At 44.0% G+C, this 72,089-nt stretch overlaps 1 protein-coding gene across 1 annotated transcript; it reads right to left on the bottom strand.

The window, feature by feature from the left end:
• Positions 1-19,764: 19,764 nt before the first annotated feature.
• On the bottom strand, positions 19,765-46,044 carry LOC139376466 (zinc finger protein 281-like). The gene is made up of 7 exons (XM_071119088.1): positions 45,920-46,044; positions 32,144-32,616; positions 30,626-30,724; positions 30,324-30,441; positions 29,551-29,634; positions 24,707-24,825; positions 19,765-24,074 (listed from the first exon to the last, which is right to left on the bottom strand). The coding sequence occupies exons 2-7, from the start codon at positions 32,567-32,569 to the stop codon at positions 22,443-22,445; spliced, it is 2,478 nt and encodes an 825-aa protein (XP_070975189.1). The 5' UTR covers positions 32,570-32,616; positions 45,920-46,044; the 3' UTR covers positions 19,765-22,442.
• Between the last annotated feature and the right edge of the window lie 26,045 nt (positions 46,045-72,089).

The following is a 72,089-nucleotide window of genomic DNA, read 5'->3' as shown; positions in this document are numbered from 1 at the left end:
TCGGCCTTAGACCACTGCACCACTCGGCCTTAGACCACTGCACCACTCGGCCTTAGACCACTGCACCACTCGGCCTTAGACCACTGCAGCACAGTGCCTTAGACCACTGAACCACTCGGCCTTAGACCACTGCACCACTTGGCTTTAGACCACTGCACCACTCGGCCTTAGACCACTGCACCACTCGGCCTTAGACCACTGCACCACTTGGCTTTAGACCACTGCACCACTCGGCCTTAGACCACTGCACCACTCTGCCTTAGACCACTGCAGCACAGTGCCTTAGACCACTGCACCTCTTGGCCTTAGACCACTGCAGCACAGTGCCGTAGACCACTGAACCACTCGGCCTTAGACCACTGCACGACTCGGCCTTAGACCACTGCACCACTTGGCTTTAGACCACTACACCACTCGGCCTTAGACCACTGCACCACTCGGCCTTAGACCACTGCACCACTCGCTCGGCCTTAGACCACTGCAGCACAGTGCCTTAGACCACTGCACCACTCAGCCTTAGACCACTGCACCACTCTGCCTTAGACCACTGCAGCACAGTGCCTTAGACCACTGCACCTCTCGGCCTTAGACCACTGCACAACTCTGCCTTAGACCACTGCAGCACAGTGCCTTAGACCACTGAACCACTCGGCCTTAGACCACTGCACCACTTGGCTTTAGACCACTGCACCACTCGGCCTTAGACCACTGCACCACTCGGCCTTAGACCACTGCACCACTTGGCTTTAGACCACTGCACCACTCGGCCTTAGACCACTGCACCACTCTGCCTTAGACCACTGCAGCACAGTGCCTTAGACCACTGCACCACTCTGCCTTAGACCACTGCAGCACAGTGCCGTAGACCACTGAACCACTCGGCCTTAGACCACTGCACAACTCTGCCTTAGACCACTGCAGCACAGTGCCTTAGACCACTGAACCACTCGGCCTTAGACCACTGCACCACTTGGCTTTAGACCACTGCACCACTCGGCCTTAGACCACTGCACCACTCGGCCTTAGACCACTGCACCACTCGGCCTTAGACCACTGCACCACTCGGCCTTAGACCACTGCAGCACAGTGCCTTAGACCACTGAACCACTCGGCCTTAGACCACTGCACCACTTGGCTTTAGACCACTGCACCACTCGGCCTTAGACCACTGCACCACTCGGCCTTAGACCACTGCACCACTTGGCTTTAGACCACTGCACCACTCGGCCTTAGACCACTGCACCACTCTGCCTTAGACCACTGCAGCACAGTGCCTTAGACCACTGCACCTCTTGGCCTTAGACCACTGCACCACTCTGCCTTAGACCACTGCAGCACAGTGCCGTAGACCACTGAACCACTCGGCCTTAGACCACTGCACGACTCGGCCTTAGACCACTGCACCACTTGGCTTTAGACCACTACACCACTCGGCCTTAGACCACTGCACCACTCGGCCTTAGACCACTGCACCACTCGCTCGGCCTTAGACCACTGCAGCACAGTGCCTTAGACCACTGCACCACTCAGCCTTAGACCACTGCACCACTCGGCCTTAGACCACTGCACCACTCGGAAGGCGCAACAATGGGAAAGTTGATCAACTTGAAACCTCACTTTTGAGAAAATGGCCCTTGAATGTTTTGGTACCAACTGGAGAGCTTTTCTTTGTCTACACCCATTCAGCATCAATCACACCCTTTTAAGCTTTAGCCCCACCCATCTCTTTAAGGATTCACATGTGAGTGTCACACCCTGATCTTTTTCACCTGTCCTTGTGATTGTCGCTTATTTGTGCCAGTTCGTCTTGTATGTTTCCAAGTTTTTGCATTCTCCTTTTTCTAGTCCTCCCGGTTTTGACCTTTGCCTGTTTCTGGACTTTGTACCTGCCTGCTAAATTTAATCTGGTGTGCCAGTGTGCTCTGGGCGTTCGTAAACTCAAAGCGTTGTCAGATTGTCCGTTCTTAAATTCAGAGTGTTTTGCTCTCGGAACGTTCAGAGTGCACACTGGATGCTCTGGCCAAGGAGTAGGGTTGATGAGAGCTTTCTGACCTAACAACAGCAGTCAAGCACCCAAGCTAACTGGATAAAGTTGGCTAGTTTTTTAGCTACCTCCAGACACAAATGAGAGAACAGCTCACTGACCATTTTATTTGCCCTAGCAGAGCTGGTTAGGCTGTTTTTATGTTATGCAGAGAGTTTGTGACTGCAACTGTGCTGCTGGCAACAATTTAATTACGCTTTTTTTTTTTGCCAAAATTTACTGACGCCGGCCATATTCAAGGGGTTTTGAGCATTCGTAAATTCGGCAGTTATTCTGCACTCTGGCACACTCAGACGAGAGTGCTCTGAAATCAGAGTAGATACCCAGAGAGAATTTTACCACTTACGTCTATCGACAGTTGTCGCTGTGACATCATAAACATTCTATTAAAATAGTTACTTGCATTGTGGTCTTTTGTTTAGGCATGTTGCTAACTAGCTAGCGAAAAAATTAACCATAATCCCAACTCATAACGTTACTGCATGAATCTGCTTGTAGCTAACCAACCAGGTTCAATGTTAGCTAGCTAACATTAGGCTAAAACTAGCAATTCAAATCGCTCTGAGACACAAATAATAGTACTACACAGATCATACACGTAACGTTAGCTGGCTAGCCAGCCAGCTAATGTTAGCTAGCTAGCTAACAGTACACTTTAACTTGAAATGAAAATGACTTTCTGATAAAATTAGAAACGTGTAATATCTGAAAATGTAGCTAGCTAGACTCTCTTACCTGTATATATGGATGGACGCTTCTCTCGCTCCCTGTCACAGATGCCTTGGTTGCCCTTAGTTTGTGTTCTCTTTTTGACACCGTCTGCATTTTTTCAATCAAATGTCAGAATTTCAAAACTCGGTCCTCCAGAAAGTGGAGAGCAAACTTATGCAGTTCTGCTACGTGATGTCTTTCAAAAAATCTGCTTTAGAAAGGATTACCTACATCTATGACAAGAAGCCTCCAGTGATGATCCATGGCACAAAGCCTCCAATGATGATCCATGGCAAGAAGCCTCCAGTGATGATCCATGGCAAGAAGCCTCCAGTGATGATCCATGGCAAGAAGCCTCCAGTGATGATCCATGGCAAGAAGCCTCCAGTGATGATCCATGACACGAAGCCTCCAGTGATGATCCATGACACGAAGCCTCCAGTGATGATCCATGACATGAAGCCTCCAGTGATGATCCATGACACGAAGCCTCCAGTTATGATCCATGGCACGAAGCCTCCAGTGATGATCCATGGCACGAAGCCTCCAGTGATGATCCATGGCAAGAAGCCTCCAGTGATGATCCATGGCAAGAAGCCTCCAGTGATGATCCATGGCAAGAAGCCTCCAGTGATGATCCATGGCAAGAAGCCTCCGGTGATGATCCATGGCAAGAAGCATTCAGTGATGATCCATGGCAAGAAGCATCCAGTGATGATCCATGGAAAGAAGCCTCCAGTGATGATCCATGGCACGAAGCCTCCAGTGATGATCCATGACAAGAAGCCTCCAGTGATGATCCATGGCACAAAGCCTCCAATGATGATCCATGGCAAGAAGCCTCCAGTGATGATCCATGGCAAGAAGCCTCCAGTGATGATCCATGGCAAGAAGCCTCCAGTGATGATCCATGGCAAGAAGCCTCCAGTGATGATCCATGACACGAAGCCTCCAGTGATGATCCATGACACGAAGCCTCCAGTGATGATCCATGACATGAAGCCTCCAGTGATGATCCATGACACGAAGCCTCCAGTGATGATCCATGGCACGAAGCCTCCAGTGATGATCCATGGCACGAAGCCTCCAGTGATGATCCATGGCAAGAAGCCTCCAGTGATGATCCATGGCAAGAAGCCTCCAGTGATGATCCATGGCAAGAAGCCTCCAGTGATGATCCATGGCAAGAAGCCTCCAGTGATGATCCATGGCAAGAAGCCTCCGGTGATGATCCATGGCAAGAAGCATTCAGTGATGATCCATGGCAAGAAGCATCCAGTGATGATCCATGGAAAGAAGCCTCCAGTGATGATCCATGGCACGAAGCCTCCAGTGATGATCCATGACACGAAGCCTCCAGTGATGATCCATGGCACGAAGCCTCCAGTGATGATCCATGGCACGAAGCCTCCAGTGATGATCCATGGCAAGAAGCCTCCAGTGATGATCCATGGCACGAAGCCTCCAGTGATGATCCATGACACGAAGCCTCCAGTGATGATCCATGGCACGAAGCCTCCAGTGATGATCCATGGCACGAAGCCTCCAGTGATGATCCATGGCAAGAAGCCTCCAGTGATGATCCATGGCAAGAAGCCTCCAGTGATGATCCATGGCAAGAAGCCTCCAGTGATGATCCATGGCAAGAAGCCTCCAGTGATGATCCATGGCAAGAAGCCTCCAGTGATGATCCATGGCAAGAAGCATCCAGTGATGATCCATGGCAAGAAGCATCCAGTGATGATCCATGGAAAGAAGCCTCCAGTGATGATCCATGGCAAGAAGCCTCCAGTGATGATCCATGGCAAGAAGCCTCCAATGATGATCCATGGCAAGAAGCATCCAGTGATGATCCATGGCAAGAAGCATCCAGTGATGATCCATGGAAAGAAGCCTCCAGTGATGATCCATGGCACGAAGCCTCCAGCGACGGCCTCTAGTCCGGAGCCTCCAGCTACGGCCCCCAGTCCGGAGCCTCCAGCGACGGCCCCCAGTCCGGGGCCCACAGTGACGGTCCCCAGTCCGGGGCCGGCAGCGAGGGTCCTCAGTCCGGGGCCGGCAGCGAGGGTACCCAGTCCGGGGCCGGCAGCGAGGGTGCCCACACCAGAGGCGCCACCAAAGTGGGGTGAGCCAGAGGTGGAGCGGGGTCTAAGTCCCGCACCAGAACCGCCACGGCGGATAGATGCCCACCCGGACCCTCGCCTATAGGTTCAGGTTTTCACATCTGATTAATACACTGGCTTGTCTAGCTGGCATGTTTTCATTTTTTCAGACCTTCCCTTATTTACACTGAAATAATATTATTTCTGAAGTCTTCTATTATGATTTTAATAAAACCATAGCTCATTAGTACATCTTTGTGGTTGAATATATATCAATTGTATGTCCTATGATACAACAATAATTAATGTTGAACTAACAAATACCATCAAGGGATACGTTACAACTTACAATAATGAACACCTTATGAAACAGCTGTGAAAACCAATCTGGCAATATTTTAGATTTAAATATATAAACGTTGATATTTTTTGGTACATTTGTGTCAATTTACTTTCACAGATTTTTTGCATACTCACATGGCCATCAAAGACTGAAATATAATAACTAAAAACAACCCACGCTTCCTTTAACTCTGGATGCAACTGATTGGTGACTAGGTACCAGAGTTTTTGTCCAAAGGGGAACAGAGCAAGCAAGAAAGTGCTAGCTCCATCAAGACAGTCTCGCTGGAAAATGTCGTTCGGCAAGGCCGAGGATTTTAATTTCGAGGAAAGTTTTGAAGCCTATTTGAAAAGGCTAGAACAGTATTTTGAAGCTAATAATCTCAAGTATGAGGATGATAAGTCTAAAGCCATTTTTATGAGAATTGTTGGCAGAAAGACTCACAATTTGTTAATGGAATTATGTGCACCACAGAAACCAAGTGAAAAAACATTGACAGAGTTGGTCGCGCTGTTGAAAAATCCCTATATACGAGGACAAATGTTATTGCTGAAAGATGCAAGTTTCATGCAAGGAGTCAACTCGAAGGAGAGTTTAAGAAAACTATCAGCCGCATGTAAATTTGGTTTGTTTCTTGAAGAGTCTGACTGGATCAGTCAGTTGAAATGGTTCTGCCCTGCCTGGTAGAGACTGGATCAGTCAGTTGAAATAGTTCTGCCCTGCCTGGTAGAGACTGGATCAGTCAGTTGAAATAGTTCTGCCCTGCCTGGTAGAGACTGGATCAGTCAGTTGAAGCTAGACTGGTCACGTGTACACAGAGTAACAGCTGTAGAGAGAGTAGATGGTTTGTGTGAAACATATTTCTCTGTGTTTCAGCCAGAGCTAGGAATGATAAAAGGTATCACAGACAAGCTACATGTAACTAAGGGGGCTGCACCTAAGTTCTGCAAGCCTCGCCCAGTGCCGTATGTTTATATTGATGCTGTGTTTATAGTCGAGGTCGACCGATTAATCGGAATGGACGATTAATTAGGGCCGATTTCAAGTTTTCATAACAATCGGAAATCTGTATTTTTGGGCGCCGATTTTGCCGATTTAATTATTATTATTATTTTAAAAAATGTACACCTTTATTTAACTAGGCAGGTCAGTTAAGAACACATTCTTCTTTTCAATGACGGCCTAGGAACGGTGGATTAACTGCCTTGTTCAAGGGCAGAAGGACAGATTTTATCCTTGTCAGCTCGGGGGACCCAATCTTGCAAACTTAAAGTTAACTAGTCCAACGCTCTAACCACCTGCCTCTCATTGCACTCCACGAGGAGCCTGCCTGTTACGCGAATGCAGTAGAAGCCATGGTAAATTGCTAGCTAGCATTAAACTAGCATTAAACTTATCTTAAAACAATCAATCAATCATAATCACTAGTTATAACTACACATGGTTGATGATATTACTAGTTTATCTAGCTTGTCCTGCGTTGCATATAATCGATGCAACGCTGGGGGATGATTTAATAAAAGCACATTTGCGGGAAAAAAGCACAATTGTTGGTCGACTGTACCTAACCATAAACACCAATGCCTTTCTTAAAATCAATACACAGAAGTATATATTTTTAAACCTGCATATTTAGCTAAAATAAATCCAGGTTAGCAGGCAATATTAACCAGGTGAAATTGGGTCACTTTTCTTGCGTTCATTGCACGCAGAGTCAGGGTATATGCAACAGTTTGGGCAGCCTGGCTCATTGCGAACTAATTTGCCAGAATTTTACGTAATTGTGACATAACATTGAAGGTTGTGCAATGTAACAGGAATATTCAGACTTCGGGATGCCACCCGTTAGATAAAATACTGAACGGTTCCGTATTTCACTGAAAGAATAAACGTTTTGTTTTTGAAATGATAGTTTCCGGATTCGACCATATTAATGACCAAAGGCTCGTATTTCTGTGTGTTATGTTATAATTATGTCTATGATTTGATAGAGCAGTCTGACTGAGCGATGGTAGGCAGCAGCAGGTTCGTAAGCATTCATTCAAACAGCACTTCCGTGCTTTTTGCCAGCAGCTCTTTGCAAGCACAGCACTGTTTATGACTTCAAGCCTATCAGCCTAATGGCTGGTGTAACCAATGTGAAATGGCTAGCTAGTTAGCGGGGTGCGCGCCAAATATCGTTTCAAACGTCACTCGCTCTGAGACTTGGAGTAGTTATTCCCCTTGCTCTGCAAGGGCCTCGACCTTTGTGGAGTGATGGGTAACGCTGCTTCAAGTGTGGCTGTTGTCGATGTGTTCCTGGTTCGAGCCCAGGTAGGGGCGAGGAGAGGGACGGAAGCTATACTGTTACACTGGCAATACTATAGTGCCTATAAGAACATCCAATAGTCAAAGGTATATGAAATACACATGGTATAGAGAGAAATAGTCCTAAAAATACTATATTAACTACAACCTAAAACCTCTTACCTTGGAATATTGAAGTCTCATGTTAAAAGTATCCACCAACTTTCATATGTTCTCATGTTCTGAGCAAGGAACTGAAACGTTAGCTTTTTTACATGGCACATATTGCACTTTTACTTCTCTAAACCGAATTGAACATGTTTCATTATTTATTTGAGGCTAAATGGATTTTTATTGATGTATTATATTAAGTTCAAATAAGTGTTAATTTAGTAATTGTTGTAATTGTCATTATTACAAATAAATACTTTATATTTTTATTTTTAAATCGGCCGATTAATTGGTATCGGCTTTTATTGGTCCTCTAATAATCGGTATCGGTGTTGAAAAATCATAAATCGGTCGACCTCTAGTTTATAGCCCTTTATAAGTGTAATGCCATTTGCCATTTATTAATCTACATAAACTCAGCAAAAAAAGAAACGTCCTCTCACTGTCAACTGCGTTTATTTTCAGCAAACTTAACATGTGGAAATATTTTTATGAACATAACAAGATTCAATAACTGACACATAACTGAACAAGTTCCACATACAGTACATGTGACTAACAGAAATGGAATGATGTGTCCCTGAACAAAGGGGGGGGGGGTCAAAAGTAACAGTCAGTATCTGGTGTGGCCACCAGCTGCATTAAGTACTTCAGTGCATCTCCTCCTCATGGACTGCACCAGATTTGCCAGTTCTTGCTGTGAGATGTTACCTCACTCTTCCACCAAGGCACATGCAAGTTCCCAGACATTTCTGGGGGAATGGCCCTAGCCCTCACCCTCCGATCCCAGATGTGCTCAATGGGATTGAGATCCGGGCTCTTTGCTGGCCATGGCAGAACACTGACATTCCTGTCTTGCTGGAGATCACGCACAGAACAAGCAGTATGGCTGGTGGAATTGTCATGCTGGAGGGTCATGTCAGGATGAGCCTTCAGGAAGGGTACCACATGAGGGAAGAGGATGTCTTCCCTGTAAAGCACAGCATTGAAATTGCAATGACAACAAGCTCAGTTCGATGATGCTCTGACACACCGCCCCAGACCATGACTGACCATCTACCTCTAAATAGATCCCGCTCCAGAGTACAGGCCCCTGTGTAACGCTCAATCCTTCGATGATAAACGCGAATCCAACCATCACCCCTGGTGAGACAAAACCGCGACTCGTCAGTGAAGAGCACTTTTTGCCAGTCTTGTCTGGTCCAGCGACGGTGGGTTTGTGCCCATAGGCGACGATGTTGCCTGTGATGTCTGGTGAGGACCTGCCTTACAACAGGCCTACAAGCCTCTCTCAGCCTATTGCGGGCAGTCTGAGCACTGATGGAGGGATTGTGCGTTCCTGGTGTAACTCGGGTAGTTGTTGTTGCCATCCTGTACCTGTCCCGCAGGTGTGATGTCCAGATGTACGGCTCCTGTGCAGGTGTTGTTACACGTGGTCTGCCACTGTCTCCCTGTAGCACTGTCTTAGACGTCTCATAGTACAGACATTGCAATTTATTGCCCTGGCCACATCTGCAGTCCTCATGCCTCCTTGCAGCATTCCTAAGGCACGTTCACACAGATGAGCAGGGACCCTGGGCATCTTTCTTTCAGTGTTTTTCAGAGTCAGTAGAAAGGCCTCTTTAGTGTCCTAAGTCTTCATAACTTTGACCTTAATTGCCTATTGTCTGTAAGGCGCTTGTGTCTTAACGACCATTCCACAGGCGCATGTTCATTAATTGTTTTTGGTTCATTGAACAAGCATGGGAAACAGTGTTTAAACCCTTTACATGACCTGTGAAGTTATTTGGATTTTTACGAATTATCTTGGAAAGACAGGGTCCTGAAAAAGGGACATTCCTTTTTTTGCTGAGTTTCTAAGGCTCTCCTTATAGGCAAGACCTATAAGATTAGCACATTTTGCACCATCTTACTTTATATGGCCCTTACACTGCGTACACATAGCTTATACATATAGATTAACACCTGTGGAACCACATATTTTACCCACACACTATACACGTGCAAGGATTTCCTAAAATAGCATTATTCAGTTCATCTTTCTTCAGGTTTCATTTTCCAGTTTTGTAATACCACTAGAGTATCATACATATCAGAACCACCAATGTTTTACAAAATAAAAGGAAAAAAGGAAAAAGGGACGTTTCTTCTTTTGCTGAGTTTATGTATATCGCATAGTTATAAAACTCTTAACTAATACTGTTTAGTATGTGTTATATCTTTGTCTTATAGAACCACAAAAATAAGATTCCAAGTCATTTGGATGATCAAAATCATATATACGTCTTCAAATGGAAACAGCTGTGTCTGCGTGTGGTGGTGACTATCAAGAGTACAGTGATGGGCCTCAACATCATGTTCTAACCAAGCAACACTACAGAACCAAACCAATCAGTTAGAAGTATATAGCGGGTGAGGCTATTCACAGGATTTAGTGACCAACAGTTGTCATGACTCCCGCCGAAGTTGGCTCCCCCGCCTGTTCGGGTGGTGCTCGGCGGTCGTCATCACCGGCCTACTAGACGCCACCGATCCCTTTGTCTTTTCGGTTAGTTTTGTCTCATTTGTTACACCTGTTCCTATTTTGTGTGTGTTCTCCAAACAAGCCGTTTCCTTCTTGGGTTATCGCATTTCCACCTCCGGGGTGGTGATGGAGTGTGACCGCGTTACAGCCGTGGGTAATTGGCCGACTCCGACCACGGTAAAAGAGGTGCAGCGGTTTTTAGGGTTTGCCAATTACTACCGGAGGTTTATCTGGGCTTTTGGTCAGGTTGCTGCTCCCATTACCTCACTGCTGAAGGGAGGACCGGCGCGCTTGCGCTGGTCAGCAGAGGCGGGCAGAGCTTTCAGTCGTCTGAAGGAGCTGTTTCACCAATGCGCCAGTGTTGGCGCATCCGGACCCCTCTTTAGCGTTCATAGTGGAGGTGGACGCGTCCGAGGCTGGAGTCGGAGCCGTGCTGTCCCAGCGCTCGGGCGCGCCACCAAAGCTCCGCCCTTTCTTTCCCGAAAAAGCTCGATCCGGTGGAGCAAAACTATGACGTGGGGGACCGGGAATTGTTAGCTATAGTCAAGGCTCTGAAGGTGTGGAGACATTGGCTTGAGGGGGCTAAGCACCCTTTTCTCATCTGGACTGACCATCGTAATCTCGAGTATATCCGGGCAGTGAGGAGAATGAATCCACGTCAGGCTAGATGGGCCATGTACTTTGCCCGGTTCTGCTTCACCATCTCATACCGGCCAGGCTCCCAGAACACTAAAGCCGACGTGCTGTCCCGCCTATATGATACCGAGGAGCGGTCCATCGAGCCAACCCCATCATTCCACCTTCACGTCTCATGGCACCGGTGGTATGGGAGGTGGACACAGAGATAGAGAGGGCATTACGGCCGGAGCCTGCCCCACCTCAGTGTCCAGCGGGGGCTCAGTACGTGCCGCGGGGTGTCCGTGACAGGCTGATTCATTGGGCTCATACTCTACCCTCCTCGGGTCATCCTGGCATCGGGAGGACAGTGCGGAGTCTTTGGGGGAGATACTGGTGGCTCACATTGGCGAAGGATGTGAGGTTTTATGTCTCCTCCTGCTCGGTGTGCGCTCAGAGCAAGACTCCTCGACACCTGCCTAGAGGGAAGTTACAGCCCCTCCCCGTTCCACAACGGCCGTGGTCACACTTGTCGGTGGACTTCCTCACCGACCTTCCCCTGTCCCAGGGAAGTACCGCGATCCTGGTCGTTGTGGATCGGTTTTCTAAGTCCTGCCGTCTCATCCCGTTGCCCGGTCTCCCTACGACCCTGCAGACTGCGTAGGCTCTGTTTACCCATGTCTTCCGGCACTATGGGGTGCCTGAGGACATCGTCTCTGATCGGGGTCCCCAGTTCACATCCAGAATTTGGAGGGCATTTACGGAAAGGCTGGGGGTCTCGGTCAGCTTGATGGGCAGGTGGAGCGAGTAAACCAGGATGTGGGCAAGTTTCTGCAGTCAGCTACCAGCTGGTCCTGGCCCCATGGCATCAGAGCCAGACCGAAGCTCCTGCGGTGGAGGAATGGGTGCAGCGCTCAAAGGACACATGGAAAGCCGTCCAGGAATCGTTGAGACTGGCTGGGGAACGGCAGAAGAAGAACGCTGACCAGCACCGCAGTGAGGCCCCCGTGTTCGCACCGGGGGACCGGGTCTGGCTCTCGACCCGAAACCTGTCCCTCCGGATGCCCTGCCGGAAGCTGGGGCTGCAGTGTGTGGGGCCATTTAAAGTCCTGAGGAGGATAAACGAGGTGTGTTATAAGTTACAACTTCCTGCTTATTATCATATTAACCCCTCGTTTCATGTGTCTCTCCTCAGGCTGGTGGTGCTGGTCCCCTACAAGAAGGGGAGGTGCCTGAGGTCCCTCCGCCCCCTCTGGACATCGGGGGGTCCCCGGCGTAGACAGTACGTACCATTCTGGACTCGAGACGCCGGGTGAGGGGCCTACAGGGGTACGGTCCGGAGGAGAGGTGCTGGGTACCGGTGGGGGACATTTTGGACCCTTCACTCCTGAGAGACTTCCACTGCCTCCACCCGGATCGCCCGGCGCCTCGTCCTCCGGGCCGCCCTCGAGGCTGTCGGTGCCGCGCGTCCGGGGGGGGGGGGGGGTACTGTCAAGACTCCCGCCGAAGTTGGCTCCCCCGCCTGTTCGGGTGGTGCTCGGCGGTCGTCGTAAAAGGCCTACTAGCCGGCACCGATCCCTTTTTCTTTTCAATTAATTTTGTCTCATTTGTTACGCCTGTTCCTATTTTGTGTGCTTGATTTTCTTCCCAATTTTGCTTATGGAACCCATCCCTTTGTTGTGCGGGATTATTTTGATAATCACGTTGTATCGTTTGGTGTTGTTAGTGCTCTGTACCTTGGTACCCGTTGTTTTGGGTTTTCATTTTGGTGCCGTATTAAAGTGCACTTTTCCCCTGGACCTCTCTGCTCTCTGCGCCTAATTCCTCGCTACACACCTAGCCAGCCGTGACAACAGTTTTTACATGGTCCATAATTTATCTGGATTAAGCAACCAATAGTTTACACACACACACACACACACTTCTGCCGAAGTCGATGCCTCTCCTTGTTCGGGCGGTGTTTGGCGGTCGACGTCGCCGGTCTTCTAGCCATCGCTGATACATTTTTCATTTTCCATTTGTGTTGTCTTGTTTTCCCACACACCTGGTTTCATTTCCCTCATTATGTGTTGTGTATTTAGCCTCTGTTTCCCCCATGTCTTTGTGCATGATTGTTTATTGTTAGGTCGGTACGTTTCCGGCTGGTTTATTCCCAGGTGCTGTTTTACCCGTGTTTAGTGGCAACCGTTATTTTTGTTAGCACATTGGGTTTGTTACTTTGTGCATTTGCCTTTATTAAAGTGCTTTGTTCAATTATCTCTGCTCTCCTGGGCCTGACTTCATGCAACAGCTACACCCACCCACCGCCTGACAAATATGAACAGTTCTTATTTATTCTCGGTAATACAAATTACCCCTTATTTATTGTTGGTAATACCAATTACCCCACTGAAGACTTAAAAAAAAAGTATACTTGGTCATAACTCACATTATATGGGCAAATAAAACTCAAAGAATAAAAAGGTACCTTTTATGTCTTCCAAAACTTACAAATAACTGATATTGGCACAAGATGAAGGGTATGTTGGAACATCACTAACAAAATTACAGTTAACAAAAATGTACACTTAGTCCAGTATAAACTAATGTATAGAATGTTTTTCTTTTCTGTAATCCTCCATAGAAGCTAACCAGAAGCTAGCCAGAAGCTAATCAGAAGCTAATCAGAAGCTAGTTAGCTTCTTTACTGGCTAATCGTTAGTATTCAGCTAACCACGGTTTGTGGTCATCAGCTATCCTTTAGCTCGAAAATCTATCGCCAGTTTTGTACGGCGCTGCTCGGAACGGAACATACCGGACCTATTTTTCTCTCCATGTCCCTGGATTTCAACCGCTATCTCTGGACAATCATACCTGGATCTCGCAGCTAGCTAGCTGCTATCCGTGTGACTATCGGCTTTCGTCGATTCCGGAGCAAACATCAATTATTCGGGAGCTAGCCAGCTGAAGAGTTCCATCAATCACTCCTGGGCTACAATCACCTATCCGGACCCGTTTTACTGCCAACGCGGAGCCCCACTGGGCCTTCACAACTGGACTACCGACGTTATCTACCCGAAGAAGTTCTCGCGACGGAGGAGCCAGCCGGATGTTACCTGAACGCCCATCTGCGGTCCGCCAACCGTTAGGTCTATTCAGATAGCAGCCGATAAGACAACTATCGGACAATTTTTTATTTTTTTTCTTCTTTTTTCTTGGGCCTCTATAACTATATCTATTGTTTTTTTTTGTTGTGTGATTTGGATTCATCCCCTCTACCACACGGAACCCCACTAATCCTACCGACGGAAACGCACGAGGTGGCTAATAACAGACCTCCATCCTATGCTAGCTTGCTACCGATGGCCGGCTAGCTGTCTAAATCGTCGTGACCCCAACCAACAAAGCATTTTTCTACGGCTGACCATGCTTTCCACCTGGCTATTCCTACCCCGGTCAACAGCACTGCACCCCCCACAGCAACTCGGCCAAGCCTTCCCCATTTCTCCTTCTCCCAAATCCAGTCAGCTGATGTTCTGAAAGAGCTGCAAAATCTGGACCCCTACAAATCAGCCGGGCTAGACAATCTGGACCCTTTCTTTCTAAAATTATCTGCCGAAATTGTTGCCACCCCTATTACTAGCCTGTTCAACCTCTCTTTCGTGTCGTCTGAGATTCCCAAAGATTGGAAAGCAGCTGCGAAGAGGGGACACTCTTGACCCAAACTGCTACAGACCTATATCTATCCTACCATGCCTTTCTAAGGTCTTCGAAAGCCAAGTCAACAAACAGATTACCGACCATTTAGAATCTCACCATACCTTCTCTGCTATGCAATCTGGTTTCAGAGCTGGTCATGGGTGCACCTCAGCCACGCTCAAGGTCCTAAACGATATCTTAACCGCCATCGATAAGAAACATTACTGTGCAGCCGTATTCATTGATCTGGCCAAGGCTTTCGACTCAATCACCACATCCTCATCGGCAGACTCGACAGCCTTGGTTTCTCAAATGATTGCCTCGCCTGGTTCACCAACTACTTCTCTGATAGAGTTCAGTGTGTCAAATCGGAGGGTCTGCTGTCCAGACCTCTGGCAGTCTCTATGGGGGTGCCACAGGGTTCAATTCTTGGACAGACTCTCTTCTCTGTATACATCAATGATGTCGCTCTTGCTGCTGGTGAGTCTCTGATCCACCTCTACGCAGACGACACCATTCTGTATACTTCTGGCCCTTATTTAGACATTGTGTTAACAACCTTTCAGGCAAGCTTCGATGCCATACAACTCTCCTTCCGTGGCCTCCAATTGCTCTTAAATACAAGTAAAACTAAATGCATGCTCTTCAACCGATCGCTACCTGCACCTGCCCGCCTGTCCAACATCACTACTCTGGACGGCTCTGACTTAGAATACGTGGACAACTACAAATACTTAGGTGTCTGGTTAGACTGTAAACTCTCCTTCCAGACCCATATCAAACATCTCCAATCCAAAGTTAAATCTAGAATTGGCTTCCTATTTCGCAACAAAGCATCCTTCACTCATGCTGCCAAACATACCCTTGTAAAACTGACCATCCTACCAATCCTCGACTTCGGCGATGTCATTTACAAAATAGCCTCCAATACCCTACTCGACAAATTGGATGCAGTCTATCACAGTGCAATCCATTTTGTCACCAAAGCCCCATATACTACCCACCATTGCGACCTGTACGCTCTCGTTGGCTGGCCCTCGCTTCATACTCGTCGCCAAACCCACTGGCTCCATGTCATCTACAAGACCCTGCTAGGTAAAGTCCCCCCTTATCTCAGCTCGCTGGTCACCATAGCATCTCCCACCTGTAGCACACGCTCCAGCAGGTATATCTCTCTAGTCACCCCCAAAACCAATTATTTTCTTTGGCCGCCTCTCCTTCCAGTTCTCTGCTGCCAATGACTGGAACAAACTACAAAAATCTCTGAAACTGGGAACACTTATCTCCCTCACTAGCTTTAAGCACCAACTGTCAGAGCAGCTCACAGATTACTGCACCTGTACATAGCCCACCTATAATTTAGCCCAAACAACTACCTCTTTCCCTACTGTATTTATTTTATTTATTTATTTATTTAGCTCCTTTGCACCCCATTATTTTTATTTCTACTTCGCACATTCTTCCACTGCAAATCTACCATTCCAGTGTTTTACTTGCTATATTGTATTTACTTTGCCACCATGGCCTTTTTGCCTTTACCTCCCTTATCTCACCTCATTTGCTCACATCTTATATAGACTTGTTTCTACTGTATTATTGACTGTATGTTTGTTTTACTCCATGTGTAACTCTGTGTCGTTGTGTGTCGAACTGCTTTGCTTTATCTTGGCCAGGTCGCAATTGTAAATGAGAACTTGTTCTCAACTTGCCTACCTGGTTAAATAAAGGTAAAATAAAAAAATAAAAAATGAAAGTGGAGCGAGCTTCAGGTCACGCACCCCAAACAAAAAAAGAGTACACTTGGCTATACACCCAGAAAGGAAGGACTACTTCTTTACTACTCAAAGGAAAAATATCAACCAATTTCTAAAGACTGTTGACATTTGGTGGAAGCAATAGGAACTGCAAGCATATTTCTATTAAACCGGGATTGCCATAGAAAACCAATAGAAAACAGATTGACCTCGAAAAATGTTTTCCCTGGATGGATTGTGCTTGGGGTTTCGCCTGCCAAATCAGTTGTGTTATACTCAGAGATTATTCAAACGGTTTTAGAAACTTCAGAGTGTTTTCTATCCACATCTACTAATAATATGCATATCCTAGCTTCAGGGCCTGAGTAGCGGCACGCTTTTCATCCGGACGTGAAAATACCACCCCCTAGCCCAGAGAGGTTATTAAATTATACTTAATTGTCTTAACTAAGAACCCCTTTAAAAGGGTATCGTAATGTAAAGTGTTACCAAAACACAAGACATGGAACAACATTGGCAAACTTAAGGTTAGGTACCCAGCTGACTGTTGAGGAACTAAATGAATGACCTCGAGTGATGTTGAGCAGTGGTTCCCAACCTTTTTGGGGTACTGTACCCCTACAACGCTGACCTGCCTGAAAGGGAAATAGCTAGTCAGTTGTACAACTGAATTCCTTCAACTGAAATGTGTCTTCCGCATTTAACCCAACCCCTCTGAATCAGAGATTAATCGACATCCACGTCTTCTGCATCCAGGGACCAGCAACTGCCTTGCTCAGGAGGAGCAGAACAGATTTTTACCTTGTCAGCTCGGGGATTCGATCCAGCAACCTTTCGGTTACTGGACCAACGCTCTAACCACTAGAAACACCCCCTCATGCACATGCAACCGTCATGATTCATAGATTAGGTATACATTTGACAAAAATTAGGTTTCGTACCCAGTTAAGTTGGGCAGACTTGTTTTCAATGTCAGGGAAGTAGGAGTTGAACTCACTGTTGAGTTTGGATAAATGTGAACTTTCTATTTGCATCATAGGAGCTCTGTCAACATCACATATAGAAAGGCAGGTGTCAAGCTGCTGTAAACAACTGATATCTTCACAGTTCCTTTCCCAGAATTTGATATTCATGAATCCACACGCTTTGTCATACATGTTTAGAATGTGTGTCTTTACCTAGGAGAGTTAGATTTCCGCAAGATAGGCAAGGCGGGCTCCCCAGTCTGTGTCCTTGAACACAGCTAAAAGGGGGCGTGAGTGCTCATACAGAAAATCACTGGCGAGCAGCTCAAAAAAGCTTCTGTAGCGTTCTCCCTCTGGATAGCCAACGGACGTCAGTGTGAAGCAGTAGCTGCTGGTGCTCAGTCCCACTGTCATCAGAGCCTTTCATAGTCGGTAATTCAGAGGCCTAGACTGGATAAAGTTAATAATTTTCACTGAGTCACTCAAAATGTTATGTAACTCAGGACTCCTTTTGCTGGCCAATGCCTTCCTGTGAATGATAGTTTAATTTCACTCTCCCAGGCATTGATGCAAGAAAATCCATGCACACATGAAGACAGGATTTCCAATCCAGATTGTGCTTAGAAAATGCTGTCAACGTGAAACATATTCTCACCTGTAGTTCTCCCCGTTAGCTTCTTGGTGAATGTGCTCATTAAATTCCCCAAAATGTTCTGTATTGCACACACACAATCAACTGGGCTTCCCCACTGACATCAGTTGATTCGGTCCAACAGCAGAGAAAATAGACCGGAAGCATTTTTTCAATGTTACAGCCTTCACTGCATCAACAGCTATCTTATCAATCATAGTTTCTGCGAGAATAACAACAGCAGGAACTCTAGCGCACGGAGCAAAGGATCACGTGCACTTGGTGCAAGCAGATGATCAACCATTGATCCAACGGGCAGGCGGGTGGAGGCTAGGTATTCTCATCGACGGGGCTGTGATGGAGCAGGTTGAGAGCTTCAAGTTCCTTGGCGTCCACATCAACAACAACCTAGAATGGTCCAAACACACCAAGACAGTCGTGAAGAGGGCACGACAAAGCCTCTTCCCCCTCAGGAGACTAAAAAGATTTGGCATGGGTCCTGGGATCCTCAAAACGTTCTACAGCTGCACCATCGAGAGCATCCAGACCGGTTGCATCAATGCCTGATATGGCAATTGCTCGGCCTCCGACCTCAAAAGGAACTACAGAGGGTAGTGAGTACGGACCAGTACGTCACTGGGGATAAGCTGCCTGCCATCCAGGACGTCTACACCAGGCGGTGTCAGAGGAAGGCCCTAAAAATTGTCAAAGAACCCAGTCACAGACTGTTCTCTCGACTACCGCATGGCAAGCGATACCGGAGTGCCAAGTCAAGGACAAAGAGGCTTCTCAACAGTTTTTACCCCCAAGCCATAAGACTCCTGAACAGGTAATCAAATGGCTAACTGGACTATTTGCATTGTGTGCCCCCCCCCAACCCCTCTTTTACACTGCTGCTACTGTTTACCATATATGCCGTCACTAAGTATACAATCATGTACATACTACCTCAATTGGCCTGACCAACCAGTGCTCCCGGACATTGGCTAACCGGTCTATCTACATTGTGTCCCACCACCCGCCAACCCCTCTTTTACGTTACTGCTACTCTGTTCACCATATATGCATAGTCACTTTAACCGTATCTACATGTACATACTACCTCAATCAGCCTGACTAACCAGTGTCTGTATGTAACCTCGCTACTGTTATTTTGAACTTCTTTTTACTGCTTTATTTCTTTACTTACATATTGTTCACCGAATACCTTTCTTGCACTATTGGTTAGAGCCTGTAAGAATTTCACTCAGGTCTACCTACACCTGTTGTATTCAGCACACGTGACAAATAAACTTTGATTTGAAGACCAAAGCCAAAAACAAACAAAAAAAGGCCTATAAATATAAAACAAGAGATTTCACACCAGTGACCAATGTAAATATTTACTATTAATATTTAAATAACTTGAACATATATTTGTAATGTTCCCAGTAATATATTTTTTTCACATTTAATTTTCTTTTATTTCCACACACCCCCTGGGGAATGCCCACATACTCCTAGGGGTACACGTACCCTCAGTTGGGAAACACTGGTGTGCAGAATGATTATGCCAGGTCACTTACCAGTCACAGAACATGCCTGTTAGCATCTGCTTTGAATAGATAAGAGCATCTAAACATTTTATTAAAGAATATATTAGAAAGATTTGTAATACTACAATGCCATGCATCAGGGTTCAAATCACGCTAACGTTGATGTTCCTCTTCTTTGGAGAGTGCACTTCTCCCCGTAGACCCCCTGTAAATCACGCTAACGTTGATGTTCCTCTTCTTTGGAGAGTGCACTTCTCCCCGTAGACCCCCTGTAAATCAAATCTTGCAAAAGATAATTGTGAGTTAGTCCAATCACCAAAATTTGAGTTGCCAGGCTTGTGGTTCAAACCATTACAAAATGACAACTGTTGTCAAAGACTTCACTACACCAATGAAGGCTAGTCGTTTCTTTTTTGTAAAAAAATGTTTATTGGCTTCTCTAATCAGTTTCTAAATGCAGTAACATGTACAGCCCTGTAAATCAGATCACAATGGTCTGGAACTAAAAGGACAGGGATGGGGAAGCATCAGCTACAACATTAGGTGTTGTGGTCAGAAAAAAGGGCCATACAAAATCATCAGATCATGCATATGGGAAGAAACCAAATGAACAAACTTTTAGTGTTTTTGTACATTTTTGTAAACAATATCCTTCTAGAGATATGAAAACATTTAGGGCAAGTAACAAAAATAAAAGGATATAACATAAGAGAACGTTTCTACGAGGCACCTAGAATGCAACACTGCTTGGCGTGAATGCTTTACAGACAAAAAAAGATAATACATTTTGCATTTCAACGAGTCAATTGCTCTTCTATAATTGTAAACACAAGCAGTGTTACATGATTATACAATATGTTTAACCTATACTACAAGTATTTTCACTACATACATAAAACACGTGTTCCTGCTTTCTGAAGCTTCAGTGATGAGGTATATTTAGGTAAATCCTATCGTTTGTTTCTCTCAGCCTCTCGCTCTCTCTTTAAACGCATAGTGTGTGTTTTGGAGTGAAGTGGCCGGCCAGCCAGTCTTTCGTTTCCTGAGATCTGAGCAGATGTAGGAAAAGATCAACCCTGGCTGCCTGGATAGAAGTGGCTTGAGCCAAAGAAGACAAAGGCCATTGTTTATTCTCGCAATGTTTGAAGGACTGCATTTTGGGGGGGGGGATTTATAACGTGAAGTTGAGCTTCTATCACCAAGGTTATTTTTCAGTATCAGGCCTGATTTCGTAGGGTGAAGACAGATTGAGGTGCAGTGAATAATTGCACTTTCAAAACATGCTGTAAAAATGAACACTTGCTAGGTTAAAGACATGATCGGGCACTTTGGCGAGTAGCAAGTATTTTTTTTTACCTCCAGCTTTGAGCTGGATGTGTCATTGTGTAGTTCATACATGCATAATATATATGAGCAGAATTACTGTTTCCTCAATTGGCCATGAAATCCCAAGTTTGAGACTTTTCTGGAAGCCGTGAGCCGCCATTTTGCTTACATCTACCCCCACGTTGGACACCCCCCCCCCCCCCCCCCCTAGCAATTAGAGTTTTAGCAAATGAGCAACAGCCCTTCGCCATTTGAGTGACAGCTAGCAAGACGCACACACAATAGAGCAAGCAATGATGTGGTGCACATGTACGCTATTTTCATGGACCACCTTTGGCTTGTGGGCGTTACTTTGAGAAATCGTGGCTAAAAAGTATACTCAAGTACCGGAGAACATCTTTAAGAATAAATAAAGGAAAAATAGTTTGATTTTTGCATCCAGTAGTCTTATAGTACATCAGTGGGGGGAGTTTCAGCATAATGTCTGCATCTCTCATAATAATGGGTAACATACAATTCTAACAACCCCTCCACCTGACCAAACAGTCAAAAAACTAAAGCAACTATACATCTAAATGACCATGGTCATACCCGTTCAACCAGTCTAACTCTCCCTACAGAACACCCTCACGCTCTATTCCACCCACCCCTGTTCAATATTCTCCAATAAAAATCACTTGGTTTTGCACATCCTTAATTGAGTCGGGTTGTTTTTCATTTTCAATTACGATTTTGTTTTTCAGAAGTGCTCGTTTGATTTCCATTGCCAAAAAAAGGGTAACAGGAGTGGAGGACCAAGCGGTAAAAATGTGTGATAATATAATTGATGAAATGTCGCTAATGGGGCCAGGGTGTTTCCTTGTCATGGGCCACTGAAGGGGGCATTCCAAAGAGGTGCATGGCTAAACAGATATCACCACTTGACACATATACACACACATAAACAAACAAAACAAGGTCCTTGGGTTGAAACCGCTTTCTGTTGAGGCTGGGGTGTGTACACCATGAGTTCTTGAGTGTATAAATATCCATGTTTCCATGTCTTTTACATGTGGCCCTTTATGGAGGAAATGTGAGCGGTTGTTTTCACATTGACATAGAAGTACCATAACAAGTAGCGGAAAGGGTTGGATGAGGAAAACTCAACAGGAAGATCCAGTGAAGTTGTTGCAGTCTTTTTGTTCCGCCCTCCTCCTGGGATAAATAGTAACAAAGCTTTGTAGTCTCAAAGTACACCTGTGAAAAGTGTGCCAGTTGCATCTCATAATACAAAGTTATTCTTATTACACAATGTTGCCTTAATTCCTGAGTAACAATTCTTGTAACAGACAGTATAGAACTTTTTTTTGCCATTTGAATTCTGGGCTTTTCCCTGACACAAGCTTAATTATTATTATTGTAATTATCATCATTCATTAATACTTTACAACTGTATGATTGTTAAAACAAGGGGTTACAGGTGAAAGAAATAATTAAGTTCATAGCTACCCCCTATTCTTTTGTTTTAAAATTACATACAAATGTAGGTTTAGTTCATATCATAGCAACTACACTAACAAAATAAAGACTAAACACAGATACAAACAAATATCCCAAAATTGCATTTGAGGCCTTAAAGACCTTCCCTGGTAGAGTTCTGGTTATCAACATTTAATGGCAGTGTTTCATTTAAAAAATCTCGCTACAAGAAGAAAATGAAGGGTATAGGAACACAAAGAAAAACAAAACCCACAACTAGGTTCACCTATTTTTAACCCTTACCTGAAACTTTGGCTTGTTGCGGTTTTCGATCCTGTACTAACTGGCTCGCTGACATCAGCTAACAAACTGGTAAACCCTGAGAATTCTGACACAGTAGCCCGTATTCGGTGGTCGACCTCGGGCCGGAGGTCAATGCTGTAACCCAGCGGGGTATGGCGGCCCGACTTGAACTGGGAGCCGAAGGCCTGGGCAAAGTTCTCGATCTGGTAGGTAGCCCGCAGGTCCACTTCCTTGGGTGTATCCAGGTCGGCGTAGTTGCCGGAGCCGTTGCTCCTGTTTCCCTTGGCCCCCTGCTCCTTGGTGGCCCCGCCGGCGGCCGTCAGCTCCTGGGGTGTGAGCTGGAACCCATGGGAGTGGTGCTGCTTCTCCAGCTGCTCAGTAAGCTCCTGAGACGGGGTGAGCTGCTGGTGGCTAGCCGCCTGCAGGCCATTGAGGTGGAAGGCCGGCTGGGACGGGGAGCCTACCAGTATGCCGTAGTGGGACTTAGAGGATGACAACGAAGAAGAGGAGACTGTGGAGCTGGGCAACGGCAAGGAGATGGATGGTGGGTAGCCACATTCCAGCGGGGATGAAGTGTAGACATGCTTGTCAGGGAAGAAGGGCCCTGTGGGGCTGGAGCTGCTAGGGAGCAAAGGGAAGGGCCTGCTGGGACCCAGAGTGGGGAAGGGCCCACTGTGGCTGGTGCGCTCTAGGGCCTGCAGTAGGAATTTGGAGTACTCGCTCATTACCACCTGCTTGTCGCCGCCGTTGGGTGAGTCGTCATCCAACTCTGGGGTGACAGGTGCGGCCGGCTGCAGGTCCACGTGGTGCGAGCCACTGCTGTCGGTGAGGTCAAAGGTTACGTCACTATGGTGGTGGTGCGCGTTGTCTGACTTGTGGCTGTAGTGGTCCAGCAAGCTCTGGAGCACCTCGTCCGGGATGCATGACTTGTCATGGTGCTTGAGGTCCAGGGGCAAGGCGTCCAGCATGGGCATGGCGAGCTCATTTTGGTGGCCCAGCGAGCCCTGAATCACACTGCTGGACTGGGGCTGGCCCATGTGGAGGGAGGGTGCCCCATAGTCGTTGTTGGCCATATGTTGGAGGTAGCGGCGCTTCTTCACAAACTGCATGGCGCCGTCGTAGTTGTTGCTGGTGGCTGACTGGGCCTGCTTGGTGGCTGACTGGGCCTGCTTGGCGCCCCCACCGGAGGAGCCCTGGAGGAGGCCCAAGGCCTCGAGCCCTGAGCCCACCGCCAGCTCCATGGAGCCCTGCTTCTGAGACAGCAGCTTCTGCTCCCCGTCCTCCACGGAGTTGAGGGACTTATTGTTCTTCTTGAAGACCAGCTTTGGTGTGCGGCCCTGCATGATGGGCCCGAGGTCGGAGCACTCCATGCCGTAGTCCTGCAGGCTTCCTGACGACACGGTGGCGGCCACAGTCTTCTTTCGCTTGCGCTCGATGCCTTCGCCTGCGTTTTTGGACTTGCCCCTCCTGCGTCCAGAGGTGGCGGTAGCATTTCCCTGAGTGAGTGAGTAGCTGCCGTGGCCAATGTCTGCGTCGACCAGCTGCAGCATGCCGGGGTCTAGGCCCTTCTTTAAGGCTTCTCCACAGGTCCGCTTGTGCTTTAGTAACCGGTCTGTCCTCGAGAAAAACTACAGGGTGAACAGGGGGAGATGCACAGTATTTTAAAATATGTTCTAGTCACCCGATTGAGCAGATGGATCAACGACAACAAGATGTCTTTGTCCAGTGTTAGATGCACACAAAGTGCTCTGGAACCAGCGTTACTGTTCCAAACGGCTGTGATAACACGTTGCAAGCATCCAACACTGGATTATCCATTATATTTTGAGCAAACAAATAGGCTAGATTGAGACAAACATCAGTGTGACATCAAGAATTGGCATATTGTCAATCCAACCTGGTTTCAAATACATGGTTATTTTCGTATTTGTACTTTCAAATTCCTATAAATGGCTGAAACCATTTTCAAGTAGTAGTTATTAGTAGTAGTAATAGTTATTTCCAAAGACATTATCTGAAATAAGCTTAGGACAAAACAGACCTGGGTTTTAATGCATGGAGTATTGACATGGGTATTTTTAAATACATGCCAATATTCAACTACTTGAAATCTATGCCACTTTTCTAAATACTTTATTTTCAGAGACATTTTAAAAAGTATTGAAATACCCTAAATAGTATTTGAACACAGGTATTTTGTCAATCAAATATCTGTTTCTGATTTGAGGGGAAATCCTAGCTACCCGTGTGACTAACTGACCTGTTGGCAGGTGTCACACCTGTATGGCTTCTCTCCGCTGTGGGTCCTCTTGTGCCGCTCCATGTGGTACTTCTGGATGAAGCACATGTTACACTGGTCACAGCTGAAGGGCTTCTCTCCTGAGCAATGAATAGGACAACCGACACAGTTGGAACCAAATTTTCTCACTCAAAGCTAGTGCCGATCTAGATAAATGTTAATTTTTTAAAATTACTACTATTAATTACTACTACTATTACTACTACTAAAATGGATTATATAAAATTTTTAAAAAAAAACTCAGCAATCTACACACAATACCCATAATGACAAAGCATAATGACAAAGCAAAAACAATACATTTTTTGAAAATGTATTCAAAATAAAAAATGGAAATACCAGATTTAAGTAAGTATTCAGACCCTTTACTGAGTACTTTGTTGAATCACCTTTGGCTGAGATTACAGCCTCGAGGCTACTTGGGTATGACGCTACAAGCTTGGCACACCTGTATTTGGGGAGTTTATCCCATTCTTCTCTGCAGACCTTCTCAAGCTCTGTCATGATGGATGGGGAGCGTCGCTGCACAGCTACTTTCAGGTCTCTCCAGAGATGTTCGATCGGGGTTCAAGTCTGGGCTCTGGCTGTCACTCAAGGACATTCAGAGACTTGTCCTGAAGACACTCCTGCGTTGTCTTGGCTGTGTGCTAAGGGTTGTTGTCCTGTTGGAAGGTGAACCGTCGCCCAAGTCTGAGGTCCTGAGCAGGTTTACGTCAAGGATCTCTGTACTTTGCGCCGTTCATCTTTGCCTCAATCCTGACTTGTCTCCCAGTCCCTGTCACTGAAAAACATCCTCATAGTATGATGCTGCCACCACCATGCTTTACCGTAGGGATGGTGCCATGTTTCCTCCAGACGTGAAGCTTGGCATTGAGAACAGAGAGTTCAATCTTGGTTTATTCAGAACAGAAAATCTTGTTTCTCATGGTCTGTAAGTCTAAGTGCCTTTTGGCAAACTACAAGTGGGCTGTCATGTGCCTTTTACTAAAGAGTTACTGCCATCTGGCCACTCCACCATAAAGGCCTGACTAGTGGAGTGCTGCAGAGATGGGAGAAAATTCCAGAAGGACAACCATCTCCACAGGAACTCTGGAGAGTGGCTAGAGTTACCATCTATTTCAATTCTCGGGCCGACTCTTTTCTCTGTATATATCAATGACGTCGCTCTTGCTGCGGGAGATTCCCTGATCCACCTCTACGCAGACGACGCCATTCTGTATACGTCGGGCCCTTCCTTGGACACAAGCGAGCTTCAACGCCATACAACACTTCTTCCGTGGCCTCCAACTGCTCTTAAAGGCTAGTAAAACTAAAAATGCATGCTCTTCAACCGATTGCTGTCCGCACCCACCCGCCTAGCATCACTAATCTGGACGGTTCTGACTTAGAATATGTGGACAACTACAAATACCTAGCTGTCTGGTTAGACTGTAAACTCTCCTTCCAGACTCACATTAAGCATCTCCAATCCAAATTTAAGTCTAGAATCAGCTTCCTATTTCGCAACACAGCATCCTTCACTCATGCTGCCAAACATACCCTCGTAAAACTGACCATCCTACCGACCCTCGACTCCGGCGATGTCATTTACAAAATGGTCTCCAACACTCTACTCAACAAACTGGATGCAGTCTATCACAGAGCCATCCGTTTTATCACCAAAGCCCCATATGCTCCGGTTGGCTGGCCCTCGCTACATATTCGTCGCCAAACCCACTGGCTCCAGGTCATCTTTAAGTATTTTCTAGGTAAAGCCCAGCCTTCTCAGCTCACTGGTTACCATAGCAACCCCCTCCCGTAGCACACGCTCCAGCAGGTATATTTCACTGGTCATCCCCAAAGCCAACACCTCCTTTGCCCGCCTTTCCTTACAGTTCTCTGCTGCCAATGACTGGAACGAACTGCAAAAATCACTTCAGCTGGAGACCCATATCTTCCTCACTAACTTCAAGCATCAGCTGTCAGAGCAGCTTACTGATCACTGTACCTGTACACAGCCAATCTGTAAATAGCACACCCAACTACCTCTTCCCCATATTGTTATTTGTTATTACTTTGCACCCCAGTATCTACTTGCACATCATCATCATCTGCACATCTATCACTCGAGATAGTTAGGCTAAATTGTAATTGTGTAATTATTTCGCCACTATGGCCTATTTATTGCCTACCTCCCTACACACCAAATAGATTCTTCAATTTATTTTCTATTGTGTTGTTGACTGTACGTTTGTTTATGTGTAACTGTGTTGTCGTTTTGTTGCACTGCTTTGCTTTATCTTGGCCAGGTCAGTTGTAAATGAGAACTTGTTCTCAACTAGCCTACCTGGTTAAATAAAGGTGAAATAATAAATGTTAAATTAAAAAAGGCCCAGGCTGTATGGTACAAGGGTGAATGGTGGGACTTGGGGCAGACACTATGGAAACTCCCCTCTTGGGTGTGTTTTCTCGCTGATGCAGTTAATCTTGCACCTTGTTTCCAGTAGTCCAACTTTGTTGTCTTGTTCGTCCACACTCCTGCCCTGTATCTGACACAAAATACTCTACTTTCCTTTTTTAAACAAAATATTTTTTGGTAAGCATTGACAGCATTTTAGAGATGTTTTCTTGGATATCCTTCAGCTGTTCTGTTTCAGCTGTTTTTTTTATACCATTTCGTATTGTTTTCCCCCTGTAAGCTCAATAAGCACATTGCAGTTTCTCAAAAGATAAATCAGATCAAGCCCTATCTGTGCTATGTAGTAGAGAGCTGTAGTTTCAAACAGGCCAATCAATATTCTACATAGTTGAAGGAAATGTGGGAATTAACTACAATGACCATAATCCATTGCGATCATACTTGTCCGTCTTACGCTGGCTTCGTAAAAGAGAGAAGAATGCACGAGAGGGATACAGAGCAGTTGCTTCACGAGTTCTCTACATGAAAATACATTATCCAAGTCATGTCCTAGAGTGCCGCAGGCACTTCATGTATTTGATTTATCCGACCTGGAAAACCAAGTGTGTTGAATTAGGCAATCACTGAACTGCTCAATTAGCTCAGTGTGGTGTCTAGTTGGGACATAATACTGCAGTATCTGCGGCTCTCCAGTAACAGGGTCACCGATCCCTGATCTAAGATTGATAGTTTGTACTTGTATTCATCAGGCAAAAAAGTATGATTTACTTTCAAGAACTACTAAAATTGGGATTGTCAGACAGCAGCTCTATAGAGATGAGATGTTCTGGAATTAAATAAAGTCATCAACTAAAACAAAATGTAATATACACAACTGAAATATTTTGAAGTAAATTAATTAAATTAAATTACAGTTAATAGGTTACCAGTCTAAAGTTGACACCTACTCATTCAAGGGTGTCTATTTTTTACTATTTTCTACATTGTAGAATAATAGAAGACATCTTAACTATGAAATAACACATGAAATCATGTAGTAACCAAAGAAAATGTTAAATACATTTTATATATTTGAGAATCTTCAAAGTAGACACCCTTTGCACTCTGGCATTCTCTCAACCAGCTTCACCTGGAATGCTTTTCACTTTTGAAGGAGTTCCCACATATGCTGAGCACTTGTTGGTTGCTTTTCATTCACTCTGTGGTCCAACTCATCCTGAACCATCTCAATTGGGTTGAGGTCGGGTGATTGTGGAGGCCAGGTCATCTGTCGCAGCACTCCATCACTCTCCTTCTTGGTCAAATAGCCCTTACACAGCCTGGAGGTGTGTTGGGTCATTGTCATGTTAAAAAACAAATGCTAGTCCCACTAAGCCCAAATCAGATGGGATGGCGTATCGCTGCAGAATGCTGTGGTAACCATGCTGGTTAAGTGTGCCTCTAATTCTAATTAAATCACTGACCATGTCACCAGAAAATCACCCCCACACCATCACATCACCTCCCCCATGCTTCACGGAAGGAACCACATATGTGGAGACCATCCATTCACCTACTCTGCGTCTCATAAAGACAGGGTGAAGACAGGGTGGTTGGAACCAAAGATCTCACATTTGAAGTCATCAGATCAAAGGACAGATTTCCACCGGTCTAATATCCATTGCTCGTGTTTCTTGTCCAAAGCAAGTCTCTAATTATTGGTGTCCTTTAGTAGTGGTTTCTTTGCAGCAATTTGACCATAAAGGCCTGATTCACGCAGTCTCCTCTGAACAGTTGATGTTGAGATGTGTCTGTTACTTGAACTCTGAAGCATTTATTTGGGCTGCAATTTCTGAGGCTGGTAATTCTGATGAACTTATCCTCTGTAGCAGAGGTAACTCTGGGTCTTCCTTTCCTGTGGCGGTCCTCATGAGAGACAGTATCATCATAGCGCTTGATGTTTTCAATGCGTGTTATTTCATAGTTTTGATGTCCGCACTATTATTTTACAATGTAGAATATAGTAAAAATAAAGAACAACTCTTGAACGAGTAGGTGTCCAAACTTTTGACTGGCACTGTAAGTGATAAGCAACAATGGGGCAGTCACTACCATCATGGGACTTAGTACAGAATTAAGCAATTCATATGTTACAGCATTCAATCCACAATGCAAAGTGCATTTCATGTTTAAAAAAAAATCTAAACCAAAATAGAAAACCCATGATTATTTTTTAATTATCTAAACAACCTCAAAAAGCATGAAATGCTCAGCTGAAACGTTTTAAAATTGCACACTGGGTTCAATTTCATTTCAATTTGGGAAGTAAACTGAAATTCCAATTTTGCCTCTGAATTTGAGATGAGTTCTTGAATTTAAATGGAATTGACCACAGCTTTGACTATCATAGGTTAAGGGAAAAACTCACCGCTGTGGATCTTCTCATGCCGCTGCAGCAGATACTTCTGTATAAAGCTCATGTTACACTGACTGCACCGGAAAGGCCTCTCACCTGTGCGATCAGAAATACAATCACCCACTCTCCACATTAATTGACTATCAGTGGGGGAAAGCAGAGGTTGGCTTTACTCAAGAAGGGTGGGCAGTGTCAGTTGATTACATTGGATCATTTGGAGTAACACCGCAGAAGAAGACAATGTTAAGTTAAAGAGTGAAATCCTAAAGGGATGGTTCCCCCAAATTACACATTTAGATTTGTTTCCTTACCTTGAAAGCAATCATAGGACAAAAACAGCAATCCACGCATTGGTGTCCTGTTTACTAAAACTACAGTGTGAATTGCAGTCTCTCCTTGTCCATAGATCACTTTCAAGGTAAGGACATTTCTATATAAATTTGTAATTTGGCTGAACATTCACTTTAAAAGACAAAAAATAACAGGATTTCCCTTTGCGTCAATGGGTCCGACCTCCTGCAAGAAATGTCATTTACATTACCTCAGCATTTAGAGAATATTCATTGCATCACACAAATTATCACATCCATGCTACTCAAATCAGTGATATTGGGTGCATTCATTTTAGTTCACCTGGTGCCTTGGGTGGGTGAGGATTTCAGTTTAGGACCAATAGATTGATCTACAAAGTACACACTTCACCCACCAGGTGCCACAGTCAAGCAAAAACAAATGCACCAAATGAACAAAAAATTCTCATGCAAAAATCAATGAAAGCCTCTCACCTGTGTGAATGAGTACGTGTCTGCGGAGGTGGTAGGAGCTGCGAAAGGCAGCGTTGCAGTGCTCGCAGATGTGTGGTTTGGAGTTGGGAGACAGGCCGCCCCCTTCGCCGTCCAACATCTGTGCGGGTGAGCGACACAATGAAAGGTCAGAATAACGCAATTGTGCTGCTACGTCAAAGTATAAAAAACGTGTTGTGTGAGGGGGTTGACATGACTACCGCAAAAGTGAACTGTTGTGCGACATTCTGGTAGCTTTGACTCAAATTAAAATGAATGAACGTTAGAGATGTGTTGGGTTCTACCTTGTGTTCTCCACGTTTTCTTCTGGCTTTACCTTCCACGTCGCTCTTCCGTCTTCTTCCCAACGACTCTTTTGTCCCTTTCACTGGTCTTCCAGACACCTGAGGACAAGGTGGCCATGTAGACAGATAACATACACAGTGTGAATATTCTCAAAGGGAGCTATCGGTCCTAAACTGATAACCGATTTCTATCTTTAGAAGGAATCAGGGATTTTTCTGACATGGGTGGGCTGTAAAAAAAATCTAAATAAATGTTTTTGCCAAGAAAAGCGCTTTATTATAGACAGAAATACTCCCCTTTTCATCAGCTGTCTGGGTGGCTGGTCTCAAACGATCCAATAAGCGAAGCAGCCCGGAAGTAGAGGTCCTGAGCTAGTGTGGTTACACATGGTCAGCGGATGTGAGGCCGATTGGACATACTGCCAAATTCTCAAAAACGACATTTGAGGCGACTTATGGCTGAGAAATGAACATTCAATTCTCTGGCAACACCTCCGTACATTGCTCTGTTCATCTTTCCCTTAATCCTGACTAGTCTCCCAGTCCCTGCCGCTGAAAAACACCACCAAAGTATGATGCTGGCACCACCATTGCTTCACAATAGGGATGATGGCGATGGTGCAAGGTTTCCTCCAGACGTGAGGCTGCAGAGATGGTTGTCCTTCTGGAAGGTTCTCCCATCTCCACAGAGGAACTCTGGAGCTCTGTCAGTTTCTTGGTCACCTCCCTGACCAAGGCCCTTCTCCCCCGATTGCTCAGTTTGGCCAGGGTTCCAGCTCTAGGAGGAGTCTTGGTGGTTCCCAACTTTTTCCATTTAAGAATGGAAGCTGTGTTCGAGGACCTTCAATACTGCAGAAATGTTTTGGTACTCTTCCCCAGATCTGTGCCTCGACACAATCCTGTCTTGGAGCTCTACGGACAATACCTTCGAAATCATGGCTTGGTTTTTGCTCTGATATGCACTGTCAACTGTGGGACCTTATGTAGACAGTTGTGTGCCTTTCCAAATCATGTCCAATCAACTGAATTTACCACAGGTGGACTCCAATAAAGTTGTAGAAACATCTCAAGGATGATAATTGGAAACAGGAAGTACCTGAGCTCAATTTCGAGTCACATACCAAAGGGTCTGAATACTAGTGGAAATGTAACATGGCAGTTTATTCTTTAAATGTGCTAACATTTCTAAAAACCCGTTTTTGCTTTGTCATGATGGGGTATTGTGTGTAGAATGAGGTGGAAAAAGGCTGTAATGTAACAAACATACATAAATAAAATAGAGCACCAAGATAGAGCCTCTAAAATGTTGTTAGAAATTCAGCCGCGCTGACCGTGCCCATTGCCACACCCACCACCTCAACTCCTTTTTGATACATAAAAAACCCTCGGAGTACCAAAGTACCAAAGTGGAAAATACTAAAAAGCATACGTAACCAATCAACAAACTATATTTATTGACTGGCATTGTAGTTTTTCAGTCAAAAACTACAACGCCCACAACAAACTTGGCTTTCTCACCAGCTCTCCAATTCGGCCGTTGCTGAGGTCATGCAGGAGCATGTTCTGATGGTTGTGGTGGTGGCCTCCACCAAACTGCATCTCCAGCATCTCATTGCCCTTCCGCATGCCCCCTCCTCCGCCACAGCTGCCACCCAGTCCTCCTCCACCATAGAGGGGCACACGGTAGTCCAGCTCGCTCATCCGCTCCTGCTTGATGCCCATGCCATGGAGGAAGCTGCCGGCGTGGGGAGGAGAGTCACGTTCCTTTTTTAGGATAATCTCCTGGGGTTGGTTGCCCACCATGACTGACTGCGAAGCCAGGCGAGTGAAGCTGGTGACAGGCGGCAGGTGGCTAAACATGAGCATACCCGGGGTGAAGTTGGGGTCCATACCCCCGTTGCTTTGCAGAAACTCGTTGCCTAGCTTGTCTTGGATAATACTCATGGCAAGTGCAGGAGGGGAAGCACTAGATGGGGCCAGGTAGGGGTGTCCTTCAAGAGAAGGGAAGAAAGGATACAGATGAAGTCAGAAGTTTACATACACTTAGGTTGGAGTCATTAAAACTTGTTTTTCAACCACTCCACAAATTACTTGTTAACAAACTATAGGTGTTGGCAAGTCGGTAAGGACATCTACTTTGTGCATGACACAAGTCATTTTCCAACAATTGTTTACAGACAGATTATTTCACTTGTAATTCACTGCATCACAATTCCAGTGGGTCAGAAGTTTGCATACACCAAGTTGACTGTGCCTTTAAACAGCTTGGGAAGTTCCAGAAAATGATCATGGCCACGTTCATCTGTACAAACAATAGTACGTAAGAATAAACACCATGGGACCACGCAGCCGTCATACCGTTCAGGAAGGAGACGCGTCTCCTAGAGATGAACGTACATTGGTGGGAAAGTGCAAATCCATCCAAGAATAGCAGCAAAGGACCTTGTGAAGATGCTGGAGGAAACAGGTACAAATATATCTAAGTTCACAACAAAACAAGTCAAATATCGACATAACCTGAAAGGCCGCTCAGCAAGGAAGAAGCCACTGCTCCAAAACCGCCATAAAAAAAGCCAGAATACAGTTTGCAACTGCACATGGGGACAAATGATTGGAGTAAAAAGGGAGATGCTTGCAAGCCGAAGAACACCATCCCAACCGTGAAGCACAGGGGTGGCAGCATCATGTTGTGGGGGTGATTTGCTGCATGAGGGACTGGTGCACTTCACAAAATAGATGGCATCAAGAGGAAAGGAAAATGATGTGGATATATTGAAGCAACATCTCAAGACATCAGTCAGGAAGTTAAAGCTTGGTCGCAAATGGGTCTTCCAAATGGACAATGACCCCAAGCATACTTCCAAAGTTGTGGCAAAATGGCTTAAGGACGACAAAGCCATTGTATTGGAGTGGCCATCACAAAGCCCTGACTTCAATCGTATAGCACATTTGTGGGCAGAACTGAAAAAGCTTGTGTGAGCAAGGAGGCCTACAAACCTGACTCAGTTACACCAGCTCTGTCAGGAGGAATGGCCCAAAATTCACCCAACTTATAGCTTGTGGAAGGCTACCTGAAACATTTGACCCAAGTTAAACAATTTAAGGCAATGCTACCAAATACCAATTGAGTGTATGTACACTTCTGACCCACTGGGAATGTGATGAAAGATATAAAAGCTGAAATAAATCACTCTACTATTATTCTGACATTTCACATTCTTAAAACAAAGTGGTGATCCTAACTGACCTAAGACAGGGAATTGTTACTCAGATTAAATGTCAGGAATTGTGAAAATCTTAGTTTAAATGTATTTGGCTAAGGTGTATGTAAACTTCCAACGTCAACTGTACCAGGCTATGTATAGATCCACGTTATGGAAACATCTTGAGTGAGATAATACAGTACCGGTCAAGTTTGGACACATCTACTCATTCAAGGGTTGTTCTTTATTTTACTATTTTCTACATTGCAGAATAATAGTGAAGATATCAAAACTATGAAATAACACGGACTCTTGTAGTAACCAAAAAAAAAGTGTTGAATCAATATATTTTATATTTGAAATTCTTCAAGTAACCACCCTTTGCCTTGTTGACAGCTGTGCACACTCTTGGCATCATTTGTTTAACATTTCTTTGGTTAGTACATGTTCCACTACGTGTTACTTCACAGTTCTGATGTCTTCACTATTATTCTACTAAAATGTACATGTTAAATTTGCTGAAAATAAACGCAGTTGACAGTGAGAGGACGTTTCTTTTTTTGCTACGTTTATTAGATGAGTTGTTTTCTCCTGCGGCTATTTGCAGGAGAGAAAGACTAACAAAACAGGGCAGTTATACTGAGGAGGATATCGGCTGCAAGCTTGCAATCTTGTTGTAAGGTATTGGTTTAACCCTGACCATAGGGCTAGACTGGCCCCAGGGGAATGTGGTCAGTGTGCTTACAGTCATCCATTAATTACTTGATTGAATTCATTGGGCTTCGCCTATCATCTGGAACACAATGCTTGAGTAATTCTTATTTCTATGGAGTGAGGCTATGAAATAGTGTCTGGGTTAAGGTTATCAAGCAAAACCTGTGTGTTGTGGTTCCTTTTAAGACCTTTTAACACCCTGCTTCTCAAATCAAATTGTATTTGTCACAAGGGCCGAATACAACGTGTGTAGACTTTACTGTGAAATGCTTGATTCTTGTTTTAGCAATTTGAAGCAAATATAATTGGCTAATGTTCCATGTAGCATAGCCCACATTTCCAAATGCCTGGCAGCTATGGCTAAATAATGATTAGGTTATTAACCACTGACTAAATGCCCACTGCTATCGTGCAAAGTGCAAGGGGAGTGACCTACGTTAATCATGTCACATGAGGTTATCACAGCAGCGGCGTGAAATCCATTACTAGCCGTGCTACATATCGCATCGGGTCAACAAAGATTGAAGAAACTACTTTATTTTTTAACTAGGCACGTCTGTTAAGAACACATACTTATTTACAATGACAGCCAGTGGGTTAACTGCCTTGTTCAGAGGCAGAACAACACATTTTTACATTGTCAGCTCGAGGATTCAATCTAACAACCTTTCAGCTACTGGCCCAATGCTCTAACCACTAGGCTACCTGCCGCCCTACTTCAGTAAGCTACGGCAATGCTTAACTTATTGACTCCACCAATAATGGAACAAGCAGCTGTGGCCAATAACCGATCCTCCTACTAGGCCCATCATAAACACTTTAAGACAAATTAAAGTTTTGAACAGTAGCCCATTTCCCAAATGTTCTAATAGCCTACGAAGGTACGGTTGTCCTAAAGCTGCTGTTTTGTAAAAGAACAAGAATGAAAGCCGGAGTCTATAGGCTACTCTCAATAACAGCTTTATGCGAGATGTAACAAACAAAAGCCTATTAAGAGAGAGGATGATTACCACCCAGTTCTGAAGACTGTAGACTTTGCTTCTATCCAGCCCATGATTTATAACCTAACTCACTACGGTAAGCCTGCCCGTTCCTCATCAGTTGAGTGTCACTTTGTGCCATCATGTGCGCGAGACACAGACACACCTGTTCCATCATGAATCTCCACCAGAAAATAATATAAGAAAAGACCTGCACTTTGGCTTTCAACAACCTTGTTTCATGTTCGGTCCAGTTGTAGCATGCGATTTCACGCTTTAGCCCAAATGGTGATTTGTGTGGAGTTTTGTACAACAATTGGGGGACTTGGCCAATACCATTGTATATCACAGTTTAGAGTACATAAGCATGATAGGCGATGTCAACCGTTGTCCTAACCCTGTACTGTACTGTCCAAACTTGTGAACTCAACAGTGGACTGTGACTAGGATTTCCCCATTGCAGCCAATTCTATTGCAGATTGTTTTTAGAGAATTTCCAGCTTTAAATCACTAAATAATTAATCAACTAAACTGATATCAGTAAAAACACAATCTAATGGATAGGTCTACTTGTTACTTCTGAACTTTCATTATCCTCCTTTGCAGTGCTTAATTTGTAAATTGGGAGGTGCTGGAACAAAAAGTGAGCCCAAGAGGGGATGACCTGGGGGGCTCTGAGGTAGTGGAATGTGTTACTTTAAAAAAAAATAAACACATAAAATAAATCTTGCATGAATTATCGTCACTTTTGAATAGAGCGGTAGAGGAGCTTGTAGAAGTTGCGCGCATGGGGGAGCAGAATTTATTTTGCCTTTAATAAATGGATTGCATGCAATTCTACATAGTTTTAGATGACTGGAGACTGTCAGAAACCTAACAATAACTCACAAATGATCAAAATGACAGGCTACTTTGACAAACTGAAAATCTGAGATCAATAAAAATGACCTTGTCTTGAATCCATCAATAGCCTAGGCCTAAGTGTGAGGAAACACACATTGTACAATATGAGGAGGAAATTATAGTCCTAAAAAAAGCTTTCCAGCTTCACTGACTGATGAGCAGACCGGTGATGGGCGATGCGCTCGTGCCAAAAACAATTTTAAAGTAAAACAATGCTGTTCGCTCAATAGACTTGTTTATTTTTTTACCCTTATTTGACCAGGTAAGCTGACAGAAATGACCTGGGGAATAAGCTACAGGGGAGAGGGGGATGAATGAGCCAAATTGGAAGCTGGGGATGATTAGGTGGCCATGATGGTATGATGGCAACATCTGGAATTTAGCCAGGACACCGGGGTTAATACCCCAACTCTTACAATAAGAACAATGGGATCTTTAGTGACCAGGACAGCCATTTAACGTCCCATCCAAAAGACGACACCTTACACAGGGCAATGTCCCCAAACTCTGCCCTGGGGCATTAGGATACATGTTTTTTTTACCAGAAGAAAGAGTGCCTCCTACTGGCCCTCCAACACCACTTCCAGCAGCATCTGGTCTCCCATCCAGGATCAACACGGCTTAGCTTCAGAGGCAAACCAGCAGTGGAATGCAGGGTGGTATGCTGTTGGCCACTGACAGATTAGTCCTCTTTTCAACAGGATCCATCTGCTGTCCATTCAGGTTATCCCGCAATTGCATGTTAAATATTGCGAAAGGACCCTTTTGGATGCATGCTGTTCTCTGACAGATTTGCCTCGTGTTCCCGACTGTACGCATGCCTTGTGATTTGGCGACACACAATCCACAGGTAGGCTATTTAAAATAAAAAAGCTATTGATCCTCTTTTGCTGAATTCTAGGCCTACATCTGGTGTAGTATTCAGATTTCTTTCTGAACAGACAGCAGTAATTCTATAACAATTGATCAGGGGTGCTGCAGCACCCTTCCATGGATTTGATCCTATATGGAAATAAATGATGAAGTGTAACAGTGGAGATGAGTTGGAGGTCCACGTCTATCAGAGCAGAAAGAGAACATAGAAAGTTCATCTCATTCTAGTTCTGTGAGAGATACAGGCGTGCTTCTCTCTCACCAAAGCAATGGCCACGCGTTGGTCTATTAAAGCAGTGTGAAGTACTTAAGTAAAAAAATACTTGAAAGTACTACTTAAGTAGTTTGTGTATCTGTACTTACTATTTATATTTGACCATTTTTAATTCACTATATTACGAAAAAAATATGATACATTTTCCCTTACACCCAAAAGTACCCGTTACATTTTGAAAGCTTAGCAGAACAGGAAAATTGTCTAATTTACACACTTAACATCCCTTGTCATCCCCACTGCCTCTGATCTGGCAGACTCACTAACACAAATGCTTAGTTTGTGAATTACCCCTGGCTAACAGTAAATAAAAAGCTGTCTGGTTTACTTAATATAAAGGAATTTGAAATGCATTTCTACTTTTATTTTGACTAGGGTTGCAAAGGGTAGGAAACTTCTGCAAATTTTCTATGGGAAGTTAAGCCCGGGAATTTAGCTTAAATTCATCAAAACAAAGTTAGCTTCTAACAGTTAACCTTTGTGTGATACACAAGGCAATTCTAGAGCTTATGGCATATTTTGGTTAAACTATCCCCAATTCAATGGAATTGCAACCCTCTGCATGCACAGTGCATTCTTCCATCACATGTACAGCTGATTCTCAAGATCTTGCACACAAATGAGATGCTATTGAGCCCACACTACTACACTGTCTGAGCCAAGGACTACATGCTTTCTGGTAAGTTTTGATTACAATACTGGGTGGGGTGAATATATTTTATGACATACATGATTTGTTGTCAACTAGTAAATAGTAGCCTACAGCAGTGTTTAAGTCATTCTAACTTAACAATTTCTGCTACTTAGTTTTTGCTACCATGTGGGTTTTTAGCTTGCTTGAGCCTGTTAACTGAGGAGTGTTAATTCACCTGTTTCCATACATGTTTCATTTTAAAACATGTATCTTACAAATAAGTTGTTTAATCTAACTCCGTAACTATTTATCTGTACATGGAATTTTATTCGTTTTTTTAACTCATTTCTTTATCTTTACAGGAAAATGCCACGTGCACACTTGTGTGGAGACATGTTATTGCAGCTAATGTAGAAGGAAGAGCTGTGTACATATGCAAATACTGTGCCAAGTCATATGTGAAGAATGCAACAAAGATGCAGAATCACCTGGCCAAGTACATAAAGTTCCCTCAGCTCTCATAACAAGCAACCTCTGACAAAAGTCCCTCTACTCCTACTCAAGGTGAAAATGTGGAATCAGATAGCAACAGCTCATGGACCTCCTCGAATCAGAAGTTTTTTTGACTCAATGGAGGAACGTTGTCAGAGAAACTACATCAGCGCCAACCCTCAGTATTCTACAAGAGCACAGACAAGGGACAACAGACAAACCGGTCTACATTGCAGATGATTTGAAGGCAGTCAATGCCTTCAAGACTGCTTGGTCTAAAGTGGAGGAGTCCTACCCTCACATCACACCCATTGGCTGTGCTTCTCATGCATTGAATCTGCTTCTTGAGGAAATCATGGCACTGGAAACAATGCATACACTCTACAAGAGAGCCAAGGAAATGGTTAGGTATGTGAAGGGTCTTGTTATAGCAGCAAGCTACCACACCAAGCAAAGTGAGAAGAATAAGAGCACCACATTGAAGCTTCCCAGCAACACCCCCTGGAGTGGTGTTGTCATGTTTGACAGTCTCCTGGAGGTGCAGGAGTCTCTCCAAGAAATGGCCACATCACAGTCTGCTTACATGGACAGCCCCATCAAGAGGATCCTCCTGGATGATGTATTTTGGGAGCGAAGGGTATGCAGCCTGAAACCTATAGCAGTAGCCATAGCACAGATTGAGGGAGACAATGCCATCCTTTCTGATGTTCAGACTGCTTGCAGACGTAAGAGAAGATACCCGTACTGCCCTGCCCACTTCACTGTTTCTCCCAGCAGAGGAAACTGCTGTTCTGAAATACATCAAAAAGCGTGAAGACTTCTGCCTGAAGCTCATACATGCCGCAGCGTACATGTTGGACCCCAAGTACGCTGGCAAGAGCATCCTGTCTGGTGCAGAGATCAACCAGGCCTGTGGTGTCATCACAACCGTGTCTCACCACCTTGGCCTGGATGAGGGCAAGGTTCTTGGCAGTCTGGCGAAGTACACTTCCAAGCAAGGGCTTTGGGATGGAGATGCAATTTGGCAGTCGTGCCAACATCTCATCAGCCACCTAGTGGAAGGGACTTTGTGGATCTAAGGCTCTTTCCCGTTGCCCCTATCATCCTCCAAATCCCACCAACATCAGCCGCCTCAGAGCGCAACTGGTCCTTGTTTGGGAACACACACACAAGACCAACACAAGGGTTGAAAAATTGGTGGCCATCCGGGCGAATTTGAGCCTGACAACGAGCCATCCTCAACAAGGTCGGCAAGTGACTGAAGATGAGGCCTCAGAGTCCGATGTTCAAGAGGTGGACATTGAGGAGGTCCAGGGAGAATACATGGAAGCCCGAGAGGAAGACACCCAAAGCTTTAGTTTCTAGACCATCATTTAACAGACACATGTTGAAAACATTTTAGGGAGATGCGATGGATCATTGGGGATCATTCAATAAACCCTTTCTTTTGTTGTTCAGTGAAATCATCCCATGTTTAGAGTCAACTCGTTTAATTAAAGTTTAATCCACTGTTGTTTTCACTATATATTTTACCTCTTGGGGATGTTATTCGAAAACATAATGTTAACTTTCACTGCTATGCGGATGACACACAGCTGTACATTTCAATGAAACATGATGAAGCCCCAAAATTGCCCTTGCTAGAAGCATGTGTTTCAGACATAAGGAAGTGGATGGCTGCAAACTTTCTACTTTTAAACTCGGACAAAACAGAGATGCTTGTTCTAGGTCCCAAGAAACAAAGAGATCTTCTGTTGAATCTGACAATTAATCTTAATGGTTGTACAGTCGTCTCAAATAAAACTGTGAAAGACCTCGGCATACTCTGGACCCTGATCTCTCTTTTGAAGAACATATCAAGACCATTTCAAGGACAGCTTTTTTCCATCTACGTAACATTGCAAAAATCCGAAACTTTGTCCAAAAATGATGCAGAAAAATTAATCCATGCTTTTGTCACTTCTAGGTTAGACTACTGCAATGCTCTACTTTCCGGCTACCCGGATAAAGCACTAAATAAACTTCAGTTAGTGCTAAATACGGCTGCTAGAAACCTGACTAGAACCAAAAAAATGGATCATATTACTCCAGTGCTAGCCTCTCTACACTGGCTTCCTGTCAAAGCAAGGGCTGATTTCAAGGTTTTACTGCTAACCTACAAAGCATTACATGGGCTTGCTCCTACCTCTCTCTCTGATTTGGTCCTGCCGTACATACCTACACGTACGCTACGGTCACAAGACGCAGGCCTCCTAATTGTCCCTAGAATTTCTAAGCAAACAGCTGGAGGCAGGGCTTTCTCCTAAAGAGCTCCATTTTTATGGAACGGTCTGCCTACCCATGTCAGAGACGCAAACTCGGTCTCAACCTTTAAATCTTCACTGAAGACTCATCTCTTCAGTGGGTCATATGATTGAGTGTAGTCTGGCCCAGGAGTGGGAAGGTGAACGGAAAGGCTCTGGAGCAACGAACCGCCCTTGCTGTCTCTGCCTGGCCGGTTCCCCTCTTTCCACTGGGATTCTCTGCCTCTAACCCTATTACAGGGGCTGAGTCACTGGCTTACTGGGGCTCTCTCATGCCGTCCCTGGAAGGGGTGCGTCACCTGAGTGGGTTGATTCACTGATGTGGTCATCCTGTCTGGGTTGGCGCCCCCCCTTGGGTTGTGCCATGGCGGAGATCTTTGTGGGCTATACTCAGCCTTGTCTCAGGATGGTAAGTTGGTGGTTGAAAATATCCCTCTAGTGGTGTGGGGGCTGTGCTTTGGCAAAGTGGGTGGGGTTATATCCTTCCTGTTTGGCCCTGTCCGGGGGTGTCCTTGAGTGGGGCCACAGTGTCTCCTGACCCCTCCTATCTCAGCCTCCAGTATTTATGCTGCAGTATTTTGTGTCGGGGGGCTGGGGACAGTTTGTTATATCTGGAGTACTTCTCCTGTCCTATTCGGTGTCCTGTGTGAATCTAAGTGTGCGTTCTCTAATTCTCTCCTTCTCTCTTTCTTTCTCTCACTCGGAGGACCTACAACATCTACATTTAAATGCTAATATTATTAGTTTGCATATATTCCTGTTAATTCCCATGGAAAGAGTCCACCTCTAAATATTCCCCAAAATGTGCAACCCTAATTTTGACACTTATTTATTTTAACAATGACATTTACTTTTAGTACTTAAGTATGAACCAAATACTTTTAGACTTTTGCTGAAGTTACATTTTACTGGGTGACCTTCACTTCAGTTATTTTCTATTAAGGCATCTTTACGTTTACTCAAGTATGAAAATTGGGTACTTTTTCCACCACTGCTTTTAAGCTACACCCAAGCCATGGGCTAAACCCAGGCAAGCCCAACACAAATTAATGGCCATCACTAGCTGGCTACCACCCGGTTACTCAACCCTGCACATTTGAGGCTGCTGCCCTATAATATACATAGACATGGAATCACAGGTCACTTAAATAATGTTTGCATACTGCTTTACTCATCTCATATGTATATCCTGTATTCTATTCTACTGTATTTTAGTCAATGACACGCACATTGCTCGTCCTAATATTTATATGTTTCTTTATTCCATACTTTTACTTTCAGATGTGTGTGCATTGTTAGATACCTCCAACAGTGCAGTGGTAGGAACAAAAGCACTTTGCTACACCAGCAATAACATCCGCTAAATATGTGTATGTGACAAAACATGTTATTTGATAATATCAGGCACATTTTTTTAGGGGGCAGGATAATTACATAAGAGCCTACTTGAATTAACACAAGCAAGCCTTCATGACCTGGCCTCTTTACATTTGTATAGAATCAGCTTGATTTTATTTAACCAGGCAAATCAGTTAAAAACAAATTCTTAATTACAATGACGGCCTACTCCGGCCAAACATGGACGACACTGGGCCAATTGTGCGCCGCCCTATGGGATTCCCAATCATGTTGTGTTGCTGACGTGCTGTTGTTGGTAGGTCTCTCTTGTCATGATGTGTGTTTGTCATGAGTGTTTGGTCCGATATATTTTTTTTTAAATCCCAGCCCCCATCCCTGCAGGAGGCCTTTTGGTAGGCCATCTTTGTAAATAAGAATTTGTTCAAACTGACTTGCCTAGTTAAATAAAGTTTAAATCAAAATAAAAAAGATTGCAATTTAAAAATGATAATAAAAGCAAACAGTGAAATAGATTTGTCACAAGCAGTAGGCCTACCGAATCCTGGCAATTGAGTTTCGGAACGAAACAGTCCGAAACTGAAAGGTGTCGGATCCTGTTCCTGCTCAAATTAAGCACTACTCCCTCACGAGGGAGAGAAATTAGAAAACATCTTCAAGGTGTGTTTTTTTGCAATGGAATTTCAAGGCAATGTTTCTTAAACTTACAGAGAGAGGGCAGGACAATTTCTCCAAAACTAAATCTGTGTTGATATTAGTTGGCAGCGGTCTTAAATTCCACATTATTATGGCTTGATGTATTTTTAATACCTTAAAGACTTTTTCTGCTAAATGTTTTTCTAAAACTCCTTTTCCATCTCTTTGACCCAAAATGAAACCCTTTGCTTAGTCCTAATTTTTTAGGATGGAAATGTGCCTTAACTTCTCAAAAACGGACTCCTAAGTTCATAGGAGCGTGTCAAATGAAAGCTCACGTTGGTGCTCATCGGTCCTTTTACATGGAAATGCCCAACTGCTTATTATGATTGCTAAAAACAGCACAATCTAAACAAAGCCAAAACACATGTAAATATTGGACTTTAAATTGAGCCTTCCTATATTATACTTATGCTAAAAGGTTTATATTGTACTGAGCCATTTACTTTGTTCGTATTCCTATATTTTGTTATTGTTGCAGGGTTGAGAATTAACCTGCAAATAAGCATTTCGTTGGACGTGCATACAAAATAACGTTACATCTGTCTCAAACCACCTTGTGCTCGCCTATTACCAATTAGACATCACCATAGCATTAGGCCCATGTGGAATAGTGTGTGCCATTTCACCAGCGTAAGACAAAGTTGCAATTTGTATCATATACAGCTTGGATTGTAGCCAAACAAAAAAACTGTGCTGCAATGTAAAATTTGCAATGGTATATTCTCATTCAAATGACACTAAGTGACAATTACTTCAACTTTATTACAGGGGATGTGAACACCATGAATTTGCTGCCCTTGGAAAAGTGAGTATACAAATAAAGAACCTTTGGAAGGCTGGACACATTGCATTTTTAACAATGCTTTTTTTCTGATTAAAAAAAAGTATTGTATTTGCCGTGGAGCCCAGTTTCATAATATTACCATATGTCCCAGCTGGTTGCCGTAGTTTTGAAGTAATCACGAAAAAAACAGACCTTGTTTTAGGGCATTTTTCACACTGCCAGCTCATATTAGTTCTATTGAGCAGCGTGGCACCAACTCTCCTTCCAAACGTTCTATTCCCAGCCCATTGTTCCACGTCACAATGCCTGCTATTGTTGGCAATGAGACCTGCTTGTTTGTAGGTAAAATGTAAACAAATTTACTTATGGAACTCTGAGGTCGTCCCATTGTTTCCTATAGGGAAATATAGGTATGCCTGTCTACTTCGCCAAATATCTCACAATGTGTGCATTTAGAGTTTTAAAATTGACACCATTTTAATGAGAATCTCCCCTGTCTAATTATGTAAGGCTGGGCAGTGTATTCCATTGTCATCAAACGCTAGCCATGAAATGTATTTTGCCCTCGGAACGCTGAACTCCCCCCATTGTCTACCTATAGAGAGGCATGCTGTTATATTTCACCAAATATCTCGCAATGTGCAAATGTATATTTTTTGAAGTTGGACACCAGTTTAATCATGAGAATCTCCTCTTTCTAATTATGTAAGGCTGGGCAGTGTATTCCGTTGTCATCAAACGCTAGACCAGAAAGTCAGAAGTTGCCATTTGTTTCCTGCTTCCTCTTTATGCAGACATAAGCACACTTGGCACCATTGAGGTGGGGATGTTAACTTTTTTTACACGAGTTGTTATTTTCCCGTTTCCTCCTAAGAACAGATTGTAGTGGTAAAAGAAAGGGATACATCTTTGGGTGCCATTAAGGCTCAATTGAACTGTAAGCATCACCTCAGTTAACATGCTCTGCGGAGGTAATTTGCTATGGGATTGGGCTAGTGTTCCAGCTCAGACAACCTTCTGACATTTCCAGCCTTGGGTGAATTTAGACTCCTATTGTCCAGCCTACCATCGGCTGAAATCGCTACCTGCTAAATTGTACTAAATTGTACCACAAATTACACGGGTCCACTAGACTAAAAGCACACCATATTTTACCACGGATTTAGCCAGAATTTTGTCTAACGTCGTTGGGGTAAAACTGCAGGCCGGCTGACAATTCCAGATGGCTCAGGCACAATATTTTGTTTAGTCTAGCCGACCATAATTTGACGGTGAGCGGATGGGCTTTTGTGATGCATAGCCAGCAGCTAGCTAGCACGCTACAAATAGCGTTAGCTGTCCTGGTCAACTGTTGATACAAAGCACGCTTCTGTCACAAATACAATACTATCGAAACACATCATGACAACAAACCGGCTCACATCATGACAATAGATGCCAAAAGGCGACGGCTCAATCAATAATGGGTTATCCTGATTCGCCATATCAAACCATTGTATACAACTCAGGGAGCTAGTAGCTTGCTAGTCTCATGCTGGCAAAACATTAGCCAGGGATTCAACGTTAGAGCTCGCACGACCTAATTTGTCTGAAGGAAATGTTTGTGTTATTAAAACCTTAACGCCAGCTAGTTACCGGTATAATAGCAGCACGTTTTATTTGCCCGTCTATGAAGGAAGCTTGGCTGTCCTTGGCTGGGACGACGTTGGTGAAATAAAGTCGGACTAACAAACGCTTCATAGTGGTCTTTGGCGCTCGACCCTATTTATCGAGATAGTGTTAACACTAACTCAGTACACCCAGCTCTAATTATAGCCTTCTTCAAGGCTTGCGGTGCACGTTAACTTTAGATCACATACTGTAAATAGTACGGGTGAGCCAAGTTTCTGCTTACCAGCTAGCTAACGAGCTACCCGACTAAAGCCCACATTCTGGCCCATGCAACAGAGAAACAATGATGCTCCACCGAGAGTATCTCTCGCATGCTGAAGCGATTTGCCTCTGACATTTCCACCGCGTATAAGTTCACACATTTAAACAAATACTCAGAAATAAAGGTACATTTCAGTAAATATTTACCTACACATGACCGCGACTGGCTAGAAATGTTGGTATTTTCTTCTCTTGTTTGTTCCTTTGAGGTGTTATAGACAAAACATTGTCGTCTTGCGGCCGATGCTTTCTTCCATCTTGTCCAGGCGCGGGGAATTGTGGGTCTAGCGGACGGGTCGTGAGAGGAGAGAGCTGCTGCAGTATGACTAGATATGGCTAGTGTCACCAAAGGTCGCCTGACAAACTTTTCCATTGTCAGGGCAATATTGTTGACTGGAATATTGTCCACTATATTCCGTTTTATTGTGTTTCACTTTTAATTCTCTCAGGGCAATCATCATTGCACATGCAGTTCGGCTTCTGGTGATAGAAGTCACAAAATGGTTACATTTAGTGAATTAATTAGTTGATTTATGAATTCAAATCAAATCAAATGTATTTATATAGCCCTTCGTACATCAGCTGATATCTCAAAGTGCTGTACAGAAACCCAGCCTAAAACCCCAAACAGCAAGCAATGCAGGTGTAGAAGCATGGTGGCTAGGAAAAACTCCCTAGAAAGGCCAAAACCTAGGAAGAAACCTAGAGAGGAACCAGGCTATGTGGGGTGGCCAGTCCTCTTCTGGCTGTGCCAGGTGGAGATTATAACAGAACATGGCCAAGATGTTCAAATGTTCATAAATGACCAGCATGGTCGAATAATAATAAGGCAGAACAGTTGAAACTGGAGCAGCAGCACTGTCAGGTGGACTGGGGACAGCAAGGAGTCATCATGTCAGGTATTCGTGGGGCATGGTCCTAGGGCTCAGGTCCTCCAAGAGAGAGAAAGAAAGAGAGAATTAGAGAGAGCATATGTGGGGTGGCCAGTCCTCTTCTGGCTGTGCCGGGTGGAGATTATAACAGAACATGGCCAAGATGTTCAAATGTTCATAAATGACCAGCATGGTCGAATAATAATAAGGCACAAGCATGTCTGTTTTTTAAAAGTAGAAAGTTTGCAGCCATCCACTTCCTTATGTCTGAAACACAGGCTTCTAGCGAGGGCAATTTTGGGGCTTCACCATGTTTCATTGAAATGTTCAGCTGTGTGTTATCCGCATAGCAGTGAAAGTTAACCTTATGTTTTTGAATGACATACCCAAGAGGTAAAATATATAGTGAAAACAATAGTGGTCCTAAAACGGAACCTTGAGGAACACCGAAATTTACAGTTGATTTGTCAGAGGACAAACCATTCACAGAGACAAACTGATATCTTTCCGACAGATAAGATCTAAACCAGGCCAGAACTTGTCCGTGTAGACCAATTTGGGTGTCCAATCTCTCCAAAAGAATGTGGTGATCGATGGTATCAAAGCAGCACTAAGGTCTAGGAGCACGAGGACAGATGCAGAGCCTCGGTCCGATGCCATTAAAATGTAATTTACCACCTTCACAAGTGCCGTCTCAGTGCTATGATGGGGTCTAAAACCAGACTGAAGCATTTCGTATACATTGTTTGTCTTCAGGAAGGCAGTGAGTTGCTGCGCAACAGCCTTTTCTAAAATGTTTGAGAGGAATGGAAGATTCGATATAGGCCGAGAGTTTTTTATATTTTCTGGGTCAAGGTTTGGCTTTTTCAAGAGAGGCTTTATTACTGCCACTTTTAGTGAGTTTGGTACACATCCTGTGGATAGAGAGTAGTTTATTATGTTCAACATAGGAGGGCCAAGCACATGAAGCAGCTCTTTCAGTAGTTTAGTTGGAATAGGGTCCAGTATGCAGCTTGAAGGTTTAGAGGCCATGATTATTTTCATCATTGTGTCAAGAGATATAGTACTAAAACACTTGAGCGTCTCTCTTGATCCTAGGTCCTGGCAGAGTTGCGCAGACTCAGGACAACTGAGCTTTGAAGGAATACGCAGATTTAAAGAAGAGTCCGTAATTTGCTTTCTAATAATCATAATCTTTTCCTCAAAGAAGTTTATGAATTTATCACTGCTAAAGTGAAAGTCATCCTCTCTTGGGGAATGCTGCTTTTTAGTTAGCTTTGCGACAGTATCAAAAAGGAATTTCGGATTGTTCTTATTTTCCTCAATTAAGTTAGAAAAATAGGATGATCGAGCAGCAGTAAGGGCTCTTCGGTACTGCACAGTACGGTCTTTCCAAGCTAGTCGGAAGACTTCCAGTTTGGTGTGGCGCCATTTCCGTTCCAATTTTCTGGAAGCTTGCTTCAGAGCTCGGGTATTTTCTGTGTACCAGGGAGCTAGTTTCTTATGAGAAATGTTTTTAGTTTTTAGGGGTGCAACTGCATCTAGGGTATTGCGCAAGGTTAAATTGAGTTCCTCAGTTAGGTGGTTAACTGATTTTTGTCCTCTGGCGTCCTTGGGTAGACAGAGGGAATCTGGAAGGACATCAAGGAATCTTTGTGTTGTCTGTGAATTTATAGCACGACTTTTGATGTTCCTTGGTTGGGGTCTGAGCAGATTATTTGTTGCAATTGCAAACGTAATAAAATGGTGGTCCGATAGTCCAGGATTATGAGGAAAACATTAAGATCCACAACATTTATTCCATGGGACAAAACTAGGTCCAGCGTATGACTGTGACAGTGAGTGGGTCCAGAGACATGTTGGACAAAACCCACTGAGTCGATGATGGCTCCAAAAGCCTTTTGGAGTGGGTCTGTGGACTTTTCCATGTGAATATTAAAGTCACCAAAGATTAGAATATTATCTGCTATGACTACAAGGTCCGATAGGAATTCAGGGAACTCAGTGAGGAACGCTGAATATAGCCCAGGAGGCCTGTAAACAGTAGCTATAAAAAGTGATTGAGTAGGCTGCATAGACTTCATGGCTAGAAGCTCAAAAGACGAAAACGTCATTTTTATTTTTGTAAATTGAAATTTGCTATCGTAAATGTTAGCAACACCTCCGCCTTTGCGGGATGCACGGGGGATATGGTCACTAGTGTAGCCAGGAGGTGAGGCCTCATTTAACACAGTAAATTCATCAGGCTTAAGCCATGTTTCAGTCAGGCCAATCACATCAAGATTATGATCAGTGATTAGTTAATTGACTATAATTGCCTTTGAAGTAAGGGATCTAACATTAAGTAGCCCTATTTTGAGATGTGAGGTCTCATGATCTCTTTCAATAATGACAGGAATGGAGGTGGTCTTTATCCTAGTGAGATTGGTAAGGCGAACACCGCCATGTTTAGTTTTGCCCAACCTAGGTCGAGGCACAGACACGGTCTCAATGGTGATAGCTGAGCTGACTACACTGACTGTGCTAGTGGCAGACTCCACTATGCTGGCAGGCTGGCTAACAGCCTGCTGCCTGGCCTGCACCCTATTTCATTGTGGAGCTAGAGGAGTTAGAGCCCTGTCTATGTTGGTAGATAAGATGAGAGCACCCCTCCAGCTAGGATGGAGTCCGTCACTCCTCAGCAGGTCAGGCTTGGTCCTGTTTGTGGGTGAGTCCCAGAAAGAGGGCCAATTATCTACAAATTCTATCTTTTGGGAGGGGCAGAAAACAATTTTCAACCAGCGATTGAGTTGTGAGACTCTGCTGTAGAGCTCATCACTCCCCCTAACTGGGAGGGGGCCAGAGACAATTACTCGATGCCGACACATCTCTAGCTGATTTACACGCAGAAGCTATGTTGCGCTTGGTGATCTCTGACTGTTTCATCCTAACATCGTTGGTGCCGACGTGGATAACAATATCTCTATACTCTCTACACTCGCCAGTTTTAGCTTTAGCCAGCACCATCTTCAGATTAGCCTTAACGTCGGTAGCCCTGCCCCCTGGTAAACAGTGTATGATCGCTGGATGATTCGTTTTAAGTCTAATACTGCGGGTAATGGAGTCGCCAATGACTAGAGTTTTCAATTTGTCAGAGCTAATGGTGGGAAGCTTCGGCGTCTCAGACCCCGTAACGGGAGGAGTAGAGACCAGAGAAGACTCAGCCTCTGACTCCGACCCGCTGCTTAATGGGGAAAACCGGTTGAAAGTTTGTCGGCTGAATGAGCGACACCGGTTGAGCGTTCCTACAGCATTTCCTTCCAGAAACCGTGAGAAAGTTGTCCGGCTGCGGGGACTGTGCCAGGGGATTTATACTACTATCTGTAATTACTGGTGGCACAGACGCTGTTTCATCCTTTCCTACACTGAAATTACCCTTGCCTAACGATTGCGTCTGAAGCTGGGCTTGTAGCACAGCTATCCTCGCCGTAAGGCGAGTACAGCGACTGCAATTAGAAGGCATCATGTTAATGTTACTACTTAGCTTCGGCTGTTGGAGGTCCTGACGAATCGTGTCCAGATAAAGCGTCCGGAGTGAAAAAGTTGAGGAAAAAAAGACAAAAATATAAACGTAATTAAAAAGTAAAAACCGTAAAGTTGTCAGGTAGCAAAACAGGTTCACAGATGAAAGCAGGTTCACACTGAGCACATGTGACAGACGTGACAGTCTGGAGATGCCGTGGAGAACGTTCTGCTGCCTGCAACATCCTCCAGCATGACCGGTTTGGCGGTGGGTCAGTCATGGTGTGGGGTGGCATTTCTTTGGGGGGCTGCACAGCCCTCCATGTGCTCGCCAGAGGTAGCCTGACTGCCATTAGGTTCCGAGATGAGATCCTCAGACCCCTTGTGAGACCATATGCTGGTGTGGTTGGCCCTGGGTTCCTCCTAATGCAAGACAATGCTAGACCTCATGTGGCTGGAGTGTGTCAGCAGTTCCTGCAAGAGAAAGGCATTGATGCTATGGACTGGCCCGCCCGTTCCCCAGACCTGAATCCAATTGAGCACATCTGGGACATCATGTCGTCTCGCTCCATCCACCAACGCCACGTTGCACCACAGACTGTCCAGGAGTTGGCTTTAGTGGGGTTTTTTTCATGTATTATTTCTTACATTGTTAGCCCAGGAAACCTTAAGTGTTATTACATACAACTGAGAAGAACTATTGTATATCAAAGAGATGTCAACTTACCAGCACAACCAGCACTACAACCAGGAATACGACTTTCCCAAAGGGGATCCTTTGTCTGCACCTCCCAGGGCCTTTGAACTGATTCCAGAGGCCGACCCAAAACAACACCGCCGGAGGAGAGGGTGCCAGAGCGGTCTTCTAGTTAGGCTTCGGATGCGTGCATACCACCCACCGCTTACGAGTATATTACTCGCTAATGTCCAGTCCCTAGTTAACAAAGTTGACAAAATCAGGGCAAGAGTTGCTTTCCAAAGATATATCCGGGATTGTAACATACTCTGTTTCACGGAAAAATGACTAGTTGGGGACATGCTGTCGGAGTCCATACAGCCAATGGGATTTTCATGGCATCACACCGACAGGAATAAACGTCTCTCCAGTAAGAGGAAGGGCGGGGTGTATGTATGTATGTTTATTTTATATTTCACCTTTATTTAACCAGGTAGGCTAGTTGAGAACAAGTTCTCATTTGCAACTTCGACCTGGCCAAGATAAAGCATAGCAGTGTGAACAGACAACAGAGTTACACATGGAGTAAACAATTAACAAGTCAATAACACAGTAGAAAAAAAAGAGTCTATATACATTGTGTGCAAAAGGCATGAGGAGGTAGGCGAATAATTACAATTTTGCAGATTAACACTGGAGTGATAAATTATCAGATGGTCATGTGCAGGTGGAGATATTGGTGTGCAAAAGAGCAGAAAAGTAAATAAATATAAACAGTATGGGGATGAGGTAGGTAAAATTGGGTGGGCTATTTACCAATAGACTATGTACAGCTGCAGCGATCGGTTAGCTGCTCAGATAGCAGATGTTTGAAGTTGGTGAGGAAGATAAGTCTCCAACTTCAGCGATTTTTGCAATTCGTTCCAGTCACAGGCAGCAGAGAACTGGAACGAAAGGCGGCCAAATGAGGTGTTGGCTTTAGGGATGATCAGTGAGATACACCTGCTGGAGCGCGTGCTACGGGTGGGTGTTGCCATCGTGACCAGTGAACTGAGATAAGGCGGAGCTTTACCTAGCATGGACTTGTAGATGACCTGGAGCCAGTGGGTCTGGCGACGAATATGTAACGAGGGCCAGCCGACTAGAGCGTACAGGTCGCAGTGGTGGGTGGTATAAGGTGCTTTAGTAACAAAACGGATGGCACTGTGATAAACTGCATCCAGTTTGCTGAGTAGAGTGTTGGAAGCTATTTTGTAGATGACATGGTCGAAGTCGAGGATCGGTAGGATAGTCAGTTTTACTAGGGTAAGTTTGGCGGCGTGAGTGAAGGAGGCTTTGTTGCGGAATAGAAAGCCGACTCTAGATTTGATTTTCGATTGGAGATGTTTGATATGAGTCTGGAAGGAGAGTTTACAGTCTAGCCAGACACCTAGGCACTTATAGATGTCCACATATTCTAGTTCGGATCCATCCAGGGTGGTGATGCTTGTCGGGCGTGCGGGTGCAGGCAACGAACGGTTGAAAAGCATGCATTTGGTTTTACTAGCGTTTAAGAGCAGTTGGAGGCCACGGAAGGAGTGTTGTATGGCATTGAAGCTCGTTTGGAGGTTAAATAGCACAGTGTCCAAGGACGGGCCGGAAGTATACAGAATGGTGTCGTCTGCGTAGAGGTGGATCAGGGAATCGCCCGCAGCAAGAGCAACATCATTGATATATACAGAGAAAAGAGTCGGCCCGAGAATTTAACCCTGTGGCACCCCCATAGAGACTGCCAGAGGACCGGACAGCATGCCCTCCGATTTGACACACTGAACTCTGTCTGCAAAGTTGTTGGTGAACCAGGCAAGGCAGTCATTAGCATATCCGAGGCTACCGAGTCTGCCGATAAGAATATGGTGATTGACAGAGTCGAAAGCTTTGGCCAGGTCGATGAAGACGGCTGCACAGTACTGTCTTTTATCGATGGCGGTTATGATATCGTTTAGTACCTTGAGCGTGGCTGAGGTGCACCCGTGACCGGCTCGGAAACCAGATTGCACAGCGGAGAAGGTACAGTGGGATTCGAGATGGTCAGTGACCTGTTTGTTGACTTGGCTTCCGAAGACCTTAGATAGGCAGGGCAGGATGGATATAGGTCTGTAACAGTTTGGGTCCAGGGTGTCTCCCCCTTTGAAGAGGGGGATGACTGCGGCAGCTTTCCAATCCTTGGGGATCTCAGACGATATGAAAGAGAGATTGAACAGGCTGGTAATAGGGGTTGCGACAATGGCGGCTGATAGTTTCAGAAATAGAGGGTCCAGATTGTCAAGCCCAGCTGACTTGTACGGGTCCAGGTGTTAGCCGAGGTTGGAGTAGCCAGGAGGAAGGCATGGCCAGCCGTTGAGAAATGCTTGTTGAAGTTTTCGATAATTATGGATTTATCGGTGGTGACCGTGTTACCTAGCCACAGTGCAGTGGGCAGCTGGGAGGAGGTGCTCTTGTTCTCCATGGACTTTAGTGTCCCAGAACTTTTTGCAGTTAGAGCTACAGGATGCAAATTTCTGCCTGAAGAAGCTGGCCTTTGCTTTCCTGACTGACTGCGTGTATTGGTTCCTGACTTCCCTGAACAGTTGCATATCGCGGGGACTATTCGATGCTATTGCAGTCCGCCACAGGATGTTTTTGTGCTGGTCGAGGGCAGTCAGGTCTTGGGCTAGATCTGTTCTTAGTTCTGCATTTTTTGAACGGAGCATGCTTATCTAAAATGGTGAGGAAGTTACTTTTAAAGAATGACCAGGCATCCTCAACTGACGGGATGAGGTCAATATCCTTCCAGGATACCCAGGCCAGGTCGATTAGAAAGGCCTGCTCGCAGAAGTGTTTTAGGGAGCGTTTGACAGTGATGAGGGGTGGTCGTTTGACTGCGGATCCGTAGCAGATACAGGCAATGAGGCAGTGATCGCTGAGATCCTGGTTGAAGACAGCGGAGGTGTATTTGGAGGGCCAGTTGGTCAGGATGACGTCTATGACGGTGCCCTTGTTTACAGATTTAGGGTTGTACCTGGTGGGTTCCTTGATGATTTGTGTGAGATTGAGGGCATCTAGCTTAGATTGTAGGACTGCCGGGGTGTTAAGCATATCCCAGTTTAGGTCACCAAACAGAACAAACTCTGAAGCTAGATGGGGGGCGATCAATTCACAAATGGTGTCAAGGGCACAGCTGGGAGCTAAGGGGGGTCGGTAGCAGGCGGCAACAGTGAGAGACTTATTTCTGGCGAGAGTAATTTTTAAAATTAGTAGTTCGAACTGTTTCGGTATGGACCTGGAAAGTATGACATTACTTTGCAGGCTCTCTCTGCAGTAGACTGCAACTCCTCCCCCTTTGGCAGTTCTATCTTGACGGAAAATGTTATAGTTGGGTATCTCAGAATTTGTGGTGGCCTTCTTGAGCCAGGATTCAGACACGGCAAGGACATCAGGGTTAGCAGAGCGTGCTAAAGCAGTGAGTAAAACAAACTTAGGGAGGAGGCTGATGTTGACATGCATGAAACCAAGGCTTTTTCGATCACAGAAGTCAACAAATGAGGGTGCCTGGGGACATGCAGGGCCTGGGTTTACCTCCACATCACCCGCGGAACAGAGGAGTAGTATGAGGGTGCGGCTAAAGGCTATCAAAACTGGTCGCCTAGAGCGTTGGGGACAAAGAATAAAAGAAGCAGATTTATGGGCATGGTAGAATAGGGCATAATGCGCAGAGGTATGGGTATGGTGGGGTGCGGGTACAGCGGAGGTAAGCCCAGGCACTGGGTGATGGTAAGAGGTTGTATCTCTGGACATGCCTGTTGTAATGGGTGAGGTCACCGCATGTGTGGGAGATGGGACAAAGGAGGTATCAGAGGTATGAAGAGTGGAACTAGGGGCTCCATTGTAAACTAAAACAATGATAACTAACCTGAACATCAGTATATAAAGGCATATTGACATTTGAGAGAGACATACAGCGAGGCATACAGTAATCGCAGGTGTTGATTGGGAGAGCTAGCTAACACAGGTGAGACAACAACAGCTAATCAGCTAGCACAACAACAGCAGGTAAAATGGCGTTGACTAGGCAGAGAGGGTCGGATTAACTACACACAGAGCCTGAGTGCGGCTGGGGCCGACAGATAAAAACATAAACAAACAGAATGGAGTACTGTTACACCCACAACCGTAAGGCTCTCCAGAGGGTAGTGAGGTCTGCACAACGCATCACCGGGGGCAAACTACCTGCCCTCCAGGACACCTACACCACTCGATGTCACAGGAAGGCCATAAAGATAATCAAGGACAATAACCACCCGAGCCACTGCCTGTTCACCCCGCTTCCATCCAGAAGGTGAGGTCAGTACAGGTGCATCAAAGCTGGGACAAAGAGATTGAAAAACAACTCTCAAAGCCATCAGATTGTTAAACAGCCATCACTAGCACAGAGAGGCGGCTGTCAACCTACAGACTTGATATCATTGGCCACTTTAATAAATGGAACACTAGTCACTTTAATAATGTCACTAAGAATGTTTACATATCTCACATTGCTCTTCTGATATGTATATACTGTATCCTGTATCCTTCACTATCTATTATTTACTATCTATTGCATCCTAGCCGCTCTGTCACTGCTCATCCATATATTTTATATTTATATATTCTTATCCCATTCCTTTGTTAGATTGTGTGTATTAGGTTTTGTTGTGGAATTTGTCAGATGTTAGGTTTTGTTGTGGAATTTGTCAGATATTACCTGTTAGATGCTGCTGCACTGTTGGATCTAGAAGCATAAGCATTTCGCTACACTCACAATAACATATGCTAACCATGTGTATGACCAGTAAAATGTGATTTGATTTGAATGGTCTACCGTATCAAAAGCTTTGGCCACGTCAATAAAAATAGCAGCACAACATTGCTTAGAATCAAGGGCAATGGCGACATCATTGAGGACCTTTAAGGTTGCAGTGATTCATCCATAACCTGAGCGCAAACCAGATTGCATACCAGAGAGAATACTATAGACATCAAGAAAGCCATTCAGTTGATTATTGACAAGTGTATCCAACACTTTTGATAATCAGGGCAAAATAGAAATAGGCCTATGACAGTTAGGATCAGCTTGATCTCCCCCTTTAAATAAAGGACGAACTGCCTTCCAAGCAATAGGATCTCCCCAGTGAGGAGAGACAGGTTAAAATGTTTGGAGATAGGCTTGGCGATGATATTGGTAGCAAACCAAGAAAGGGTCTAAATCATCTGACCCAGATGGTTTTTGGGGTCAAGTTTCAGGAGCTCCTTTAGCACCTCAGACTCAGTGACTGCCTGCAGGGAGAAACTTTGTAGCGGGGCAGGGGAAAAAGAGGGAGAAGCAATGGGGAAAGTCACATTAGAAGGGTCAGTCAGTCATGTATGTATATATTCATTTAAAGAAGTAATCTTTGTAATATTGATCATGTTTCCAGATGTTTCTCAATGTATACATGTTTCTTGAAATGTTTTCTACAGTGAAGCAAGTTTCAAGCTGGTTGAAACCTGCTCATCCACCTTGGACCACAGGGACTCTGGTATGGAGTGAGATTTGTTTCTTTATTCTGTGTGTCTACCACGATCCGAGAGTATATTCAATATATTCAACATAACTCACAAATGAAACTATGATCTGTGAATATATTAAAATATTTTGTAAATAAAACCATAATCTGTAAAGATGTAATAATATCTTACAAATATTCAACATAAATCAAAGAAATCCATAATCTGTAAATGTATTCAACATAGCTCACAAATAAAAATTCCAACTGAATAAATGTAGAATTATTGGTGAGCAAATGTAAATGTTAGGGATTTCTGAACAACTGAGGAATATGCATTTGGGCATCTAAAAAGCGCTTGTGGATCTGAATTTCAGATGAACAAGTGTGGGGTGGAGGCCAAAGCAAGGTGCTGTAACTGCGGCAGACAACATAGTGCTGCGCTCGAGGGATGTATAGCACAGAAGCAGGAAGCAGGTACAGAGATATTAGATCACAAACAAGGTAACGTATGCTGAAGCAGCACGGAGAGTTCAAAGTACAGAACCTGTGAGGAAATTGGGCCTCCAATGGAAGCGGGAGGTGAGGGAGTAACACAAACTGGGGTCTCCACGAAATGTGACCATTAGTGTGCGGTCATAAAATAATTGTTGATCAGGTTAAGAAAAAGTCTGCAAGCATAGATGTGGTGGTACTCGTGGCCAAAGATTTCCTGGGAATTACAGAGGCAACTGTGCAGGCCGGTCAAATTCTTCCACACTGATCTCGACAAACCATTTCTGTATGGACCTTGAATTTGACAAACGGACTTGTTGGAAAGGTGGCATCCTATGACGGTGCCATGTTGAAAGTCACTGAGCGCTTCAGTAAGGCCATTCTAATGTCAATGTTTGTCTATGGAGATTGCATGGCTGTGTGCTCGATTTTATACACCTGTCAGCAATGGGTGTGGCTGAAATAGCCAAATCCACTCATTTGTATATAGTGTATCTCTGTGTCGGGAATTCCTGTCTGTCAGCTTTCTAGGTCAGTGCTAAAGCCACCCCCTACCATGTTTCATGAGCTGAAATAAAAAATCCCAGAAATGTTCCATATGCACAAAAAGCTTATTGCTCTTCATTTTTGTGCACACATTTGTTTACATCCCTGTTAGTGAGCATTTCTCCTTTGCCAAGATAATCCATCCACCTGACAGGTGTGGCATATCAAGAAGCTGATTAAACAGCATGATCAATACACAGGTGTACCTTGTGCTTGGGAAAATAAAAGGCCACTAAAATATGCAGTATTGCCACACAACACAATGTCCCAGATGTCTCAAGTTTTGAAGGAGCGTGCAATTGGCATGCTGACTGCAGGAATGTCCACCAGAGCTGATGCCAGATAATTGAATGTTCATTTCTCTACCATAAGCCACCTCCAACATAATTTTGCAGTACGTCCAACCGGCCTCACAACTGCAGACCACGTGTAACCACGCCAGCCTAGGATCTCAACATTCGGCTTCTTCACCTGCGGGATGGTCTGAGACCAGCCACCTGGACAGATCGATATAGAGAAGATATAGGCTCAACACTCACCTTCCAATCGGTGCTGTCAACTTGATAGCAGTGGAAATGACACTCTTCAAGCAATGTTCCCTCTAATTATTTTTTTTTGCTGAGCGCAAACGTGAACATTGTGTACATTTTGTGCAACTTCCAGCGCGCGTTTACCTACAACACGGAGGCTGTACCCACTTTAAGTTACAGTTTCAGACAAAGCAGGCTACTGTGGCTATTTGATCATAATGTAGGCCTACCAGAGTGGCCTATCATCAAAAACAATGGAGAAAATGAATCCCATAACATTTTACCATGGAAATAGAACAGCTATCATTCAGCCTACAGTAGCAGCCAATGTGTGGTGTTCAATGTAGGCCTACATTCCATGAGACTTTGGAAAAAAAAACATGCAGGGCTTAACATCAACCTGTTTATCCACCTGTCTTTCAGACAAGGTGACTAAAAATGTTGAAACCACTTTACAAAATAAAGTGCTTTATTATTCCCATACCATTATTGCAGAGAATCAGATTAATTAATACCCTTATTCAAGCCTGTCTCAAAATACAACACTACCCCTCGAAGACCAATTTTTTTTTTTTTTTTTTACCCGACTCACTTTTCAATGATATCTTGTAGAAAGACTTCAAATTATCTATATCTGGGCTAATAACCCACTAAATAGCAAAGGATATTAACAAATGTGCACACATTGCTACATGTAGCTCTCACTTTGATCTAAAAACAAGCGCATCTACACACGCCCTTACAAAAAAAAGTGTGCCACAAAATGTTGCCAGAAATTTGCAAATGCTTGCCACTAGTGGTGAATCTGCAGCAAACCTTTGGCAACAATAATATTTATTGCAAACAGATAGCCAGAGTTTTTTTTCTGGCAGACAATTTGAACCTGTGGCAAATCTGTAGCAACAAGTTCCAAGACCAGTAACCATTGATGTCCAACCAGGGGGATTAGAGACATTTGTTGGAAAATGGAAACCAAGCTCTTGCTAGCTACCTACCAAAAGTTGTCCAACTTATTAAACTTCCTAATAAACCTTTACATGTTATTAGCCAAATTATGCCTAGTAAGCAACGTCATGTTTTATGGGATGGAGTGAAATACCTTTTGTTGATACCTGTTTCAATCTGTCAGCGCCACTGACTGGCTAGCGCTTAGCTAGCTAATGTTAGCTATCATATTTTTTTAATTAATGTGATAGGTAGCTGGTTAACTAACAATTTTCCAAAACACTTACATTTTTTGCTGAATTTGTTGCTGAATTCGTTGTTGTCTTAATACCAATACACATGTCCATATGCTAGTGTCACAGTTCAGTAGCATGTTAGCTAGCACAACAGCTAAGGTAGCAACAATGAGTTGATATGACATTATTGTGAATTTTTCAGTACATATGTGGCAATTATTTGTTTCAGAAGGGGCCAGCAAAACTAGTTATTTGCTTTGGGTCATTTGACACCATTAGACATACACGGGTGGTTATTCTTGTAACTCTTATGGCCAACTATTTACTGTTGATATGGTTACACCTCTTGGGTTTTTTCAAGAACAGGGGTGTCTCTTTCATAGGAGTTAGCAGGATGACATGTATGGGTTATTCCTGTAGAGTGCCAAGGTCTGTTGCTATGGTCCTACATGCATGAAACTATTTATGTGACTCTACAGGTTGCATGTCCTAATATGAAGGCAATATGATAACGGTGGCTAAATGCCAGAGGTGATGAGCCATTAAGAGGAGTTACTATGAGTATGACGTGAGGACAAATGTATAAGTAGTCTGTGCCAAGACTGGAAGGAAGTTGTATTCATGATCCAGCTCGGCTTTTATTATGAAGTTATAAAAAGTCTATTTGAACTCACATGCTCCAGTATTTTTGAAATATGATTGACCAAATATGTCCACGACATAAATGGCGAGCTTGCCAGGGGTGGTGAAAAGGGACCAGAGACAGGGAAAATCTGCAGCTGTGAATGGGCTTCCTGGATGGACTGCACAAAGCACAAGCGGCCGCTTGTTAAGACGATAAACTGAGTTCTTACCTATAGTAATAGAGTTCTTGTGTGGTCCACTCTAGGAACCTGTTCAGAGGTAGGTCACAATAGGTCTCTCCAAATTTGACAAACCAAAGAAATATTGGGAGCTTTTGAGTTCAATTTGATTTTTTTATTTCACCTTTATTTAACCAGGTAGGCCAGTTGAGAACAAGTTCTCATTTACAACTGTGACCTGGCCAAAATAAACCAAAGCAGTGCGACACAAACAACAGAGTTACACATGGAATAAACAAACATACAGTCATATATATACAGTGTCTGCAAATGAGGTAGGATGAGGGAGGTAAGGCAATAAAAATGCCATAGTGGCGAAATAATTACAATATAGCAATTTAACACTGGAGTGATGTCTGTGCAGAAGATGAATGTGCAAGTAGAGATACTGGGGTGCAAAGGAGCAAAATAAACAACAGTATGGGGATGAGGTAGTTGGATGGGCTATGTACAGGTGCAGTGATCTGTGAGCTGCTCTGACAGCTGGTGCTTAAAGTTAGTGAGGGAGATATGAGTCTCCAGCTTAAGTGATTTTTGCAGTTCGTTCCAGTCATTGGCAGCAGAGAACTGGAAGGAAAGGCGGCCAAAACGAGGAATTGGCTTTAGGGGTGTCCAGTGAAATATACCTGCTGGAGCACGCTACGGTGACCAGTGAGCTGAGATAAGGTGGGGTTTTACCTAGCAAAGGCTTATAGATGATCTGGAGCCAGTGGGTTTGGCGATGACTATGTTGTGAGGGCCAGCCAACGAGAGCATACAGGTCGCAGTAGTGGGTAGTATATGGGGCATTGGTGACAAAACGGATGGCACTGTGATAGACTGCATCCAATTTGCTGAGTTGAGTGTTGGAGGCTATTTTGTAAATGACATCGCCAAAGTCAAGGATTGGTAGGTGTCGTGGAAACATCTTGTATTACCAAATCATGAGAGCAAACAACACACAAGTCAGAGTTATCATAAACTCCATCTTTAATTATATGAGCTTCACCCTAGCCCTGTGACTCTCAGATCAATTCAGTGTCTATAAATGAATTCTCTGAGAGTGTCAACATAATGGCAACTGAGATCCTTTATAGCAAAGATCCACCCCCTAGTCGACATGACAAACCACAGGTCTTTAGGAACATTACACAAAAAAAGACTTTACTTGAGAGAGGAGTATCCCATGGCCAGACAGCATTAGCTATAAATTATTGTTCAGTTTGCCCTCTTAAATGAGGTTCTACTTCTTGTTCTTGGTACAACATAGTACCAAAACATTACCTCATCCAATGGCATATATCAATTGTCAATTCTAGATACTCCCATCAAAAATACAACCCCTCCTGGACAAGATCACGGAGAGGAGTGACTGGCACACAGACATTGTGGAGCCAACTAACTGGTTCCCCATTAATCACACCATCCCTTCAAAAGGTTTAGGAATAGTTAGACACATTCCCATAAGAAGACAAGCCTGACCTCTCCCCTCTCTGGGTCCAAGTAACTTTCCCACATAAGCATACTTATGAAAATTGATAAAACATCTTATTTATCAATGTTACCTAAAGAATTCTGATTCTGCCACAACATAGGATAGTCCGTTTTAAGAGGGTGTTTGGCAGCATGAGTGAAGGATGCTTTGTTGCGAAATATGAAGCCAATTCTAGATTCAATTTTGGATTGGAGATGCTTAATGTGAGTCTGGAAGAGAGTTTACAGTCTAACCAGACACCTAGGTATTTGTAGTTGTCGGAACCATCCAGAGTAGGGATGCTGGACGGGCGGGCAGGTGCGGGTAGCAATCGGTTGAAGAGCATGCATTTAGTTTTACTTCCATTTAAGAGCAGTTGGAGGCCACGGAAGGAGAGTTGTATGGCATTGAAGCTCGTCTGGTGATTAGTTAACACAGTGTCCAAAGGGCCAGAAGTATACCGAATGGTGTCGTCTGCGTAGAGGTGGATCAGAGAATTACCAGCAGCTAGAGCGACATCATTGATGTATACAGAGAAGAGAGTCGGCCCAAGAATTGAACCCTGTGGCACCGTCATAGAAACTGCCAGAGGTCCGGACAACAGGCCGTCCGATTTGACACACTGAACTCTGATAAGTAGTTGGTGAACCAGGCGAGGCAATCATTTGAGAAACCAAGGCTGTTGAGTCTTCTGATAAGAATGTGGTGATTGACAGAGTCGAAAGCCTTGGCCAGGTTCATGAAAACTGCACAGTATTGGCTCTTATCGATGGCGGTTATGATATCGTTTAGGACCTTGAGCGTGGCTGAGGTGCACCCATGACCAGCTCGGAAACCAGATTGCATAGCGGAGAAGGTACAGGGGGATTCGAAATGGTCGGTGATCTGTTTGTTAACTTAGCTTTTGAAGACCTTAGAAAGGCAGGGTAGGATAGATATAGATCTGTAGCAGTTTGGGTATAGAGTGCTTCCCCCTTTCCATTCTTTGGGGATCTCAGACGATACGAGAGAGAGGTTGAACAGGCTATTAATAGGGGTTGCAACAATTTCCACGGATCATTTTAGAAAGAGAGGGTCCAGATTGTCTAGCCCGGTTGACCAAGGTAGCCAGGTGGAAAGCATGGCCAGCCGTAGAGAATTGCTTATTGAAATTCTCAATTATCGTGGATTTATCGGTGGTGACAGTGTTTCCTAGCCTCAGTGCAGTGGGCAGCTGGGAGGAGGCGCTCTTATTCTCCATGCTTATTTAAGATGGTGAGGAAAGCACTTTTAAAGAATAACCAGGCATCCTCTACTGACGGGATGAGGTCAATATCCTTCCAGGATACCCGGGCCAGGTCGATTAGAAAGAGCGTTTGACAGTGATGAGGGGTGGTCGTTTGACAGCAGACTCATTACGGACGCAGGCAATGAGGCAGTGATCGCTGAGATCCTGGTTGAAGACAGCAGAGGTGTATTTGGAGGGCAGGTTGGTTAGGATTGTATCTATGAGGGTGCCTGTGTTTACGGATTTGGGGTTGTACCTGGTAGGTTCATTGATCATTTGTGTGAGATTGAGGGCATCAAGCTTAGATTGTAGGATGGCCGGGGTGTTAAGCTTGTTCCAGTTTAGGTCACCTAACAGTACGAACTCTGAAGATAGATGGGGGGCAATCAATTCACATATGGTGTCCAGGGCACAGTTCGGGGCAGAAGGGGGTCTATAGCAAGTGGAAAGGGTGAGAGACTTGTTTCTGGAAAGGTGTATTTTTAACAGTAGAAGCTCAAATTGTTTGGGCACAGACCTGGAAAGTATGACAGAACTCTGCAGTCTTAATATCTCTGCAGTAGATTGCAACTCCGCCCCCTTTGGCAGTTCTATCTTGTCGGACCATTTTATAGTTCGGGATGGAAATTTCAGGGTTTTTGGTAGTCTTCCTAAGCCAGGATTCAGACACGGCTAGGACATCCGGGTTGTGCTAAAGCAGTGAGTAAAACAAACTTAGGGAGGAGGCTTCTAATGTTAACATGCATGAAACCATGGATTTTACGGTTACAGAAGTCAACAAATGAGAGCACCTGAGGAATGGGAGTGGAGCTAGGAACTGCAGGGCCTGGATTAACCTCTACATCACCAGAGGAACAGAGGAGGAGTAGGATAAGGGTACGGCTAAAAAGTCTTTTAGAACTGGTCGTCAAGTACGTTCGGGACAGAGAGTAAAAGGAGCAGGTTTCTGGGCACAGTAGAGTAGACTCAAGGCATAATGTTCAGACAAAAGTATGGTAGGATGTGAATACAGTGGAGGTAAACCTAGGCATTGAGTGACAATGAGAGAGATATTGTCTCTAGAAACATCATTTAATCCAGGTGAGGTCACCACATATGTGGGAAGTGGAACGAAAGGGTTAGTTAAGGCATATTGAGCAGGGCTAGAGGCTCTACAGTGAAATAAGACAATCACTAACCAAAACAGCAATGGACAAGGCATACATTAGGGAGAGGCATGCGTAGCTGAGTGATCATAGGGGTACAGTGAGTAGCTAGGTGGGCTGGAGACACGGCGATTCAGACAGCTAGCGGACCGGGGATAGCAAGCAAGCAGAGGGGCCATAGAGGGACGTTGCGACGGAAGATGTCTGTTGTAGCCCCCATGTGCAGTTACGTCGGCAGACCAGTCGTGATGGATCAGCAGGGCTCCGTGTAGTAAAAGGGTCCAGTCCAATTGGAAAAATAGGTATAGTGGCCCAAGAAATTGGCCGATGGGCCTTTTCAGCTAACAGTCCGATATGCTCTAGACAGCTAGCGGGCCGCGGCTAGCAGGCTAGCAGATGGGCATTCAGGGGACGTCACGACGGAGGAGCCTGTTGAAAAACGCCCTTGGGCAAATTACGTCGGTAGTCCAGTCGTGATGTATCGGCGGGGCTCCATATCGGCAGTAAAAGCGGTTCAGGCCAATTGGCAAAATAGGTACTGTAGCCCAAGGAGTGGCTGATGGTTTGAATCGCGCTGTGCACACTGGCAAGAGTTTTCCGGGCTCAAGGTTAGCTGATAGCCGCTAGCAGTGGCTAGCTGACTACTAGCTAGTAGCTAGTTAGCTGGCTAGCTTCTGTTGGGGGTTCTGGTTTTAAATTAAAATCAAATGACAGATCCATATCAATTTGGGTGAGGTGGATTGCAGGAGAGTATGTTGAGTTTAAGAAAAATATTTAAAAAATATATGTGAAGAAACGACAAGACAAAGACATCTGACTGCTACGCCATCTTGGATTTTCAATGAAATACATGCAAAATATTGGGGGTATAATAAGAAGCTTTTGAGGGTTGAAAATGTGAATAATGTATAGTAATTGGTGTGTGGCCATTGGAGAGGGAGAGTTGTGGGCGTCATCTGTTTTGACTGGCTCAGTTGAGTGGGGTTATTCATCAGATTTGTTCAGATGGTTGATCTGACCAGTTTGTTCAGTCTAAGTTGTGAATATGTCTGATTTCATTTGGCCAGGATATGGTTGATTAGACCTGTGTGAGTTGTGCGTAAACACAGCCCATTTGTCTGATTCAGTTGGTCCTTGTCAGCTGTTCTTTCAATTCGTCTGGCTCTGGCAGTTAATCAGCTGGGGTGGGTGATAGGTCTCGTTCAGAACTGCCCTGGTGAACTGTTCTGTTCAATATAGTTTGAGGTGACAATTGTCTATCTGCATGGTCAAATAAAATTAAATATAAATCCTGTAATACTGCAGTGTCCATTACACATATGCTATATTGTCAGTGTGAACATGCTCTTCTGCAAGTTGACAGTATCCATTGCCAATGTATATCCATAAGGACTTTCCATTACGAAATGAACATGTTGAATTAACATCAGAGATATTCTTACTTCCTATGATCAAACATGACAAATAGACCACGGTCATGGTGTTCCGTTGTCACGTCTGCTCCTGCTCTCCCCCCCGACGCTTGTTATCACCTGTTATTACCTCCCCTATATTTGTCAGTTCCCCAGCTCTGTTCCCCGCTTCTGCATTAATTGTTTTTTTGTTTGTGTTACTCGTTTGCTGACGCTGTTCCTGTCTCGTTCCATGTCCGTTCTATAATAAATGTTTGACTCCCCATACCTGCTTCGTCTCTACAGTGTCACCTATGTGACATCCGCCAAGGTCTGGAAACCTTCCATAAGACCACAAAGCAATTCATCGTACCTCTCCATGCTTATTTGGTGGCACCTTGGGAGGAGACTGCATTGCGGAGCTTGTCCGAGTCGACAGATAAAATCGTTGAAGTTGAAGACGGAATTGAGGTAAGGAACTGCTGATCTGATGTTCAAAAGTTCTTGTCAGTTATAAGAAAATGAATTCACTACACAATCGAACACCGGCCAGCTGAAGCTAATTGGCTAAATCATTTGGCTAACTCTTACCACCTGCGGACACACAGGACACCCATGAACCAAATCTCAAAACCAACTCACATTTGAATTCAGTCCTAGGCCACTAGCATTTCTTTAATGAACCAAATCTAAAATGAGGCCAAATCAGGAAGTTCAGCCACCAAGTTTCTGCATTATTTAAGGCAGGACACTTAAGCTGTAAACAAATGGTCTGGTCCAAAAACAAACCCTAGGGTGCAATACAGAAATCTACCCACAGGTCTTTGCTTAGCATGAGAACCTCTTTCAGCAAACCATTGTAATCCTCTTTGCTGGTGACTATAGGTTTCATGACTCATCATGACCACTACAAAAGTAATGCCACCAACAACACAACTTCTTACAGTCTCGATAAAGGACAAATGATACAGATTTATAAGCTGTGAACTTAGAGTAGGTCCACATACAGACACAGGTTGCTGTCACATTCTTGATATTGACAACTTCAACAGGGAAGCTGTATTTACACTGAAAACAGTGGGGGAGGGGCATGTAATCAAAAATGGCACTAGCTATAGTGTTGTCTATAATAATAGCTATAGTATTTCATTTTGAACAATAATGGGTTCATTGCCCTCTTGTCCAGCTATTTTAGAAGCAATTTGTGAGTTTGTTTACTTTACTGCAGTGCTGCTAAACACACTTGAAGACTGAGTGTGGCATTTCAGTTGTTGGTTAGCTAGCTAGCTAACTCACCCCACGTTGACTGTAGTGAGTTCTAGTGACAATAAAATGGTAAACCATTTCTCATGAGCCAGAACACTCAAGAGGCAAAGCACAGCCCCAAAGCATTGGGATTGGCTAACAAGCTGTTGAATGGTTTGAAAACCAGGTATTGCTTGCAAGCAAGCCTACATGGAGCAGAAAACAGCTAGGTGAACTTCTAATGATTTTAATCAGATAATGTAAAAATGTCTTACCTTCACACTGGTCGGGAAAGACTGCTTTGTCCTGCAAACAAATCACAGATTGAAAAAGATGATTTGCAACATTTCTCATTAGCTGGCTAGCCAGATCACCAATTCAGGATTTTCAAACTGAGCGGTTCTTCCTAATTGACACATTCCTGAATTAACTAGTTTAACTATGGTTGGGAAATTTCTCAGGCTGAGAAATTAAAGTTAAAAAAATAATATTACTAGTATTTTAATCTTTTTTTTGTTATGCCCAGCTGACAAGGCCCCTTGGGGAAGTAGGACCTGTCTTCTTTTTATGAAGAGTGAAGTGTGCATTCCCTTTCAATGTCATGAGAATATATCTATTTCTTAAAGTAATTAATGGATCATTGTATAATAAGAAATAAGGTAAATGATAGCCTTAGCCTATTGGTAAATATATCGAGCACAAATGGTTGATGTAGCTGTCACAAACCGGCTCAAAGTCCGTAACAAAAAGGGAGACAACGTGGAGATTAGGAATAACAAAAATGTATTTATTAACTGAAGTAACATGCATACAATAGACAATGGTGTGTGCAGTCAGTAATCAGTAGTGTGAGTGGTTGCGTGCATAAATAATGAGGTGTGTTGAAAGGTGTCAAAGCAAACAAAAATGGCCACAAAAATGCAACAACCAAAATCTAACAGTGTGTCTGCATGAAGAGAGTCTCCTCAATGAATGGTGAAGAGGTGTATTTATCCCGGGACACACCCGGGCCCAGGCGTGTCCCGTTTTGCCGACGACCCCCGGCTGTGAGGTAGGTACAGTAACATGTTGGAGAAGTTTCTTGCTAAGCTCCTCATAGCTTGCGAACACTAAGTAAATCAGTATTTGGTGCCGTTTTGACTGTGCTAGCTGTGACTGTATGAGCTAGGTCAGTAGGCAGAGTAGCATCAACTGGACTAAATGTGACTGCATGAGCTATTTAAATAGATGGAGGGATTGTTAATGTGTTGCACAGCTCAATATTATCACTTGGGTAAAACAGTGTTATGAGTCTGTATAACAGCATCAACATTATCTTTCAAAACCAACAATTCAACCACACCCCCATCCTTTGACTAAAGTAATGAATTACTGTACATAAAGGCGCTGATGTACTCAAGGCAACCTTCATGATCACCCTCTTCGAGCTCTGACTGGTCCTTATCTAGCAATTGACCCGCAGTATTTGAAAACGTTTCTTTGCTGACATGCTGATGTCTCACACCAGGCTCTTCCTCCCACTGTCTGACATTGTAACTTCTTCCTTTAACTCACAAACGGTCAGCACAGTCCAGAATCAAAAATCAGTCTCTGCTCACCGTCTGTCCGCAACATGGATTATATCTGCAGATCCGTCTTGGACCCAGATGTTATCTATCACTGGATCCTAACCGACAGGTGGCGTCAATCCCCGATGAGCCCGAAAAAATCTGTTACAGGTCCCAGTTTTGGGACTGGTGCAGCAGATGATAGTTCCTGTAACACAGGATAAATAATGAAACAGGAGAACGTGGCTTCTCTTTCATAGGTTCTCACAATTATTTTATTCAACATTCTCTCAAGTGCAAATTGTCTTTTTCTGTCTTTTCATTGTATTTCAATGTTTTCTTTTGTATTTAATAATTTGTCTCATAAATCCCTGGCATATTATTTCATAAACATATCAAAAATACATCAATTCACACATCAAAAGATTAAATTCCAATCCAATTGACATTAACAAATTCTTTACATTTATACCCAAACACATGTACTCAACTTTAATTCACCTGTTTTGGTTATAATTATGTAGTTGACTGTTGCCCTCTATAGCCCCATAGGATGCTCTAAAACATGAAAGCCTTTACAGACTGGTATAAGTCATCAGAAGTTATTTTATACCCATGCTCAAAATACATTCATAGAAGGGCCAGGGCAAGACCCAGGTGCAGACACGGAAGGCAGATGGTTCGAGTCTCTGATATTTATTAGTATCCAAGGGGCAGGCAAGAGAATGGTCGTGGACAGGCAAAAAGATCATAACAAGGTCAGAGTCCAGGAGGTACAAAGTGCCAGGCAGGCTCGAGGTCAGGGCAAGCAGAATGGTCAGGCAAGCAGGTCCAGAGTCAGGGCAGGCAAAGGTCAAAACCAGGAGGACTAGAAAAAAAGAGAGAAGAAAAAGCAGGAGCACAGGAAAAACACGCTGGTTGACTTGATGAGACAAGATACAAGATGAGAGAGACAAGATGAACTGGCACAGAGAGACAGGAAACACAGGGATAAATACACTGGGGAAAATAAGCGACACCTGGAGGGGGTGGAGACAATCACAGGAAAAGGTGAAACAGATCAGGGTGTGACAATTCACTTAGTGTAAGAAGGGCTAATGGAATGACAAGATTTGTAACTGACATTATTGGAAAATGACTGAACAAGCTAGCATTTTACTAACCGAATCTAGCAACCAACTAACCGGAGCTAGACAAAAGCTGAACAGAGCAAGCCCAAACTAACCGGAGCTAGCCAAATGCTAACAGATTTTCTAACATTTACAGTACAACAATTACAAAGTTCTTAAACATCAGTTACAACATTGCATTCTCTAAACCGTTAAGATATTGTCAGGAATGTCTTTAAAAAAAGTTTCAGGAGTTAACAATTAGCTTTTTTCTAGATCAAAGGAATGCACTGCCATTTCATTTTACACTTGACATGCGTTTTCTGTCCAGTACAAAGTTATACAGTTACGTTTGTTTTCAAAGCTAGGGATGCATGATATATTGGTGAAAATATCGGAATCGGAAGATTAGCTAAAAATGCCAACATCGGTATCGGCCGATGTGTAGTAGAATGCCGATGTTAAAAACCGATGTCAAAGCTACCATGCATACCTATATAACGTAGGTACATGGCGTAATGACGCCACATAACATTCCTAACCTGGCCCACAATGTCTGTTGTGTGGATCGAGCAGTCAACAAGTCGAGCAGTCATTTGAAAGAGTAAGACAATTTCAGCGAGACAACTCAAAGGCGAAATCCATTAAAGCCAAGATAATGGAATTCATTACCCTTGACAATCAACTGTTCTCTTTCATGGGTGATGTTGGCTTTCGCCGACTGGTAGAGCACCGTTACACTCTGCCAAGTGCTCTATTTTTCAGATGTTGCCCTACTGGAGTTACATAGTAATAACGTCACTGCTTTTAGCTTCACGGCATGCATACTATGGAACACAGTTTGGGTCATTGAGTGTCAAAAAATATGCAGTAGCACTGTCAAAGCTGTACAAAAACGTCTGCACACAAGCGAACACCGGCCACGAACGATGCGTTTACAATACCACGTTGGTAATAAAGCATAATGTTTGACCGCAACTTCTGGAGTAGCTAGCTTTAGCTTAGTACATAGATAGCACCAATACAACCAGCGTGAAAACAATTACCAGTAGAAACTGCAGTCATTTTCATTATTCTTAGCAATGATTTAGGAATCATTGTGAGTAAGTATTAGCTAGGTTGCCACTTGTTGTTCACCTATTGAAATTGAACTTCAGTTCATGAAAATAAATAGCGTTAACCCTGTTGCCCAAAGCTAACGTTATAAGCAGCCAGCTAGCTTCATCTGGCTAGTGATGCTCGACCGGACCGGGTTATGTGTTGTGAAGCTAGCCACAATAAGGATTAGGCACAAGTGTAATTTGCAGTTTGCCTTCAAAATAAAAGTATATCATTGACAGTGATACAAATGAATAGAAATAGAAGAATGCTGCCATACTTTTATTTTGAAGGCTAACCGCAAAGTCCTCTATTGTGGCTGATCCTTACTGTGGCTAGTTTCACAGATGTGTCCGACCACCATTAATCAAGTAAGAACTGTCTTATAAATTCAAGTAATTTTACATGATGACACCTAGCTATATAGTTAGCTAGCTAGCTAACTATAGCTACTGAAACAGATTATGTTGTGTCATTTGTTCAGTCATTTCATTCTCAACTAGGATTTCTTTGGAACGCTGTTTGGGTCTTTGCGTGTCAAAAAAGATATTCATCAAATAACCTATTTTACGTGTAATGACCCGAACGGTGTTCCATAGAAATCCTGGTTGAGAATGAAACGACTGAAAAAAAACGAACAACGAAACAGCACAGCAGGTAAGTGAAAGAAAAAAGGTTTTGATTATGTTTTACTGGTAATGGGGACAGACGTAAATGCCAACAAAATAACTTTTTGGTCAGTGTAGTGTAACCTTTTATTTAACTAGGCAAGTCAGTTAATAAATCCTCTTACTTCTACCCCCACCTTTTTTGAAAATTCTGTTAAAAATCGCGCAACTTTTCAGCGTCCTGCTACTCATGCCAGGAATATAGTATATGCATATGATTAGTATGTGTGGATAGAAAACACTCTGAAGTTTATAAAACTGGTTAAATCACGGCTGTGACTATAACAGATCGTGTGTTTCATTGAAAAACGCAAGAAAAACTGCTCTCTGAAAGCAAAAAATAATTTCCATAAGTCACTTCCACCAGTTGTTAAAAGAGAACAGAATTTAATGGGAATCTGCCTGCACCTCATACAAATTCCGCACGATGGCGCCATTGTACTAATTTTCAATTGAATTAATTGTTGGAAAATACATCTGTCTGAACTCCAGTTTCCCAGTCTTCACCCGGATGCAGTTTAAGGAGAGATCAGATGGCATTGTTTTTGAAGTGAGGACCTATTGAAGAGACATCGCCCTGTAATCATTTTGATAGATTATAAACGTTTACTAATACCTAAAGTTGGATTACAAAAGGATTTCGAAGTGTTTTGTGAAAGTTTATCGTCGACTTTTTTAATTTAAAAAAATTACGCAGCGTTTAAAAACGATGATTTTTTTCTGAATGACACAGCTTCCATACAAAGCTATTTTGGGTATATATGGACCGATTTAAACGAAAAAAAGACCCAATAGTGATGTTTATGGGGCATATAGGAGTGCCAAGAAAGAAGCTCGTCTAAGGTAATGAATGTTTTATATTTTATTTCTGCGTTTTGGGTAGCGCCGGCTATCGCAAAATCTGTTGTTTACGTGTCGAGCTGGCATTTTGGGGGGTGCATGCTATCAGATAATAGCTTCTGATGCTTTCGCCGAAAAGCATTTTAAAAATCTGACTTGCTGGCTAGGTTCACAACGAGTGTAGCTTTAATTCAATACCCTGCTTGTGAATTTTGATCAAAGATTGAGTTGTAACGAGTACATTTAGCATTTAGCGTAGCGCATTTGCATTTCCAGGGGCATACTTGGGACGTCTGCGTGTCAAGTATTCTCAAGAAGTTTTAAGAACAAATTCTTATTTACAATGA

This window comes from Oncorhynchus clarkii, chromosome 20 (assembly GCF_045791955.1).
Source record: "Oncorhynchus clarkii lewisi isolate Uvic-CL-2024 chromosome 20, UVic_Ocla_1.0, whole genome shotgun sequence".
Taxonomy (NCBI): Eukaryota; Metazoa; Chordata; class Actinopteri; order Salmoniformes; family Salmonidae; genus Oncorhynchus; species Oncorhynchus clarkii.
Note: the sequence above shows the minus strand (reverse complement) of the source record. Positions and strands in the feature narration are given on the sequence as shown.

What these genes read in the sequence shown, in the direction of transcription:
- LOC139376466 (XM_071119088.1), bottom strand. Translation starts at nt 32,569, where the DNA reads ATGAGTATTATCCAAGACAAGCTAGGCAACGAGTTTCTGCAAAGCAAC. An exon ending in ACACGTACTCATTCACACAG is followed by an intron (nt 29,635 to 30,323) that starts GTGAGAGGCTTT and finishes CTGATCGCACAG; the next exon opens with GTGAGAGGCCTTTCCGGTGC. An exon ending in GCATGAGAAGATCCACAGCG is followed by an intron (nt 24,826 to 29,550) that starts GTGAGTTTTTCC and finishes TTCATTGCTCAG; the next exon opens with GAGAGAAGCCCTTCAGCTGT.